At 44.6% G+C, this 72089-nt stretch overlaps 3 protein-coding genes across 3 annotated transcripts; 2 read left to right on the top strand and 1 right to left on the bottom strand.

Annotated features, from left to right (window-relative positions):
- Positions 1–19685: 19685 nt before the first annotated feature.
- On the bottom strand, positions 19686–27855 carry LOC101139066 (trem-like transcript 4 protein). Its single transcript, XM_031012250.1, is given in 5 exon segments — positions 19686–19782; positions 26156–26216; positions 26701–26751; positions 27242–27572; positions 27796–27855. Coding segments are annotated over 5 exon segments (600 nt in total).
- A 5791-nt stretch (positions 27856–33646) lies between these two features.
- LOC101138707 (trem-like transcript 4 protein) lies at positions 33647–47397 on the top strand. The gene is given in 6 exon segments (XM_063707261.1): positions 33647–33704; positions 33707–33738; positions 39044–39332; positions 39805–39855; positions 41163–41220; positions 47292–47397. Coding segments are annotated over 6 exon segments (585 nt in total). The 3' UTR covers positions 47389–47397.
- Positions 47398–55865: 8468 nt separating this feature from the next.
- Positions 55866–67234, top strand: TREML2 (triggering receptor expressed on myeloid cells like 2). The gene is made up of 5 exons (XM_004043985.5): positions 55866–56062; positions 58583–58903; positions 62179–62587; positions 64074–64174; positions 64469–67234. Exons 1-5 carry the CDS (start codon positions 56008–56010, stop codon positions 64546–64548), a joined length of 966 nt encoding a protein of 321 aa, XP_004044033.3. The 5' UTR covers positions 55866–56007; the 3' UTR covers positions 64549–67234.
- The last annotated feature ends 4855 nt before the right edge of the window (positions 67235–72089 follow it).

Here is a 72089-nt window from a genome sequence, read left to right as displayed (position 1 = left end):
GGACTGGCCTTCAGGTCAGTAGGTGGAGCTTGAAGGTAGAAGCCAGCTGAGGTGGGAGTGGTAGGGTGTTTTTGCCTGACTTCTGTCCTGCACAGGGGGAGGTGTGTGGGTGTCCCAGGTGGTGGATTGGGTTGTGAAACCCCTCAGAGCCTAGATTCTGCACTCTGTCTCGGGGTGGGAGGTAGGATGAAGCTGGGCACAACTCGGCCAGGAAAGCCGATACTCAGACCCTCCAATGGCGAGCGCACGCACCAGCTGCTACAGGGGGATGGAGCAGTACTCAGGCCCCTGGCAAAATGCTTGAGTGAGGGGCAACCATTGTTGCACTGAGGTCCTGCTACAGAGAGTGTGGGGGTGGTCCCAGTAGCCACAGATTTGGCAATTGGTTGAGGATTTGCATTCCTCTTATGCCCCCGTCGTGGTGGGGCTCCCTCCCATATCCTGGCTGTCATAGTAAACCCAGTGTTCAGTCAGACCAGGCAGTTTGCACCTGGCCTGTAACTTAGCCCTGGGCTATAGGAACCCCTGCCCAGCTCAACCAAGTCACTGAGGCAAATCTCATCCTGCTCAGGTTTTGGGGAGGAGGTGTACCCTGTTCCAGCATTGAAGCTGAAGTCCACACTATGCTTACTTCTTGGTCCTGGTTGTGGGAACCTATTCCTCACTGAAGCCCTGGTTCTGCAAGTTGCAGCCTGAGTTTCCCTAATGCCTAAGACTGCCATCACTGGTTCCTAGGACCACACACAATTTTTTAAGAGCAAGGATCAAGAATGGCAGTTTCTTAGGTCTCAGGAAGGGTGTGAAACCCAGGGCATGCTACCTCCATAGGGAAATTTCTTCTCACAGTCTCCCAGCTGCTCCGTAAGTTAGATTCAGGGATTGGAGAGTCAAGTTGCACTTCCATGTCCTGGACTGTATGATTCCCCAGTGGGAAAGTGGATCACAGAAAGACTCTCACTCACTCTCTCCCATTTGGGAGGGTCTCTTCTGGTTCCCAGCTGGTCCCAACTATACAAGCTTCCTGTTTTCTTTCTATTTCCTTGATTTTGGACTTTTCTTTTGCTTTTCTGTTGAACTCTCAAGTTCCCTCTTGGATAATGTATTCAAAGTGTGATTGTCTACACACTATTTGGTTCTTCTAAGTGGATGAGGTGTGATTAAAATGCTTCCAGGCAGCCATCTTGGAAAAAAACTAGATATTATTCTATGTTAGAAGTTGCAAATATCTTGTCTCAGTCTGTCATTTGTCACTTGTTAAGCTCATGTGAGACAAGGCTGCGCCAAAGCCAAGTCCTTACTGATTTGACTGCTAATAATGCAATTAGCTGCTTTTTTTTTTTTTTGTCAAGGAGTCTTGCTCTGTTGCCAGGCTGGAGTGCAGTGGCACAATGTCAGCAATGAGCCACTTTTACTTTCAGTCAATTTATTATTTACACAGACAACAAGGGAAAGATTAGGCAAAGGTGCCAGCTCCTCGTGGCTCTTGTCCCACACCCCAAAACAAAAGGGGCCAGACAACTGCCATATGAGTTGTGGGACATTCCACTGCTGAGGAATCCACTCTAGAGGCAGAGAAGTGGTTTCATAACCTGCAGCCCTATTCTGAGGTATGGGACAGAGCCTCTGGCCTCATCAGAACTTAGGAGGGCATGAGGAACTGTCTTTCAGGGGAGACAGAGAAGTTACTGGGCCATGGTTCTCACAAGCCTCCATCCTTTTATGTTCTAGGAGGGTTGCAGGCATTCTGCCATGCTTCAGATTAGCTGTAGTTCATGTGTCTGCCAGTGTGACCTATGTGGCATATGCAAGGTTGTCAAGGCAATATCATGGAGCTGTTCCCCTAAGTTGCTTTTGTCCACAATATATTTTGTTAGAAAAATAATTTTTTTATTGGGAATAGAAACCGTCCATACCCACATTCAGTCTTGATACTGAGAACTGAAATCACACCTTGCTGTCTACATTAACATGACTTTGCTATTCCTCTGCCTTTGTGAATACTACTTTACCGGGAGTTTTCTTGTCTGGGAAAATGGTTTGCTTGTTCATTATAGGAAATTCCTGAAAGATTCATCAACTCTTTCATGGAAAGCCTTAAGAGGTAGTTGGCAACATAAGATTCTTTGAATCCCCCACTTCAAAATCCTCATCCTATTGTTTCTACCAATCCAGGACTGTTTGATCGTGATCCTTACTTAATCATAGCCCAGCTCCTGCTTTGAAAGACCTACCTTAAATCAAACTTCTCAATAAGTCCTAATCTTGCCTTAAAACACTCCCCAAATTTTGTCAAGGTGGCTATTTACATTTAAATTAACAAAAATTAAATGATAAATAGAAATTCAGTCCTTCACTCTCATTTGTCTCAGGTCAGATGCTCAATTACCACGCATGGCTAGTGGCTACCCATGTTGGACAGGGAGAGAGAACATTCCACCATCGTAGGAAATGCTGTTTTATAGACTTTTGCCTCAACATAGTCAACTGAAAAGCATTCAGCTCCTTGTTATAAATTTAGCTTCTTATTAATACAGATTAAACATTTTATAGTACAATGTGCTTTTACACTTAAGTAGCTTGGATCATAGTTTCCATTTAATTAAAGCAGATTTTCCTCTTAAAGGGAAAAAAATCGCATTAAATTTTTTTTTTTATTTCAAAAGAAAGAGTTTTATTCTTTCTCATTCCTCAGCCTGTTTGTCCTTTCCTCTCTGAGTTTCTTTCTGAAGTGTTTATAAAAAAATACTGAGATGGGCTTCATTTCCAGAAATTCTGATTCTATTGGTCTGTGTATGAGAACACACACATCAGTATTTTTTTTTTAAACTAACCAAACAAGGCAAAAACCAATACTGCATTTAGCCCTAACATGTGGCTCCTGCTGAGAGCTGTTAGGTGAACAATGTCTTCCAGCTCTGGGTTTCTAGCATGCCTACTGAATTGACAAGGAAGCTAAAGCCAGAGAGGGTTCCTGACTCACCCAAAGTCACAGTCAGTTAGTCAGGTAGATACTAGATCCAGGGTCCCTCACTCAGAGTGCCTTCCCGCTACTCATCAGGCCCCTGGGGTTGGATGAGCTCCATTGGAATTTGGGGAGGATGCCATTTCCCTCACCTTAATACTCAGGTTGCAAGAAAACAAGGAAGGTGAACTAGGGAGAATGACAGCCTGGCTGAGAGCATCCCCTATTCTCCATCACCACCTCCTTCTTCCCCTGGACATTTCTACCCGGACTAATGTGACTCAAGTCTGCTCCTGCCCCACCCTCCGCTTTCCCTCACTCCCACATCCTCTCAGCACACGGACTGGGGAACAAAGAGCTTGGTGTCCAAACCTGGGGCTCAGAGGCTGGGAAATCATAGTTGATGACATTTGTCACATTTTTATTGTTGACTGTGGGCCAGGAGTGGAGACATCAGCAGTTGACTTGGGTGAAGGCTGGGTCACGGTTCTTGGGCTGGTATACAGTGGGCTCAGGGCCTTAGTGGTGGTAGGAAGAACTGTGGGAATCTGAGGCATGTTCTGGGTAGGATTAACATTGGAGGCAGGGGTACTTAAGGGACCTGTGAAAAGAACATTGGATGAATGGATGGATGGATAAGTGGGTGATTTAATGGATAAACTCTTTGGAAGTGAGTGGATGGGTAGGTGGACAAATAGATGGATGAGTGGAGGAATGGATAGGATGTAGGAAGAATAAGTAGATGAAAAGATGGATGAGTGGGTGAATGGGTAGGTGTTAGGGTAGATGGAGCTAAGGAAGGAAATGGACATGGCCAAGAAGCAGGGTTTTCTTTTGCTATAACCTAAGAATACTGTGTGATCAGCCTAGGTTAGAGTCAGGAAGAAGGAAAGGAGCAAAGGAGGGAGGGAGGAAAGGCAGAAAGAAGGAAGAAAAAAGAAATATTCAGGCTATTCACTTTATTGGAACTGCACTTGCCTGCTATTCTTCACCAATCCATATGCCCCCAACTTCAAGAATAAATCCTTGATTATTTTACCTTATATCATTCATTCTACCTTGCATTCACCTATGCCTGTGGCATATTGCCTTATAAGTTATCTTTTATTAATGTATTCCATATGTACCTTGTTTTCCTCAGGCTTAGAATTCCCCTGGTGCTAGGAATTTAAACCTTCTCCCTCCTTTCCATCTTTCATTATTCTTCCATCCACCGTATTTCTCTAATGCCACCTACCACCTTACGTCATAACCCTTCGTCACATGCTGTTTCTCTGGCCCAACTGTGGGCTCCTCCAGCTCCGGATGGGATCTCAAGGCTTTTGAGTCCCCATCCAGGGCCTAGCTTAGCCCTGTGCTCTCCAGGGAATGGTCAGTGAGCCAAAGCTTGGGCAGTGAAGAAAGAGAAGCTTATTGGGGTCCTCCAGATGCCCATTTGACCAAGTGGCTGGGCACACTCAGCAGCAGGGAAAAAGCACCACTGTTTCTGACCATCACAGAAAAAGGCAGGGGAGCTTGGCAACTCTAATTTCAGGGGGAATGCCCAGGGGCCTTAGGATTAGTGGTGACCCCTAGCTTCTCATTTCGAAGCTTAATGACTCTCAACTGATAAGGGCAGGTCCAGGGAGAGGACCCAGGTCCCCTGAGCCCCTGGCTACTACACCTCCCAGCCTCACCCCCTAAGTCTCATGTCAGCCTCATTGTTTAGCTATCTCCTGTGTCACATTTATCCCCCCCACCCCATTACTCAGTGATCTTTCTTGACTACAGCCCTTTGAGAAGACGCTGGCAGTTAGAGTCAAGGGTAGGGTTGTCTGGAATGGACCATTAAGCCCTTTGTGCTCAAGCATGGGGAAGCTTTAAACTCATTCCAAATAAATGGAGGAGTCCTGTTAGTAGCAGCAAAAATGTTAAGGGCGATACGTACGACGTGGAAGGAAGAACCAAAAGCCAGCAGGCCTGCATTCTGGGGCTGGCTCTGCCCTTCAGCAGCAGGTGACCTTAGGCCAGGGGCTTTTCTTCTCCATGTCCCCAGTTTTCAGTGATGAGAAGGTGGAAGGAGAAGATTTCTAGGATCCTCTCCAGCTCTAACACCTTGTGATTCAGGAAGTCTGAGACCCACAAATACGAAGGGACAGAACTCACCTTGAGATACCACCAGGCAGATGATTCTGACAATAGAGATCTCAGGGGATTTAGAGATTCCACACCCATAGAATCCCAAGGCCTCTACTCTGAGCTCAGTCATGGTGACGGTGAAGACGCCATAGAAGCGATCATCTTGGATGAAGTATCGAGGCTCCCAGGCCGCTGTCCTGGGACTGTCCCCTACTATGGCACATGTATTGGCTGATATTTTCCCGCACCAGCTTTCCACCTGTAAATGTTGGGAGGGCTAGTACTGGTGTTTTACAGAGGTTGCCTCGCCCTCCAGGCTGGGAAGCAACTCTGTCCACTGTGCTCACAATGGCCTCCCTGCCCATGCTCATACCCTCCCTAGACCATCCTCGACAAGTGGCCACTGCATACTTAAAAATAAGCTGTGACACACCTCTCTTAGCTCTCCAGTAGCTTCCTCTTGTACTTAGAATCACCCAAACTTCATCTCATAGGCTTCAGGGCTGCTTGACTCCCCAGCCTCATCAATCACTGTCCTGCACTCAATATGGAGTTACTAAATAAGCATTTTTTTCTTTGCTTTTTTTTTTTTTTTGAGACAGGGTCTCACTCTGCTGCCCAGGTTGGAGTGCAATGGCGCAATCTTGGCTCACTGCAACCTCTGCCTCCCAGGTTCAAGCAATTCTCCTGCCTCAGCCTCCCGAGTATCTGGGATTACAAGTACATGCCACCACACTCAGCTAACTTTTGTATTTTTAGTAGAGACAGGGTTTCAACCATGTTGGCCAGGCTGGTCTCAAACTTCGGACCTCAGGTGATCCACCTGCCTCAGCCTCCCAAAATGCTGGAATTACAGGCATGAGCCACTGCGCCTATCCAAATAAGTCTTTCTTATACAAGCCAAGCTCCTTCTGACCTCAGGACCTTTGCACATGCAGCCCTTGCCACAAAGTGCCCTTCAAAGCACCCAGATTTCAACAGAGCTGGAGAATGCTCACCATTCAGGGGTCTGCTTGGTGTCATCTGCTCAGTGAGGTGTTTTCTGATCCTCAGTATTTCCACAGCTCCCGCATTACTGAGTTAACTTTCCTTTTTACAAGTGTTTTTTTCTTACAAAAATTTGTTATTTGCAATTATTATAGAGCAAGATTGTGTCTGTTTTTGCTCACTATTGTCTCCTTAGAGCCTAGAATAGTGCCTGCCAAATAATAGGGGCTCAATGAATTATGTTGAAGCAATGAGTGAACAAAACACAGCACAGACAGTGCCAAGTTTGGACCTTATCTCAGCCACCTGCTAGCTCTGGGACCCCGGACAAGCTCAGAGTCACACTGGGTTTTCAGGTCTCATTATCTTCATCTCTAAAATGGTGACAATAGTGCCATGAATAGTGCCATAAAGGCACTTTGAAAACACTACAGTGCAACATGACCATTGATGGATTATTATCCTTATTATCTCTGATGTTAGTGGAGTGTGGGGCAGGAGGGACTCCCTCCACCCGTCCCAGTGCCCCTGCAGCCCGCTCACCTGGAGACACATCCAGCTGGAAGCCCATCAAGGGGTACAGGGTCCCGGAGGTGTTGCACATGCAACAGTATCGGCCAGAGTCCTGGAGCTTGAGGGCCACCATGGTGATGTTGACCACCTTGGCCTGGGCATCATCCTGCAGCAAGTAGCAGGGCCCTTTCACCCAGACTTGGGTGAAACCAGGCTCACACTTCTTCTTCCTGATTTTGCACCAAACCTTGCCCTCCACGTGGTTTTTGTAGCCCTTACAGGAGCACTGCACAGACAGAGTCCCCCCTTCAAGGAGCCTCACTTTTGTGTATGTGCTCCCAGCAGAGGGGCCTGTGGAGACAAGACTTGTTGAATAAGGTCTGGCAAGAGGAGAGGAAGAAGACATCATGAAAGTTGAAGATCATGGTGAAGGGCGGGGTGGATATTGTCCTGCTGTCATGGAACCCACAGATTGAGGGGGAAATACAGCCCCACCCTCAGGGAGCTTGCCCCAGTCTGAAGGGAGGTAAATGGGCCCTGAAAACAGCTAGCTCCCAGTATTAGGGGGGAGACAGAGGCCCCGCTCTCAGGGAGCTTTCAGTCTGATGGAGGAGGCAGGTATATCCCTCAGTGAGCCCCCAGTCTAATGGAGGAAATGCAGCACTTACACTTGGAGCTCCATCAGACACAGCCCCTTTCCTCATGGTATTTTCTAGTCTGATGGGAGAGTGACATTCTTGTGGGAAAAACCCAGTGAGAAAGATGCAGAGACACAAACACAGGTCACTAAGTTCTGAAATTTCAGTGCCCGACTAATTAGGTAGATAAGAAAATCCAGTGTTTGAAAAAATGATTAATAGTTATTTATTTCACAAATAGGTTCATTGTAGTCCTCTTTAAATAATAACCTACCTTAGTTCATTCTAGCTGGTGTTTAGTTTTAAAGTATTCTAGTTACATAAAACCCATAGATCAAGCCTGTCCAAATGTACATGTAAACAAACTCCCAATGGAGTGTGAACCACAGGATTCTACAATTATTCACTTTCCACCTGCAAAATCTTTCTCTCTATGCTGAGGAGTAAGATGTGGTCCAAGCCTTCATAATCCACAGTCTGGTAGAGAGAGAGCAGAACTGGGGTGTGCAAGGTGACTCAGGGGACAGAGAGAGGGAGAAAGCTGCCATGGGCTCCCTCTACCCCTCTGCCTGCCCTAAGCTCAGCTGACTCTTCTGATAATTTCGCCCCAGAGTCTCCCACAAAACCACACATAAAAAGACTCTCCCCCATAGTACAGAATAGAGAGCACACATTTTGGGTCAAAATAAACATGGGTCAAAACCTTGTTTCTACCACTTAACGGTGCGATCGGGGCACCTAAAATCTCTGTCTTTGCATCAGTCAAGTGAGAATAGCACCACATCCCTCACAGGTTGCTGTGAGAATTCTGCCCCAGGTCAGTGCTTTGCACACAGTGCGTGCTCAATGATTGCTGCATTTTCCCACACGCTGGGCGCTCCCAGGTACTCCAGTGGAACCCAGAGCTGTGATAGTCAAGGGCCCAGAACCCAGGACATCTGTCCAGTTGCCAGCAGCCACTAGAGCTAAGGCTCTGAGTGAGGCAGCACCCTCTCTGAGCATCACTCTGTTCTTTGCAAACTAAGCAGAATGATCCAACTCCATTGCATGGTGGATGAGCCCAGAATTTCTTAGCACAGGAGAGACCCCTTTTTGCTGTGGCAGAGTGAGGAACCTCTCTGACCCTGGGAGGTGCAGAGTTGGGTGACTTTGGGATGGGTCTCCAGGGCACTGTGTTCATGTGTGCCTACACCTCCCACCCCTTTCACAGGCAGTAGGGAGTGAGTTTTGCCAACCCCCACCATGCCCAGTGGTCTCTGGTAAAGAGCTACGAAGTCAGCCCCAACCTCTTCCTCACTGAACCCACAAAAAACTAAACAAGACAATTGGGCCAGAAAAGCAAGAAGGGTGGTTTCTGATAAAGATCTAGAGCTCCTGCTTGTGTACCCACTCCCTCCTCCACAAGGCAGCCCCTTCTCCCCTCACTGAGATGCGGCCCTGTGGCCACAGCAGTAGCAGCAGCAGCAGGAACGCAGCGGCCATGGCTCCATCCAGCTGGGCAGTCACAGGCCCAGCAAGGGGCCAGGGCACCCGGGGGATCCAGGGTGAGGGCCCACCCTGCACAGGACGTGCCACCTGGGCCTGCCAGGGAAGGACCTGGGGTTCTAAAAGTGAAGCTACCCAATTAGGGAAGTTAGGCAGTATGGGACCCACCATCCCCAACCGACTGCAGGGGTTCATTAAGCCTATCGCGAGAGCAGCACTGGCAGCTGTTTCTGCCCCTTTCCTCGGAAATTCAGGCAGGTGTGGCTGCTCTACCCAGTCTGGACCCCCAGCCCAGGGAGGGCTCACAGTCAGAGGGCTTCCCGTCATCCCCAACCTGCCCCAGAAACTGATCCCTAGGATCCAGGAAGGTGAGGCTTCTGGAACCTCAGGTATAGACTTTCCTGGAATCTTCTGGGCTCAGAGTCCCAGGGGTGCGGGCTCTCAGAATGAGGTAGGAATCGGTGGGAATCTTGAACTCTAGTTTCTTTCTTTCTTTCTTTTTATTATTATACTTTAAGTTCTAGGGTACATGTGCACAACCTGCAGGTTTGTTATATATGTATATACATGCGCCATGTTGGTGTGCTGCACCCATTAACTCGTCATTTACATTAGGTATATCTCCTAATGCCATCCCTCCCCACTTCCCCTCACCCCACAACAGACCCCAGTATGATGTTCCCCACCCTGTGTCCAAGTGTTCTCATTGTTCAATTCCCACCTGTGAGTGAGAACATGCGGTGTTTGGTTTTCTGTCCTTGTGATAGTTTGCTGAGAATGATGGTTTCCAGCTTCATCCATTTCCCTACAGAGGACATGAACTCATCCTTTTTAATGGCTGCATAGTATTCCATGGTGTATATGTGCCACATTTTCTTAATCCAGTCTATCATTGATGGACATTTGGGTTGGTTCAAAGTCTTTGCTATTGTGAATAGTGCCACAATAAACATACGTGTGCATGTGTCTTCATAGCAGCATGATTTATAGTCCTTTGGATATATGCCCAGTAATGGGATGGCTGAGTCAAATGGTATTTCTAGTTCTAGATCCTTGAGGAATCGCCACACTGTCTTCCACAATGGTTGAAGTAGTTTATAGTCCCACCAACAGTGTAAAAGCGTTCCTATTTCTCCACATCCTCTCCAGCACCTACTGTTTCCTGACTTTTTAATGATTGCCATTGTAACAGGTGTGAGATGGTATCTCATTGTGGTTTTGATTTGCATTTCTCCGATGGCCAGTGGTGATGAGCAGTTTTTCGTGTCTGTTGGCTGCATAAATGTCTTCTTTTGAGAAATGTCTGTTCATATCCTTTGCCCACTTTTTGATGGGATTGTTTGATTTTTTCTTGTAAATTTGTTTAAGTTCTTGTAGATTCTGGATATTAGCCCTTTGTCAGATGGATAGATTGCAAAAATTTTCTCACATTCTGTAGGTTGCCTCTTCACTCTGATGGTAGTTTCTTTTGCTGTGCAGAAGCTCTTTAGTTTAATTAGATCTCATTTGTCAATTCTGGCTTTTGTTGCCATTGCTTTTGGTGTTTTAGTCATGAAGTCCTTGCCCATACCTATGTCCTGAATGGTATTGCCTAGGTTTTCTTCTAGGGTTTTTATGGTTTTAGGTCTAACATTTAAGTCTTTAATCCATCTTGCATTAATTTTTGTATAAGGTGTAAGAAAGGGATCCAGTTTCAGCTTTCTACATATGGCTAGCCAGTTTTCCCAGCACCATTTATTAAATAGGGAATCCTTTCCCCATTTCTTGTTTTTGTCAGGTTTGTCAAAGATCAGATGGTTGTAGATGTGTGGTATTATTTCCGAGGGCTCTATTCTGTTCCATTGATCTGTATCTCTGTTTTGGTACCAGTACCATGCTGTTTTGGTTACCGTAGGCTTGTGGCATAGTTTGAAGTCAGGTAGCGTGATGCCTCCAACTTTGTTCTTTTGGCTTAGGATTGTCTTGGCAATGCGGGCTCTTTTTTGGTCCCATATGAACTTTAAAGTAGTTTTTTTCAATTCTGTGAAGAAAGTCATTGGTAGCTTGATGGGGATGGTATTGAGTTTATAAATTGCCTTGGGCAGTATGACCATTTTCACAATATTGGTCCTTCCTATCCATGAGCATGGAATGTTCTTCCATTTGTTTACGTCCTCTTTTATTTCGTTGAGCAGTGGTTTGTAGTTCTCCTTGAAGAGGTCCTTCACATCCCTTGTAAGTTGGATTCCTAGGTATTTTATTCTCTTTGAAGCAATTGTGAATGGGAGTTCACTCATGATTTGGCTCTCTGTTTGTCTGTTATTGGTGTATAAGAATGCTTGTGATTTTTGCAAATTGATTTTGTATCCTGAGACTTTGCTGAAGTTGCTTATCAGCTTAAGGTGATTTTGGGCTGAGACGATGGGGTTTTCTAAATATACACTCATGTCATCTGCAAACAGAGATGATTTGACTTCCTCTTTTCCTAACTGAATACCCTTTATTTCCTTCTCCTGCCTGATTGCCCTGGCCAGAACTTCCAACACTATGTTGAAAAGGAGTGGTGAGAGAGGGCATCCCTGTCTTGTGCCAGTTTTCAAAGGGAATGCTTCCAGTTTTTGCCCATTCAGTATGATATTGGCTGTGGGTTTGTCATAAATAGCTCTTATTATTTTGAGATGCGTCCCATCAATACCTAGTTTATTGAGAGTTATTAGCATGAAGGGCTGTTGAATTTTGTCGAAGGCCTTTTCTGCATCTATTGAGATAATCATGTGGTTTTTGTCGTTGGTTATGTTTATATGATGGATTATGTTTATTGATTTGTGTATGTTGAACAAGCCTTGCATCCCAGGGATGAAGCCAACTTGATCGTGGTGGATAAGCTTTTTGATGTGCTGCTGGATTTGGTTTGCCAGTATTTTATTGAGGATTTTTGCATTGATGTTCATCAGGGATATTGGTCTTAAATTTTCTTTTTTCGTTGTGTCTCTGCCAGGCTTTGGTATCAGGATGATGTTGGCCTCATAAAATGAATTAGGGAGGATTCCCTCCTTTTCCATTGATTGGAATAGTTTCAGAAGGAATGGTACCAGCTCCTCTTTGTACCTCTGGTAGAATTTGGCTGTGAATCCGTCTGGTCCTGGACTTCTTTTGGTTGGTAGGCTATTAATTATTGCCTCAATTTCAGAATCTATTATTGGTCCATTCAGAGATTCAACTTCTTCCTGGTTTAGTCTTGGGGCGGTGTATGAGTCCAGGAATTTATCCATTTCTTCTAGATTTTCTAGTTTATTTGCATAGAGGTGTTTATAGTATTCTCTGATGGTAGTTTGTATTTCTGTGGGATCGGTGGTGATATCCCTTTTATCATTTTTTATTGTGTCTATTTGATTCTTCTCTCTTTTCTTGTTTATTAGTCTTGCTGGCAGTCTATCAATTTTGTTGATCTTTTCAAAAAACCAGCTCCTGGATTCATTGATTTTTTGAAGGGTTTTTTGTGTCTCTGTCTCCTTCAGTTCTGCTCTGATCTTAGTTATTTCTTGACTTCTGCTGGCTTTTGAATGTGTTTGCTTTTGTTCTCTAGTTCTTTTAATTGTTATGCTAGGGTGTCAATTTTAGATCTTTCCTGCTTTCTCTTGTGGGCATTTAGTGCTATAAATTTCCCTCTACACACTGCTTTGAATGTGTCCCAGAGATTCTGGTATGTTGTGTCTTTGTTCTCACTGGTTTCAAAGAACATCTTTATTTCTGCCTTCATTTCATTATGTACCCAGTAGTCATTCAGGAGCAGGTTGTTCAGTTTCCATGTAGTTGAGCAGTTTTGAGTGAGTTTCTTAATCATGAGTTCTAGTTTGATTGCACTGTGGTCTGAGAGACAGTTTGTTATAATTTCTGTTCTTTTACATTTGCTGAGGAGTGCTTTACTTCCAACTATGTGGTCAATTTTGGAATAAGTGCAATGTGGTGCTGAGAAGAATGTATATTCTGTTGATTTGGGGTGGAGTTGAACTCTAGTTTCTTACATACACACATTCACACAGAAATTCTTATAAACTCTAATTCATTCATTTATTGCAGATGGATTCTTTCTGTTCCTGCCTCTCTTTCTCTCCCAGGCTTCTGTCTGCTCAGAACAGTCACTTGTGTTCCCTCTTGTAAATAACCTCTTACAGGCTTACTTGAAACCTGTTTGGTTTCCCATAAAGTTTGGGTTGTGGGAGGGGTTCCTGTACTCTCACACATGGGTGTGAGTGCACATACACTCACACTCACACACAGTCTTGCTTTCTCTCTCTCTCATACACACACACACACACACACACGCCTATGCAAACAGTCTCACACACCCTCCAGCCGCCTCTCCTTTTCCCTATCCATGTGTCTCGTCTGTCCCTCTCCTTGCCTCTCCTCCTGTTGTCTCTACTCATCACCAGCTCCCTCTAGACTCCTAGTTCCTCGTGCAGGCTTCCTAAAGCCACCACAGTGCTTTCCCTCACCCACCTCATCTCAAGAGCCCCTTCCTCCCCTGCCTCCAGCCTCTGTCAGCACGCAGGCAAGCCCCCTCAACTTCCCCCTGCACCCTGTCTCGCCTGTGCTGCTTCCATCTCCAGTGGAAATGACCCAGGACTTGGCCCAAGACCACATCCTTCACTTACCCCAAGGCCTAGAATCAGAAGCATTGATTTCTGATGTCCAGTACCTGTGTCATCTGCTCCTTCAGTGTGTGGGGACCCAGCTGGACCCCCGTGGTTATGTATGCTCCCCCTACTCACCAGTGCCATGTTTCTACTCCTTAGATGGGACTGTCAAAAAGTAGACTAAGGTACAATAAAATTTTAAACAGATTATTTGAGCAAACAACAATTCATGAATCAGGCAGCTCCAAACAGAAGAGGTTGAGGAGCTCCACTGGGGGAATGCAAGGGGAAGACTCCTACAGGACAAGTAAACTGAAGAAAATATTTAATTGATTACAGTTATATAGTTCCCTTATTTGGCCTATCCTGTTGGAAAGACCCTAGTTACCTACATAAGTTTGTTGGCTTCTTCTGACTGGTTGAGCTTAAGTTCTGTTCTTCCTTAATACACACATTTACAAGAAATAGCTCAAGTGAAGTTTCACTGATGTTTGCAAATCAAGCAAAGTTGAGATCACTTATGAGGCCTAACTGGTTTCGTCTGCTCAGGGACTCTTCAGGCCTGGTCTCCATTTTCATTAATTTTAACAGGTCTCAGAACAAAAAGTCCTCAAGCTTGCATGGCCACAATCTTAAACTGACCTTGAACCCCCAAGCTCCAAGCAAAGAAGTCTATCTCGGCTGACCCTAAGCTTTTATAGTCTCTCAACTCATTCACTCACTCATTCATTCATTCATTTGTTCATTCCCACAACCTCATTGCTATGCATGGGGCTAGGTAGGCACTGGGGGCATAGGAATGAGACACGATTGTCACTTGAGACCTCTCAGCTCACAGATATGTTTTGTTTTCCTTATTCACCCTTCCTTTTTCAATGTTTCCCACCCAGTCCTTAGAACGTCCTGAGCTCCCTGAGTTCAGGGGCCATCTCCCCTCCCCAGCACACACAGTATGTTCCTCCATCCCTTCCCCCATTAGAACAGTAAGTTGCTTCGGGGGCTTTGTGTGCTTGCAATCCATGATTCTATGAAACCGATACAGTGTGCCCAGCACTGTGCCAGGGATCATTAAAACTGTGACCCTTGGGATCACTGTGCTGGTGAGGGCAGAAGGAATCAAACACTCATTCACTGATCGAGGAAGTATGTACTGGATTCAAACTTTTTTAAGAGAAATTTGGAAGCATTGGTCAAAGTCATTAAAAATATGTATGCATTAGACTTTTACATCCATCATTTGATTTAATACAGCAGTGTATTTTGTCTTTACATTTATTTTTCCCATTAGAAAATTAAGGTCTAATTTACATACAGTACTATTCACCCTTTTTAATAAACAGTTCTGAGAGTTCCGGAGACTTGTATCCACTGCCATAATCAAGAGAGAAGGGTGCCATCATCCCCAAAATCTTTCTTGGATCAGTAACTTTATATCTTTGACCAAACTTGAGGAGCTTAGACATTTCTTTGAATAATTTTTTAGTCCCACACTTTTTCTCCTTTGCTTCTGGGACACTGGTGATGCAAAAGTTAGCTCTTCTAGTAATGTCCCACAGATAGCTGAGGTTTTGTTCATTTATTTTCAGTCTGTTTTCTCTCTGCTCAGTCTGAGTAAATTTATTGTTCTGTCTTCTAATTCACTAATTATATCCTCTCATTTCTACTACCCTATGGTGTCCATCTAGTGAGGTTTTAATTTTGGTTATTGTAGTTTTTTGTTCCCAAATATCCTTTTGTTATTCTGCTACTGATTTCTAGTTTAATTCCAAAAAACTCTTTTGAGTTTGTTCTTTTCTTGTTCGTTTTCTTTATGACCTACTTTGGACACAGATTAGTTTTAAAATTTTAATTTTGGAAAATCTCTCAGCCTTTTTCCTCTATGATTTCTGTCTCGCTTATATTGGTTACTTATGCCTGTCCTTACTAGAACTGAATCCTCATAGAGTTATTTCTTTTAGTTCTTTAAAATTTTCTCATTTAACACTTAATTCTTTGATCCATTTAAAATTTATTTTAGATTATAGTATGAAAAGAGGGTAACATTTAATTTTTTCCAGATAGTTAAACATATGCTGTTTTCTTTTTTTGTTTGTTTGGTTTTTTTTTTTTTGAGACGGAGTCTCGCTCTGTCACCTAGGCTGGAGTGCAGTGGCGCGATCTTGGCTCACTGCAACCTCCACCTCCCGAGTTCACGCCATTCTCCTGCCTCAGCCTCCCAAGTAGCTGGGACTACAGGCACCCACCACCATGCCTGGCTAATTTTTTTTGCATTTTTAGTAGAGACGGGGTTTCACTGTGTTAGCCAGGATGGTCTCGATCTCCTGACCTTATGATCTGCCTGCCTCAGCCTCCCAAAGTGCTGGGATTACAGGCATGAGCCACCACACCCGGCCATATATGCTGTTTTCATTGTTAAATAAACTCACTGATGTGAATGGCTATCTTTGTGATATAGTAAGTGTATCTCTATATTTGGATGGTTTATGGCAAACTCATCAACTCTATTTACCTCTGTGGCTTCCTTAGGCAGTGAAATATGTAGTAATTAACTGATCCTCAAAAAAAAAGGGTTGGGAAGGGAATAAAAGATGAGAACACAAGAAAAATTACCAAATGCTATAAAAAGATAACAAATAGAACAAATTTCTTATAAAGAAATAAATTGAATAATCTATTACAGAGAAAGCAGAACCAGTGGGAAAACAATGATTTAAATAAGCATAGCAGATATTCTCAGAGCAATAAGGGACAATATTAGAAGCATAAAACAGAAGCAAGCAATAATGAAGAAGAAAAAATTAGAAATATTGATTAAGAAAATGATCATTGTTGAAAGAAAACTCTGAATGCAATGACTAGCAGAAGAATGAGTAGGTAAGGGAAAGAGTCAAGGAGCACTCCCTAAAGGCATTAGGAAGGAATAAAGTGATAGAAAGTGTAAGAGAAACATTAAGAGGTATGGAGGATAGAAACAAATGTCAATATCTCATCAAAGAAGTCCTCAAAGGAGAAAAAGGAGTAAATAGAGTAGAAGAACTTCTTGAAAAAATAATACCAAGGATTTTTCCGAATTAAACAAATATGTAAGACATGAGACTGAATGTGTTCAGAGAGTTCCAAATAGAATGTATAATCAAGCTTTGGCTTCCTGCTCCCTCCCTCTTTACTCATTTTGTCGCCGGGCTTCCCAACCACCTCTTGACTCTTCTCCCACTTTTCCGCTAACCTGCGCCCCCGCGGGAGCCCGGGACCTCTTCGTGGAGATCTGCCGCTGCAGCACCGCGGGCTGTTGGGGCAGCCAGGCGCCACTGCTGGCCTCTAGGGTCATACCACCCTGAACGTGACCGAGGCACGACCCAGGCAGGGTCGGCCTGGTTAGTACTTGGATGGGATTCCGCCTGGGAATACCGGGTGATATAGGCTTTTGGCTTCCTACTCCCTCCCTCTTTCCCCCTTTTGTTGCCGGGCTTCCCAACCACCCCCTGAGTCTTCTCCCCCTTTTTCGCCCAAAAAGAAAAAAAAAAAAAAGAAAGAAAAAGAAAAAAATGGATAATTACCCCACATTACACACATTATAATAAAAATTTCAAAAAGAAAATTATAAAATGTTCCAGAGATAAAATTGGTCAGTAGAGATGAATAACTATCAGATTATTATCAGACATTTCCATAGCAACACTATGAAGGTAAGAAAACAATAAAAAATGTTCAAAATTTTAAACAAAGCTACATTTTTTAGATGTTAACTTATGACACAGAATTTACCACCTGCTTGAAAATTGTGGTTAAGGGAATTATGACAATTTTGAGGCCAAGGATGTTAAGATAAAATATTTAAAAGTTGTAGCTAAATGCCAGCTCTTAGCATCTGATTAAGGAAGACCTATTTTTATTTAGTCAATTTTTATCCCACTATCAATGTTCTTTAAGTGAAGCTCAATATTTCCATACAACAAGCCAACTTTTCCCAACCTACTGCAGTTGTAAAAGTTCAATAAGAAAGAATTGGGTTCAGCCACATATGACTGAAAACCAAATAGCAGTGGCTTCAAGACACAAGTGTTTAATTTTAGGTACCATTTTAATTATGAAAATTTCCAAGCATACACAAAAGTAGAGATAATCATATATCTAGCCCCATGCAGCATCACTCAGCTACGTTTATTCTTGCCTTCCATTTTTTTTTAATTGGCAATATCATTCCATAGGTGGTGCTGTGTACTTCACATAGACTCAAAGAAAACACATAATCGCTAGTGTCTAGATTCTTGGTTCAGGCAACACAAGCTGGCAGTATTAATGAGATGTCTGAGATCCCACAACCCAGCTGATGCCACCTGTGTATAAGTCCTAAAGCAAGTCTCACATGATTCCACAAGAGAACGTGAAGGAGGGTATTCATCACAGCATCATTTATGATATAGAAAAGTGAAGGCAAAAAAGCACATGCACCCTGGGTTCGGAATGATGCGTTGTGGGATATGTACGCAATGGAATAAGCACTGAAAAGAAGTGGGCTGTGTATATGTGCCCAGCAAGGAGTAAGACAAGCATATGAAAAAGGTCTATCACAATTTCTTTTATGTAAGTGAAAACATAGTCACAGAAAAAAAAATACTGGATGTTTTACAAGAATACATTCAAATTTAAAGTTACATACCAAATGCATTAGAGTAGTTGCCTCGGAGAGGAAGGCAAGTGGAAATAGGGAATAGGATTAAAAAAATAAATAAACAAAGCAAAAGCGATGCCTCTCACAGACAGGTGATGATCATGTGGCAGGAGCTGAGATATACACGAAGAGACTTTTGTTTGATGTCCCATCCCCAAAAGAGCAAAAGAACATGGAGCTCTCTTTATGGTGGTCTTTTTCAGGGCTGGCATTCAGCTGCTATGCACTGGTACCTCAAATCGGTTGCTCATGGTGGACCCGCATTCTGAGTGGTCAATCCCAGTCTCACTAGATGTTAGTTGGAAAATGACTGTACCTATTCTTGCTTCATAAATATGTGCTCCTCTTCTGTTCCCTAAAACATTTATCTTTCACCCACCTTCAATTATTGTTAGTTCAACTTGATTTTCTCTTTTAGGCTGTGAATCTTCTCACATGTTAAGTAAACAGAATTTGGGCCCCAGATTATCAGATTCCATTTATGGATGAATGTTCTGGGTCCTGTTTTGGGCCACTGAGTCGCCTGCTCATGTCATTTTAACGCATCTAATTTTTTCTTTTACTTCCAGATCTTCCTCAGCTTCCAGTCTGCTGATTACAGCCTTTCTTAGTCTCAATTTTATCATTTATTTTTAAGTCATTTCTCTCTCATTTAGGATATCTGGGGTGGGACGGGAGGAAGGTGAGGGGATACAACTGCTGTCTTGCTCAGCTGCCCCTGACACATTTCAGTTCAGAGGTTGAATTTAATTAAGCACAAGAGGAAATTCACAGGACTCTAGGGCAGACCACAGGCAACAAACAGGGGAAATGTGAGGGATCCTGGAGACCTGCTGACGTGGGGCTGAGAGAACCACAGAGTGCTGGAGAGGAGCCTGGGCACAGCTGAAGATGCTGAGCTGGGCATTGACCCGGATGCAGAAACCCCCACCCCAGGTCTTCCCAATGGCGAAAGTCAGGGCACGGGCAGTAGATCTAAGGGGGCTCAGTGCAGGGCTGAGGGGTCACCACCGGGAAGTTCAGGGGCTGAAAGTTCTCTCCAATAGGCTTAGCGCTAGCCTTTCCTCACAAGGAGGTGGGGAGCAATACTTAGGCCAGCTCCCAATAGCTGGGCAGGGGAAGAACTGGGATTCATCCTGGATCCATGCTGTGGCTCATGCACCCAAGGGTCCTGGGACAAGGCTGTGCTGGGACAATCAGAAACCTCGTCACTGCTGTCCTGAGACGGGGCAAGAGGGGGAAAGTCATGAATGGAAGTGATGCTTTTCTGATCCTTTGTCTCACCCTGTCCCTGTTACCTGTTACTCCTCTTCCCGCCCCTCCCCGGCCTTCTCCCTGTCACCTGCTTCCTTCCCTGCCCCTTCCTGTCTCCTAAACCTTCTACCCAGGCACTCTTAGCTTTGTCCTCCTGGTCTTTTTCCTCTCAGGACAGAGACAGAGGCAGAGCCCTGGGATGGGACTCCCAGAAAGCCTCTGTCTCTTTCTAAGGTCTGTGTCTGCAGGAAGGCAGAGATTGCAAGGAAACACATGTTTAAATTGTTCCCAGCTGTCATTTTTCCTGCCTCTGTGACCTGGCTGCTTCTTCCTAGCCATCTTTCTAGGAACAGAATCTGGCCTCAGCTCCGTTGCCCCCAGGCTAAATCCAGGCCCCCTCACCTGTGGCACCTGCAGATCAGGAGCACAAACAGGACTCACAACATCAGGCCCTTGGCCAGGAGGAGTCCACATAGCACCAAGACCAGGAATCTGGGGCCACCTGAGCCGAGGCAGGCAGGGGCTCTTGATTTCCTGCAGGGAAGAAGGAGAAAGGAGGATGGACTTGGGCCAGGATGTCACCACCTCCTGCGGTGTCCCTAAGCCAGGCAGGCCCCTTGTAGCTGGAGGTGTTTGTGTAAGGGCCCACCCTGAACGATGACACAGGGGTGTGGGGCAGGAGCCACAGAGGTCTCTGGGACTGAGAGGGGACCTAGTCAGAAGGAACCTCAAAGTCTTGAACGGAGGAAAAAGCTGGCCAGGGGAAGAACAAGGGATTGGAGTTCAGGGAAGGGGAGGGATAGAGCTGGGGGAGCAGGAATTCTCCCTAACCAGGTCCGGTCGGATGGGACCATCAGGAGCCTCTTAGGAATCAGAGCCCAGTGCATCTTCAAGACCAGCCAAGATATCACATCTGAGGAAATGAGGCCTAGAGACTGCACAGGACCTGACCAGACCCTTAGGAGCAGTGACAGCACAGACCTAGTCCTCCTGTCTGTTGGTCCCAGGGGTCCTCCCTCATCCCCTCTGTGTAGCCCCCACTCCTGGCCTGCCTAGCTCTGATCTAGGACTACCCTGTCCCACAAATCTCTTGTGGCCTTGGTAACTTTCTGCCTCAGTATTACGTAATATATGATAAAGTCAGTGAGCTCTTTTTATTTTCACTTTTTCATGGTTGACTTAGCTACTCATGTATCTTCCTTTTTCATATAATTTTAGAGTAAATTTTTCAAGTTCTTTACAAAAGTAAACAAGTTGTGTTTGGGATTACATTTAAAGACTTTTTAATTTGGGAGAAATTGACATATTTACAATGTTATTGCCTCTTCCAAAGTCACGGATTGTTTCTATTTATTCAGATCACCTGTCATTTTTTAGCATTTTATACTTTTCTCCAAACAGGTCTTGGTTAAATTAATTCTTTCTAGAAACTTTATAGACTTTGTGACTGTAATGAAAATGATCTTATTTTTCTAAATGATTATTCCTCATAGAAATCTATTTGTAATATACGTCAGTTGATTTTGTATCTGGCAGCCTTGCTAAACTCTCTTGTGAGATCTAATAGTTTGTTGTTTCTCATTCTTTTTTCTGGGTAGATGATCCCATCAATTGCAAGTCATGACAGTTTTTCCTCTTCTTGTCTAATCTTCTTTCATGTAACCTGTTTTCCTTTCCTTCAAGCATTGATCAGAATCTCTAATATTTTGGAAGACATTTATGGTAGCTATGAAAATCCTTAATTTGAGTTTATACCTCCAATAAGTAATCTTTATGGTAATCATTGGTGTACAATCTTTACCAAGTTATCTGTTCTTACTTCCATTTTATTAAGAGCTTTTTCAGATAACATAAATGTGCTCAAGGTTCCCAAATGCTTTTTGTGCAGCAGTTGACTTTTTTCCTGTAGTTTATGAATTTGGTTTACTTATATTAATAGATTTTCTAAAGTTGAACAATCCTTTTTGTTTTGTGATAAAACTCTCCTCGAATATAATCAGTCTTCTTTTCAATGCACTCTTGAATTCAGTTAGCTAATGGTAATTAGGGAATGGACCCCATGTGCATCAGAGAAATGAACCTATAATTTAATTTTTTTGTATCTCCTTTAATTAGTTCTGAGATTTTGATGACACTAACCTGTTCAAATGACCTGGGCTGTTTTTGCTTCTTTTCTATTTTCTGCAACATCTAGTATGAAATATAAATCATGAAATGTAAATGTTTCTTTAAAAATTGGGTTACCTGAAAACCATGTGAGTCTTGAATTTTCTGTGAGGATGGGTCTTATCAACTGTTTCAGTTTTCCTATTTATTAATCTATTGAAATCTGTTTCTTCTTGTGTTAATCTTAGCAGTTCATATTGTTAGGAAATTGTGTGCTTCTAGGATTTAAAACAACAAGATTTTATTCAGGATTTATTTATTTTAAAATCTCTGTAGAATCAGTGTGTGGTTATTTTCTTCTTTTTCTTTGATTTGTTGTTTATTTATTATCTTCTTTTATCTTCTTTTGTCTTGACAAGAACATGTCTATCTTAGCAAACTTTTAAAGAATGAATTATGAATTTCTTTGATCTCCTTTTTCAATCATTCAATTATATGATTCTTTGGGTTTGCTCTGATGCTCGCGTTCCAACTTCTTGAGATGCTTCCTTAGCTCATTAATTTGAAATCTTTCATGTTTTCCAACAAATATATTCAAAGGTACTAATTACTCCTTAATATTTTATGCCTCATACTTTTTGATATATAGTGGTCATATTATCAAAATATATTTTATTGCATACTTAAACATTCATATATGAATGTATTAGTAAATAGTTTGAAAAGTGCTATTTTATTTCTCTTATGCATTCCTAATGTCATTGCATTAGGTTTGGAGAATATATTCTGTGTTGTACTGATTCTTTAGAATTTCTTCACGCTTCTTATGTGTCCTCATACAAGATGTCCTTTTGTAAATACATTCCACGTATTTGAAAGAATGTATACTATCTGTTTTTATTACATAGAGGATTATAAACATATATATGTGTACTTATACACTATTTATATTTATGAATACTGTATTTTATAAAACATACATAATATACATGTTTTATATTTATATAGTTTAGAACTATATTTATATAGTTTAGAACATTTTTCAATCTGTAACTACATATTTTATATATTTGAAAATATTATATATTTAAAAGCATAGTTTATATGTATCCTATATTATTATAAATATCTAATAAAATATGTAACATTGATAAATATGTGATGGCATTATACTGGAATTTATTAGTTATTTGGCTTAAAACTTAAACCCCTCTATTTAGTTTTGTCTCATTGGTCTTTGATCCTCTGAGAGGTATGTGAACCTCCAACTACAATGGCTAATAATTTACTTCTCCTTGCATTTCTGATAGTGTTGCTTGATATATTTCATGGCCAAAATTTAAGCAGATATACGTTTATGATGGGTCTATTTTCATATTCAAGTGCATCTTTCATCAGTATATATTACATATCTTTGTCTTTTTTATAAATAAATGTTATAGACATAGTATTTTACCTTAAATTCTATTTTGTTCAATATTAAGAGTGCCAGAAGAGTTTATTTTGTTTCCTAATAGTCAAATATATTTTTCTAACTTTTAACCTTTTAAAATCTTTTTGTATGTTTATCTCTTATAGATAGTATAACATTGCACTTTTTAAAACTCAGAGTGTCCCTGTGCTTATTTTGTGAGTTTAATCCACTTAAATTTATTGGAATTGCATTTATTTTAGGACTTGATTCTACCTTTTTATTTCATTTTTTCCATTTATTGTGCTTTATTTTTTAAAAATTCGATTCCGACTTTCCTTTGGCTAGAGTTTTATTTTGCTGGATGAAAGGGTATACATTCTCTTGACTTAACCTGAAGACTCTTATCTACATTGATTTAGTACAATTGCTACATTGAGCTTATCAATATCTACATATTGCCTCTCATGAGACAAGTACCCAACCATTCTTTCACGGGCTTCTGGTCTCTCCTTCTCACTCCATGTTGATGTTGTCTAGAACAGGGGTCCCCAACCCCTGAGTCACAGACCAGTACCAGTTCCTGGCCTGTTAGGAATCTGACTGCACAGCAGGAGGGGAGTGGCTGGTGAGCAAGGGAAGCTTCATAGTATTTACAGCCACTCCCCATCGCACCCATCACTGCCTGAGCTTCGCCTCCTGTTAGATCAGTGGTGGCTTTAGATTCTCGTAGTAGCATAAACCCTATTATGAACAGGGCATGCAAGGGTTCTAGGTTGCACGTTCCTTAGGAAAATCAAATGCCTGATCATCTGCCACTGTCTCCCATCACCCCCAGATAAGACTGTCTAGTTGCAGGAAAACAAGCTCAGAGCTCCCACAGACTCTACGTTATGGTGAGTTGTATAATTATTTCATTATATATTAAAATGTAATAATAATATAAATAAATAAATAAAGTGCACAATAAATGTTATGCGCTTGAGTCATCCTGAAACCATCCCCCACCTCCAAGTCCATGGAAAAATTGTTTTCTGCAAAGCCAGTCTCTGGTGCCATAAAGGTTGGGGACTGCTAGTCTAGAATGTTATTTTTCAATGACCATGAATGCATTTTCTCTTGTTCTTCATTTTGCTCTTAGCTGCCATTTCTATAAATCAAAAAAGATAAAAACAAACTTTCCCAAGATGCTGGGCACACTTACTCCCTCACTTCTAGCAGCGTCTCCAGGGTTTACTTTTCATCCTAGCTGAGTCCTTCCTCCAGGAGTGTTTTCAGTGGGGATGTTTGCATGTGGCAAGCCTTCTGAGGCCTTGAGAATCCAGAGGTTTTATGATTTCACACTGGAGTGACAATTTGGCTGAATACAAAACACTGGATACAAAGTTTTTCTTTAGTACTTTAGAAATATTACTTAATTGTCTTCTTTTCTCTAGTGTTCCTCTTAAGAAGTCTAATTCTTATCACTTTGTAGGTGATCTGAAAGCGTTCAGACATTTCCCTCTGCTTTTTAAGTTCTTCCCTTTTACATAATGGGTCTAGAGGTATTTGTGTGTGTGTGTTGGCTGTTTTCCCCTATTTGGCAATGTATGAATCTTTTCAATTTGAGGTCTTTTCTCCTATAATTTTGAAAAAATTTCCTGGATTCTTTCTCCAAATATTTCTTTCTTTCATCCTTTATCTCCCACAGGAGTTCTTGATACTCATACATTAGTACATCTACTCTTCTCCTTCGTGTCTCCTAACTTCTCTTTGATTTTTAAATCTCCAGTTCTTTCCAGGACCTTCCATGAGAATTCCTCACTCTTCTTACAGCTCACTGGCCAGCCACAGCCATCCTTCATCACATATATTGTGGTCTATAATATTTTTCACAACTGTGATTAGCATTTGGCTCTTTTTTCCAATGGATCGTCCTCATGATCCACATAGTTGACGTCTCCCCTCACCCCTTTAGCCAGACTGATCATAGGTACCTAGAGTTCCTGGGGAATGGGCAGTTCCCATAGTGCTGCTTCACAGGTTTCTATTGTTGGGTGTGTTTCCATTCTTTTAAGGTAGTGCTTCTACTAACAGCCTAGGTATTTTGGCTTGTGAATTCAGATTCCACTGGGCATATTAGATACGGATCTGGTAATGGGGAAGAACGGAAGACTAAATCCTCTAGCCATTGAGGGTTAAAAATGAGAGGAAAAAGCCCTAAAGCAACAGTCCCCAACCTTTTTGGCACCTGAGAACTGTTTTGTGGAAGACAAATTTTCCACGGACCTGAGAGTCGGGGATGGTTTCAGGATGATTAAAGCACATTCTATTTATTGTGCACTTTATTTCTATTATTATCATGTTGCAATATATATCGAAATAATTATACAACTCAACGTAATGTAGAATCTGTGAGAGCCCTGAACTTGATTTCCTACAACTGGGTGGTCCCATCTGGGAGTGATGGGAGACAGTGACAGATCATTAGCCATTCAATTATCATAAGGAGCGTGCAACCTAGAACCCTTGCATGCACAGTTCACAACAGGGGTCATGCTACTATGAGAATCTAATGCTGCCACTGATTTGACAGGAGGCGGAGCTCAGGCAGTAATGCAAGCTATGGAAAGAGGCTGTAATTCAGATGAACTTCACTGGCTCGCCACTCACTCCCTACTTTATGGCCCAATTTCTAACAGGCTTGGGGACCACTGCCCTAGAGCACAAGACCCCAGGGACCCCCATTAGCTGCCATGCTTGTTCTCTGGTTAGGGTTTCACCTTCAAACTCCCTGAGAGATAGTCTGTTTGTAATCCACTCGTGCTGGAGTTTGCAGGAGAAGAGGGCTACGGAGCAAATGCTCTGGCAGTTGGTTGTCTATTTTCATCAATCGCTCATGGCTTTTGCTGTGCTCCATGGTCCCCTAGAGCACCAGTGACCTAGTCTATTGCAGCTTATTCCTCCAGTGAAGGGGAGGCCGTCATGGCCTCAAAACCCATGACTGCAAGAATAGAAGCAGAATTTAACAGTATGCCTCTCATCTTTCTCTGTCTGACATCTCCAGCCACCATCTGCCCCAGGCTGCAGTGACTCTATTCGTACTCAACCCTCAACACACCAACACGGCCTCCAGTTTCCACATTTTCTGGGTTCCATTTTGTTTCATTGCAGAAATCCATGCTGAACTGTCTTTTCCATGGTTCCTCCACAATTAACAACCTGCATCCTCTTCCCCTTTCCTCTCTACCAAACTTTGAGTCATGGCCTGGGGGCTCCACGGCTGTAACCTATGCCCCAACCCACCAGAGAAGGATCCCTGGGTGCCCTGGACTTGATTCCAAGGTTCAGGAGCTAATCAGGCCCTCCCTTCCCAAGACCTCCCTCCCAGTGTTAAAACTTCTGACCTACCTGGTCTCAGAGCCATTGATGGAGGGATGGCCAGAGGTCCCCTCTGGAGAAGTGATCAGAACTAAGGAGGACACAAAGAAGACAGTGGCTGCCCAGGGCACCAGAATAGAGAATGGGATTGGGTCCCAAAAGTGTGAGAGGAAGGGGAGAGGGGCCACAGGCAGCCCCTAAGGGTCCCTCAGGCTAAGGGTAACTGAGGCCTGAGATCTCCATAACCAGCTGAAGTCAAGTCTGGCACTGTCCTCTCCATGCTGTTGGGAGGGCAGGAGGGCTGGGACACACGTGTGCAAGGTGTTCCATACGGACTTCCCTCTGGGGACACCCTCCCATCATCGTGAGAACACGGCGATCTTCTGATCACATCAGGTAGTGCATGTTTCTCTCCCTAGGAGACAGTGGGCCCTGAAGGTAGCTTCCCAACAGCCCAGGCCCCAAGAGATCAGTCCTCAGAGGCAGGCCTCCCTGGTTTCCCCTTCCCTGAATCTGAGGCTCCCAAGCTGCCTGGTGACCCTTCTAATCTTCCCCCACCGAGGCCTCCAACCTACCTGTGCTTGTTGGGAGCCAGGGGAGGGTCCACATAGGAGACGTGGTTGGGGCTAAAGAGAAAAGACAGCAGACAATGACTCTCCAGGGGCCCAGAAGAGAGTGGGGTCTACCCCATACATGACAGGAGGTAGGGGCCCAGAGCCAGACCCTCAGGATGTCTTAGGCCAGGAGTGGCCTGTGCCTAAGATCTGCATGACAGAGCTGTTGGTGTGTGTGTGTTGGTGTGTGTGTGTTTGTGTGTGTGTGAAAAGAAGAGTTGTGAGTGTGCCTGTGTAAGACAAAGAGAGACGCAGAGTGACAGACAGACTGTGTCTCTGTCCAGGGACCTCTGAGGGTACCTTCCCAACAATTGAGGCCAGGATGTACTGGGTGGAGGAGAGGTGAGAGTCCATGTTTGGGGACAGGATCTTTGCTCCCTTTGGACCAGAGCAGAAGACCTGGCAGGATGGGGGATGATAGAGGCATGAGAAGGGGTGCATGACATTTCCTTCAGGTCCCTGGGGGGTGGCACAGAGGTATTTCCTCAAGAAAAGAGCTCACCTGGAGACACCACCAGGCTGATATTTCTAAGAACAGTGATGATGTTTTCGGAAGCGCTGTAGATTCCACACCAGTAGAATCCCGAGTCGTTCTGTGTCAGCTGAATCATGGTGATGTTGAAGAAGCCAGCATTTGGCTTGTCCCAGATTATGTAATGAGACTTCTGAACTGCTGTCTGGGGCTTGGAGCTGGTGACAAGTAAGGTACACCGACTTGGAGATGTCTGCTGACACCAAGATTTGGGCTGATAGGGTCCTCTCTTGAGTGAGTACTGGCATTGCAGGAGGAGGGTCTGTCCTGGATGTTAGTGAAGTTCTTCAGGCACAGCACCCTTTACCCAGGAACCTGCAGAAAGAAACCCAGGTCAGAGCTCTGAAGGGACCCAACCTCCCCCATCACAGGATGGGGAAGGGGAGAGGGAACTACTTCTGATGCCCACACATGGAAGAGGGCCCCTAAATTCTGTCCTATGGTCACAGAGCCATGCTGCTCCCTGCCCCAGTCATTCTTCATCCCACTCCTTACACCCCATGCACTCTTTCCCTCCATGTCACCTGAGGCCAGGAGCAGCAGCAGCACAGGTGGAAGCAGCAGGTGTGGACCCCCCAGGCCATTCCAGCCCAAATCTGTTTCTGACAGCAGAGGAGAGGAGAAAAAAGGGAGCCCTCTCAGGAGAAGGAGTCAGACGCTGGGTCTGATTCTGTCCCAGGTTCCCAGTGTCTCTCAGATGGTAAAATTGAGGAAGTCAATGTCTTGCTGGGGAAATGGTCGGCCTGGGAGGGCGGGCTCTGCAGACCAGGGGAGGAGGGGCAGCCAGGCCTTGAAAGGGGCCACCAGCTACAGGGTCTGTCTCTGGGCCTGGGCACCTCAGCCCTGCTGTGTTGCTCTGCCGCCTTTCACTGAACTTGTCCCCATGTCTGCTGCTTTATGCCTTCCAGCTGGTCATACTACTCCTCTATTGCTAGGGGCAGCTCTCAGCATGGCCAAGAATAAAGCTGGTGAATAAAGCTGGGGTCATCCCTCCTTCCTTCTCTCTGTGCACTTCCTATAGGTGGTCAGGGCCCTTGGAGGCACGACCAGACCCCTGAGTCCTTCTGGTCTCAGCCATGGTGGGTTGATGATGAGTTTTGACCCTGGGACATTTTGTAGAGGGCAGATTTTAACCCCAGGAATTACAAGATGTTCCCTGGAAATGGTGGGGCCAGGAAAGCAGGGAGGAAAGAGAGTGCTGGTCAGGGAAAGTTGGAGGGGAAGGCAGGTAGGAGTGGATCAGTTATGGTAGCTTGGGATCATCTCAATCAGTGCTTGTTGGATGAATACATGAGTGGATGAAAGAACAATGTGTGTGTAAAATGTACAGAAAAAGAAAATGGCCAAAGTGAGAACTATCTAGCAACAAAATCAAGTGGTACTGGATTACTACCCAATGTATATATTAAATCTCTAGGAGTCCATGCTGATGTAAGTAAATGACTGAATAAAGAACTGGGGGGGAATAGACAAATATCCCATGCATAAGGATTCTGCTGTGTTCAGAATGTTGTTCCCCCATCTCATATATTCAAACTTAATTTCCATGTGATAGCGTTAAGAGGTGGGATCTTGTGGGAAAATCTTAAGTCATGAGGGCGTCACCCTCAAGAATGCAATTAATGCCCTTATACCAGAGATTGCAGGAAGCAGATTTGCGCTGTCTGCCATGTGAGGACAGTGTTCATGCCTTCAGTCAACTGAGGTTACTGCAAGAAAGCGCCACCTTGGAAGCAGAGAGCAGCCCTCAGCAGATACCACATCCACTGACACCTTGATCTTTGACTTCCCAGACTCCAGAACTTTGAGAAAGAGATTTCTATTATTTAGAAAGTCTCCAGTCTAAGGCATCTTCTCATAGCAGCCTGAAGGGACTGAGAGAGATTGCAAACAATTCTTATAGGTATTCTGCCCTCAAGGCAGAAGCATAAATTCCCACTGCTTAAGCGTGGGCTGTGCAGGTGACTTTCCTCCAGAGGATAGCATGGGAAGGAAGAGAAGAGTAACTGTACAGTGGAGAAACCTGACACTTAATGTGGCAGCCAGGCAACCAAAGTGCAGACCCACAGGGATAACTCAGGTTGTTAGAATGTGTCATTGACTTGATATGATGACAGGGCAATTAGCTGTGCAGTCTCCTTCCCCAAAGCCGCTGGCCCCAGGAGAAAAACGTCAAACAAATTCCACATGAGGGACATTCTACAAAATACCTGAGCAGCGTTCCTCAAAACTGTCAAGGCCATCAAAACTAAGAAATAATTCTCAGAAACTGCATGAATAAGAGGAGCCTAAGCAGACATGAAGACTAAAAGCAATGTGGCTTCCTAGGTGGGATCCTGGAGCACAGAAAGTACACGAGGTAAAAGCCAGGGTAATCTGAATGAAGTAAGGACTTCAATTAATAAAATCTACCACAGAAACAGAGTAGAATGGCATTACCAGAGGCTCGGAATCGGACAAACTGGGTAGGTATTGTTGAAGAAACACAATTTAAGTTAGATAGAAAAAATAAGTTCAAGAGATCTATTGCACAGTATGGTGAGTGCAGTTCATAACTATGAATTGTACAATTGAAAATGACACAGAATAGATTTTAAATGTTCTCACCACCAAAAAATTAAGTATATGTGGTATTACTTGATTTAGTAATTTCAAAGATAATACACACATCAAACTATCCTACCACGCATTATAAATATATGAGTTCTACTCATCAATTTTGTAAAATTATAGTAATGTATCAATATCAACTCATTAATTGTGAGAAATGTAGCATACTATTGGACTATATTAATAATAGAAGACATTGAACATAGCACATCAGGGAAGTATGCAATACCTACACAACTCTCCTGTGAATCTGAAAGCATTCTAAGTGTAAAAGATTAGTTTTAATATGTATAGAAACGATTTACACAAAGCATATGAATAATCACTTGATACATAACAAACAGCGTGTACATAACAAACAGCAAAGTTTTAAGAAATCTTAGTATGGCTAGGTGTAAAGCACCTAGTAACACTTGATGGTAATAAGAGTCATTTTCTTAAACACACTGAAGTTTCTAAGAAAAGTATGATAAATTCTGGAAGAGGAAAATAGGAATTTATTCTCTGCATCTGTATCATTTGATGCCTTCAGTGTGATATGTCACACATAGTGTCCGATGTACTGATTGCTGTAAATGAAAATTTGTTACTATAACATTTATACTACAGAATAGGGTTTATTTGGTGTAACAAGGCAAATACTATATTTTTACAAATAGCATTTATTTGACATAACAAAGCAAATACTATATGTTTATTTTTCACTTAGTCATATTTGACTTTCATTGACAGCAAAAGAAACAACAAAACTTATAAATTTTAACTATTGTGATCTCAGTTTTGGCTGAGAGTATTCAGGTAGACACTGTGAACTCACTATATATTCATTGCCACCTCTTTCTTTCTTCCCTTCCTTTCCTTCTGTTCCTTCCCTTCCTTCCTTCCTTCCTTCCTTCTCTCTCTCTCTTTTTCTTTCTCCTTCCTTCCTTCTTTTTTCTTTTCTTTTCTTTCTTTCTTTCTTTTTTTTTCTTCTCTCTCTCTCTTTCTTTTCTTGAGATGGAGTTTTACACTTTCACCCAGGTTGGAGTGCAGTGGTGTGATCATGGCTCATTGCAGCCTTGACCTCCCAGGGCTCAAGTGATCCTCCCACCTCAGCCTCCTGAGTAGCTGGGAGTGTGGGCACACACCAATGCACCTGGTTATTATTATTATTATTGCTTTTCATAGAGACAATGTTTCACCATGTTGGCCAGGCTTGTCTTGAACTCCTGGACTCAAGAGATCCACCCAGCTTAGCCTCCCAGAGTGCTAGAATTACAGATGTGAGCCACTATGAGTGGCTGCCACCTCTTTCTCATGGGTCTTTCTATAGTAAAAGGTCTACAAGATCATTTCTGATTCCTTTGCAGCTAGGGTTCCAGATATATTTTAGGTCCCACCCATTCAATGTATTTGTATGAGACTTAAATGAGGAAGTGAGCTAGAATGGGAAGAGAGGCATCCATTGTGCTGGTAGACTATGGGTGAGATGGAGGGGTTCTGCAGCCAGGGCTGTGATGGCAGCTTCCAGATTTGGAAAGTTGCCTGATTTGGAAAGGGTGTTGACTGTGGCAAAGGCAGTGGTCCCTTAGTAGCCCATCCTGTGGCTTTAAGAGTCATGCCCAGAAATTACATAGGATCTGATTCTGTAAAGCATTTAATGTTTGATTTTAAAAATCTCTTTCTCCTTAAAATCCGTAGCTTGGATTTTGTAGTTTGCAGCTAAATCTTGACTAATACAAGTCCCAAGAAAATATATGCTATCTGTCAGAGTGAGGTGGGAGGCCAGTGTGAAGCACATGCCAAAAGGTATTGAAACCTTCTTTGAGGAATGAATCCCTCACACGCAACAAGGGTAGAAAGTTGTGAGGAGTGTGAAGATTGGGAGAGGACTTTTGGAGACAGCTGGTAGTTGTGCTGTGACTCTGGGGAAGAGAGGGTTGGATTCCTGCATCTTATCTCAAACCTAGGGAGAGGCTTGAGATAGGGTCACAACTTGGAAAGATGGTTGTGGCCCCTGCAGTCTGGGAGATGTAGCAGCTGAGTTGGACTCAGTCTGAGAGCTGTATTGGGTACAGACAGCAGGCGGCAAGCTGTCCTGATGGTGGAATGGAGGAGAGGTGACCCTGTGGGGGCCCCCAGGCTCCATGACTTTGTTGGGGTGAAGGAAGTGGATGGCTTCCGTGGGCCAGATGTTGGGCTGCACAGATGTGAGGCACCCAGCATGGGTGGTCGTAGATCCCATCCAAAAGGCCTGCTGGAGGTGGAGGGATGCATGGCAGGAAGCTGGAAGTGGACTGCGAACGGCTTGGAGGCTGAAGGAGATGTCAGGAGCACCCGCCAGGAAGGAGATCCAAGGCTGCGTGAGGAAACTGCAGGTGACAGGCAGGGTGTCATCAGAAGAGCCCACAACGGTGCCCTCTGAGAAACTTCAGCTTGAACTCTTTGAGTCATCACCAGACTTTCCTGACCCTTCCTCTTCTCCTCTCCATGCTCCAGGCCTGGAGGCTTCCCAAACTGCAGCTGGAGGGCAGAGAAGACCAAGTAAAGAAAGGAAAGCCAACGTGGGCCCTCTGCCTTCTGAGGGTTAAAATTCAGAGGCTTTGGGGAAGAAGCTTTATTTTACATGGAGCCCTTTTTCCTCCACACTAATCACTGAACTGAAGCCAGTTTTGGAATAACCTTTTCCCTATTTATAAACAGAGGGGATGAACGAGGGAGCACAGAGGATTTGGAGGGCAGTGGAGCAACTGTGTGATCCCACAGTGATGAGTTGATGTCATCACACGTCTGTCAAAGCACAGACAGCGCGTGCTCAGCAGCAAGAGTGAGCCCTCAGGATGGTTGTGTGCTTGATGACAGGATGCCTCAATGTAGGGTAGCCGGCTGTAACAGCCGGACCCCTGGGCAGGATGTGGGTAGTGGGGGGCTGTGCATGTGAGGAGCAGGAGGTATACGGGAACTCTATGTACTTTCCCTCATTGTTTTGAGAACCTAAACTGCTCTAAAAACAAGTTGATTACTTAAACTCCCCAGAAGAGGTATGTGTCTCGGTGCAGGGTCTGCCCAAGGGCCAGAGACATCCCAGCAGAGGGATTGAGGAAGGCAGCGGGAAATGGATGTCAGGCCCTCTCGAGTTACACCTTGTGAGTCCCAATTGCTCTATTTAATGCCCAGACCGATGGCCCTCACTGTGATTTCTGAGGACCGCCCTCATGTCTCCCTCTTGGGGTTGGGGGACTAAGCAGTGAGCTCAGGGAGGTAGTCGAGGAGGCCTTTCTTGACCACTGAACAGAACCAGGGAATGTGATGTTGCTGGGCAGGAAGGGTGCACCTGTGGGATCCTGGAAGGGAGAGTCTGCTGGTCTCCAGGGTTGGCCTTGTGGAGATTCTTCAGGAGGCCGCCTCACCTGAGGAGTGAGAGAAAGGACGGTGCTTGAAAAGGGTCCATCTGAGCTCGCCAGGCCTAAGCCTGCCCTGCCTGCCCTGAAGGAAAGCCTGGGGTCCAATCAGCACAGCCTCTCCTGCCCTCCTGCTCTGGTCGTCCATCTGGGAACCAAGTCCAGCCGGTTCACATCCTTCCCCTGTCCCAGGGCCTGGCGCTGCCCCTGTCCAAAGACCTCCTGAGAACAGAAGTGAGGAGGAGTCAGGGGACAAGAGCCCTGGGGAGCCCCTGGGAGGCAGTCCCCCCACAGCAGCATCTGCAGTAGCTGTCTCATTGCCTCATTCACTTCCACCTCAAGCCTGGCCCAGCCCCCACTCACCCAAGGCCCAGACTTTCAAAGAATGACAAACAGGATCGAGAACACCAGGCCTCTGTTCAGGATGAATCGGCACATCAGAACATGGCCGGCACTGCCAGGTCTGCCAAGTCAAAGGCAAGTGTGGGCTCCCCAGGTCTGACCCTCCTGAACCCACAAGTGCGTGTGTCTGCTGAAGGTTGTGCTTGGAAGCCCAGCCTGCTCCGTCCTCCTGGCCAGCAGAACAGACAAGTGGGGCTTGGGCCTGTGGAACATGGGCCTCAACCTTTCCTGGGAGCCCCAAACCCTTCTCACTCCAAAGGAATCCACCAGGTCTCCCTCCTGCTTCTAGTATCTACCCACCTCATTCCTCCTGCTCGTGGCTGCTGGGGGAATCTGCACTGAGCTCCTCATGCTTCCACAAAGGGGCCTCCAGGAAGCCCTTAACACTTCCCTTTGACTGCAGTGCACAGTGACAGGGCTGCACAGCATTCAAGGCTCTCTGCTAAAGAAATTTATTGTCCTGCTCTAACCAATCCTTCTCCTTTCTCCACTCAGCTAAGCCATCTATGTTTGTAGATGACGCTTTGTACGTGTGTCTCCACCACCTGCTCCCAGTACTCCCCAGCATGGAATGCTAACCCCTTCTATGCTTTATAAATCTTCTGCTACCTTCAAAATTTCTCCTCCTCCAGCAAGTGTTCACTGACACCCACCTCCAGCTCCCACCCTGTGACAGCCAGAGTGTCTCTTTGCTCATCAGGTTCTTAGAGCTGTTGGTCCCATTCTTTAACTGCAAGAAAGAGGCTCCTGATTGCTCAGATTTCATTCACCACCAGACCACATTTGCTAGGTTGATGCCTTGTCCAAGGGGTATAAGAAGCTTATATAGTCATAGTGCCCCAAGCCCCAGCTCCTTTTCTCTGGGGTTGAGAATGGGACTTTTGCTGGCTTGAAGTGGGTACATCTAAGGCTTGTGTTAGGGCATGGGGATAGAAATTGGAGGGAAGGTCATTCTACCTGCTCAGGTTCAGGACCCCCTGGGCCTGCTTGGAGCAGGAGATAGTGCCTGATGTGGTCCAGCCTGGTTCTCTGGAATCCACAAGAGAGGCATGAGCCTAGGGCCTCAGCTAATCCCAAAGTAATACTCTGCTTTCTTCTGTCCTCTGTGCAGTGATCCTCATTCAGACACAAGTTATGTTGAATCCAGAGTGTCTTTTAGGGTTGACTCTGTTCAGAAAGTGCCATGTTCTGGAATAGATAAAAGCTCTTCAGGGCCTTACCTAAGCCTCCATCCCTACTAGACACCCAGGTATTGCTTGAGAATGATGGGACAGCACACTCTGAGCTTTCCATGCCATCTGTTCCACCTGGTGACTTAATCTGAGCTGGAGACAGACCTCCAAGGTGTGTGGAACAACTATTCTTCTTCTGTGACATATATAACAGAAAGACAAAGGCTCATTAGAGACTATTATTGGCAACTATGCACTAATAAATTAAAAAACCCAGAAGAAACATAAATTTCTGGACACACACATCCTATCAGAATTGAACCAAGAAGTAGGAAACATGAATAGACAAATAATGAGTAAGAAAATTGAATCAGTAATAAAAAATCTCTGAACAAAGGAAAGCCCAGATGACTCCATTGCTAAATTCTGTTGAAGTTTAAAGAAAACCTAATACCAATTCTCCTCAAACTAACTCAAAATATTGAGGGAGAAATAATTCTTCCAAACTTGTTCTATGAGGCCAGCATAACCCTGATACCAAAACCAGATAAGGATACACCTATAAAGGAAAACTACAGGCCAATATTCCTGATGAGCTCATATGCAAAAATCCTCAGCAAAATACTAGCAATCCAAATACAACAGGAAATCAAAAAGATTATACACCATGATCAAGCGGGATTCATTCCAGGGATGCAAGGATGGTTCAATATATGCAAACCAATAAATGTGATACATCAGATCAACAAAATGAAGGACAGAAACCATATGAACATCTCAACAGATGCAGGGAAAGCATTTGATTAATACAACATGCCATCATAATGAAAAGTCTCAATAAATCAGGTATAGAAGGAAAGTGCCTCAACACAATAAGACCCTATAAGATAACCTACAGTTAACATCATATTGAACAGGAAAAAGCTAAAAGCCTTTCCTCTAGGATTTGGAACAAGACAAGGATGCCCATTCTCACCATTCTAATTCAACTTAGTACTAGAAGTCTTAGGCAGAGCAATCAGGCAACAGAAAGCAAGGGCATCCAAATTGGAAAGAAGGAAATCAAATTGTCCCTGTTTGCACGTGACATGATTTTATATTCAGAAAAACCTTAAGACTCTTCCAAAAAACTCTTAGAGCTGATAAGTAAATTCACTAAAGTTGCGGGATATAAAATCAACATACAAAAGTCAGTAGTGTTCCTACACATGAACAATAAAATAGCTAAAATAAAATTTAAAAAGCAATACCATTTAAAATAGTGACAAAAAATACCAAGAATAATTTAACCAAGTAGGAGAAAAAACTCTACAAGGAAAACTATAAAATACTGAGGAAAAGAATTGAAAAAGATACAAAATAATGGAAAACATCCCATGTTTGGGAACTGGATGAATTAATATTGTTAAAATGATCATGCTACATGGAAATAGAAAAATAACCTAAAAATTCATGTGGAACCATAAAAGAACCCAAATTAGCAAAAGCTATTTCGAGCAAAAACAACAAAGCTGAATTTTCAGATTTCAAAATATGCTACAAAACTATAGTGACCAAAAGAGCATGGCACTGACATAAACACAGACATATAGACTAATGGAACAGAATAGAGAACAAATAAATTAATTCATGTATATACAGCCAACTGATTTCTAAGAACAGCATCATGAACTTGTTTTAGGGGAAGGGCAATCTCTTCAATTAATAGTCCTGGCAAAACTGGATATTAATATGCAGAAGAATAAATCTAGATTTCCATCTCTCACCCTATCCAAAAATCAATTCAAATGGATTAAAGACCAAAGTGTAAGTCCTGAAACTATACAACTGCTAGAAAAAAAGAAGAAACTCTTCAAGATAATGATTTGTAAAAAAAGATTGTATGATAAGACTTCAAAAGCACAGCATGAAAAGCAAAAATAAACAAAGGGGATCATAACAAAATACAAAACTTCTGCACAGCAAAGGAAACAAGCAACGAAGTGGAAAGACAACCTACAGAATGAAAGAAAATATTTGCAAACTACTCATCTGACAGGAGAATAATATCCAGAATATACATGGAGCTCAAAAATCTCAACAGCAAAACCCCAAAAAATCCAGTTTAAAAATGTGGAAATGATCTGCACAGACATTTCATGTATATATACACATATATACATACATGTATACATACATACATACATACATGTATACATACATACATACAGGTATACATACATACATACAGGTATACACACACATACATGTATATATACGTATATACATACATGTATATATACGTATATACATACATGTATATACATATATACGTATATACATACATGTATATACATATATACGTATATACATACATGTATATACATACATATATACGTATATACATACATGTATATACATACATATATACGTATATACATACATGTATATACATACATAGATACATACATGTGTATATACATAGATACATACATGTGTATATACATAGATACATACATGTGTATTTCATAGATACATGCATGTGTATTTCATAGATACATATATACATACATGTATATTTCATAGATACGTATATACATATATGTATATTTCATATATACACACATATGTATATTTCATATATACACACATATATGTATATTTCATATATACACACACATATGTATATTTCATATATACACACATATACATATACGTATATTTCATATATACACATATACATATACGTATATTTCATATATACACATATATACACATACGTATATTTCATATATACACATATATACACATATGTATATTTCATATATACACATATGTATATTTCATATATACACATATATGTATATTTCATATATACACGTATATATGTATATTTCATATATACACGTATATATGTATATTTCATATATACACGTATATGTATATTTCATATATACGCGTATATGTATATTTCATATATACGCATATATATGTACATTTCATATATACGCATATATATGTGTATATATATACCAAAATGTCAGATTTTTATTATTGTTGGTGTCCTGTCTGAAAGGCAGATTTAGCTGCATAAACTACCCAAGTCTCCACCCTCCTGACATAGGTATATCATAGCTTTTGGTTAAGTCCATATGCATCATTTACAATCTTTTACTAGTATTTTTGGGGGGTTATCCCTTAATATTCTTCTTCTTATTATTATTGTACTTTAAGTTCTGGGATACATGTGCAGAACTTGTAGGTTTGTTACATAGGTATACAGGTGCCATGGTGGTTTGCTGCATTCATCAACCCGTCATCTACGTTAGGTATTTCTCCTAAAGCTATACCTCCCCTAGCCCCACAACCCCTGACAGGCCCCAGTGTGTGATGTTCCCCTCCCCGTGTCCATGTGTTCTCATTGTACAACTCCCACTTATGAATGAGAACATGTGGTGTTTGGTTTTCTGTTCCTGTGTTAGTTTGCTGAGAATGATGGCTTCCAGCTTCATCCAAGTCCCTGCAAAGAACATGAACTCATCCTTTTTTTGGTGCATAGTATTCCATGGTGTGTATGTGCCACATTTTCTTTATCCAGTCTATCATTGATAGACATTTGGGTTGGTTCCAAGTCTTTGCTATTGCGAACAGTGCTGCAATAAACATACGTGTGCATCTGTCTTTATAGTAGAATGATTTATAATCCTACATTTATGCAGCCAACAAACATAAGAAAAAAAGCTCATCATCATTGATCATTAGAGAAATGCAAATCAAAACCACAATGAGATATCATCTCATGCCAGTTAGAATGGCGATCATTAAAAAGTCAGGAAACAACAGATGCTGGAGAGGATGTGGAGAAATAGGAACACTTTTACACTGTTGGTGGGAGTGTAAATTAGTCCAACCATTGTGGAAGACAGTGTGGCAATTCCTCAAGGATCTAGAACCAGAAACACCATTTGACCCAGCAATCCCTTTTACTAGTGTTTTTACAAGTCTTTTTCACAGCTGAACTATGAAGATTGGTGGATTACATTTTATTTTTTGTCATTATTTGGTTTCCTTAAAAAAAAACCTTTTAGTTTCAGGTGTTCATGTGCAGGGTTTTTAGTTAGGTAAATTGTGTGTCATGCATCTCTCCAGAGCTCTGACCTGGGTTTCTTTCTGCAGGTTCCTGGGTAAAGGGCGCTGTGCCTGAAGAACTTTACAAACACTAAGGACAGACCCTCTTCCTGCAATGCCAGTACTCACCCAAGAGAGGGCTCTATCAGCCCAAATCCTGGTGTCAGCAGACATCTCCAAGTCGGTGTACCTTACTTGTCACCAGCTCCAAGCCCCAGACAGCAGTTTAGAAGTCTCATTACACAATCTGGGACAAGCCAAATGCTAGCATCTTCAAAATCACCATGATTCAGCTGAAGGAGGACTCGGGATCCTACTGGTGTGAAATCTACAACACTTCCAAAAACTTCGTCACTGTTCTCAGAGATGTCAGCCTGGTGGTGTTTGCAGGTGAGCTCTTTTCTTGAGGAAATACCACTGTGCCACCCCCCCAGGGACCTGAAGGAAAGTCACTTACCCACTCCCATGCCTCTATCATCCCCCATCCTGCCAGGTCTTCTGCTCTGGTCCGAAGGGAGCAAAGATCCTGTACCCAGACATGGACTCTCACCTCTCCTTCACCCGGCACATCCTGGCCTCAACTGTTGGGAAGATACCCCCAGAGGTCCCTGGACAGAGACACAGTCTCTCTGTCACTCTGTGTCTCTGTCTTACACAGGCACACCCACAACTCTTCTTTTCACACACACACTAACACACACACACCAACAACTCTGTCATGCAGATCTTAGGCTCAGGCCACTCCTGGCTTAAGGCATCCTGAGGGTCTGGCCCTGGGCCCCTACCTCCTCTCATATATAGGGTAGACCCTGCTCACTTCTGGGCCCCTGGAGAGTCAGTGTTTGCTGTCTTTTTCCTTTAGCCCCAACCACGTCTCCTACGTGGACCCTCACCTGGCTCCCAACAAACACAGGTAGGTTGGAGGCCTCGGTGGGGGGAGATTAGAGGAGTCACCAGGCAGCTTGGGAGCCTCAGATTCAGGGAAGGGGAAACCAGGGAGGCCTGCCTCTGAGCACTGATCTCTTGGGGCCTGGGCTTGTGGGAAGCTACCTTCAGGGTCCACTGTCTCCTAGGGAGAGAAACATGCACTATCTGATGTGATCAGAAGATTGCCATGTTCTCACGACAATGGGCAGCTGTCCCCAGAGGGGAGTCCATATGGAACACCTTGCACATGTGTGTCCCAGCCCTCCTGTCCCTGGCCTCCCGCCAGCATGGAGAGGACAGTGCCAGACTTAACTTTAGCTGGGTATGGAGATCTCAGGCCTCAGTTCAGGGATTTTAACACTGGGAGGGAGGTCTTGGGAAAGGAGGGCCTGATTAGCTCCTGAACCCTGAAATCAGGTCCAGGGCACCCAGGGATCCTTCTCTGGTGGGTTGGGGCATAGGTTACAGCCGTGGAGCCCGCAGGCCATGAATCAAAGTTTGGTAGTGAGGAAAGGGGAAGAGGATGCAGGTTGTTAATTGTGGAGGAACCATGGAAAAGACAGTTCAACATGGATTTCTGCAATGAAACAAAATGGAACCCAGAAAATGCGAAAACCTTAGACCATGTTGGTGTGTTGAAGGGTGAGTGTGAATAGAGTGACTGCACCCTGGGGCAGATGGTGGCTGGAGATGTCAGCCAGAGAAAGGTGAGAGGAATACTCTTAAATTCTGCTCCTATCCTTGTAGTCATGAGTTTTGAGGCCATGATGACCTCCCCTTCACTGGAGGAATAGGCTGCAATAGACTAGGTCACAGGTGCCCTGGGGGACCATGGAGCACAGCAAAAGCCATGAGCTATTGATGGAAATAGACAACTAACTGCCAGAGCATTTGCTCCGTAGCCCTCTCCCCCTGCAAACTCCAGCGCGGGTGGATTACAAACAGACTATCTCTCAGGGAGTTTGAAGATGAAACCCTAACCAGAGAACAAGCACGCAGTTAATGGGGGTCCCTGGGGTCTTGTGCTCTAGGGCAGTGGTCCCTAAGCCTGTTAGAGACTGAGCCGCAGAGCAGGAGGTGAGTGGCGAGCCAGTGAAGTTCATCTGAATTACAGCCTCTTTTCATAGCTTGCATTACTGCCTGAGCTCCACCTCCTGTCAAATCAGTGGCAGCATTAGATTCTCATAGTAGCATGACCCCTGTTGTGAACTGTGCATGCAAGGGTTCTAGGTTGCACGCTCCTTATGATAATTGAATGGCTAATGATCTGTCACTATCTCCCATCACTCCCAGATGGGGCCATCCAGTTGCAGGAAAACAAGCTCAGGGATTCCACAGATTCTGCATTATGGTGAGTTGTATAATTATTTCATTATAACATTACAATGCAATAATAATAGAAAGAAAGTGCACTATAAATATAATGTGCTTCATTCATCCTGAATCCACCCCTCACATTCTGGTCAGTGGAAAAATTGTCTTCCACAAAACAGGTCCCAGGTGCCAAAAAGGTTGGGGACTGCTGCTTAGGGCTTTTCCCCTCTCACTTTTAACCCTCAACAGGCAGAGGATTTAGCCTCTGTTCTTCCCCATTACCAGATTCATATCTAATATGCCTAGGCGAATCTGAATTCACAAGCCAAAATACCTAGGCTTCTTGGTAGAAGCACTGCCTTAGAAGAATGACAACACACCCAACAATAGAAGCTTGTGAAGCAGAACTATGGGAACTTCCCATTCCCCAGGAACTGTAAGTACCTGTGATCAGTCTGGCTAAAGGGTTGAGGGGAGACATGAACTATGTGGATTGTTAAATATAGTGAACCCCAAGTTTCTCTTCTAGGAATCAGTATGTCAGCATATTCAGCTCTCTTATTCTTTGATTCTCCATTTTAAAGTTTAACTTCCTGGTTCTCTTTGGCCCCTCGCTTCTAGTTTCAGTAAACAACTTTCCTACCAGTCCTAATCAATAGTTCACATCTGTTCCGCTGATCACCTGCTCCGTCCTGACTCATCCTGGTCACTTGCTTTGACTTGAGTCACCTCTGGTCACCTGCTCCATCCTGACTCATCCTGTTCACCTGCTCTGACCTAAGTCACCTTTAGTTACCTGTTCCTAACCGTCCTTCCTGCCAAACTACTCACCCCACCACTCTGGCTCATACCCCTGCCCTCTCCATAGCCAATCGGAATTAGCTTAGGCTGTGCGGTCCAACCCTAGCCACTAGGAGAATGACACAGCAGTAGGGGCTACCACCATCAGGAATAAGAACTGCTGCCCCTCCCCTGTCCAGATGTGCTCTCGCTGTTGTTTCATCTGCGAGGAGCACCCTTTCTGCAGCCGTTGTTTCATCTGTGAGGAGTACCCTTTCTGCAGCCGTTGTTTCATCTGTGAGAAGCACCCTTTCTGCAGAAAGTAAAAATTGCCTGGCTGAGAAAATTAAATTTATGTTCGAAGCTTTTCTTGCAGCACTGGGGAACAAGCATTTTGCATTTCTAACATGGATCGTAAGGAAGATCCATCGAAAAAAAGAGCCAAATCGCAATCATAGTTGTGAAAAATATTATAGACCATAATGTATGTGATGAAGGATGGCTGTGGCTGGACAGTGAGCAGGAAGAGGAGTGAGGAATTCTCATGGAAGGTCCTGGAAAGAACCGGAGATTTAAAAATCAAAGACAAGTTAGGAGACGTGAAGGAGAAAAGTAGACGTACTAATATATGGGTATCAAGAACCCCTGTGGGAGATAAAGGATGAAAGAAAGAAATATTTGAAGAAAGAATCTAAGGAAGCTTTTCAAAACTATAGAAGAAGAAAAGACCTCACATTGAAAAGATTCATAAATTGCCAAAGAGGGGAAAACAGCACACACACAAAACACACCAGTAGATCCATTAAGTAAAAGAGAAGCACATCAAAAACAGAGGGGAAAGTCTGAAGGCTTTCAGATCACCTACAAGGCAACAAGATTAGAATTCCCTCTGAGTTCTTAAGAGGAACACTAGAGGTAAGAAGACAATTGAGTAATATTTCTAAAGTACTAAAGAAAAGCTTTGTATATAGTGTTTTGTATTCAGCCAAATTGTCACTCCAATGTGAAATCATAAAACCTCTGGATTCTCAAGGCCTCAGAAGGTTTGCCACATGCAAACATCCCCACTGAAAACACTCCCGGAGGAAGGAAGCCAGGATGAAAAATAAACCCTGGGGATGCTGCAAGAGGTGAGAGAGTAAGTGTGCCCAGCATCTTGGGAATGTTTATTTTTATATTTTTTGATTCATATAAAATGCAGGTAGGAGCTAAATGAAGAATAGGAGAAAATACGCTCATGATCTTTGAAAAATAACATTCTAGACCAGTGATCCCCAACTTTTATGGCACCAGGGACTAGTTTCGTGGAAATCAAGTTCTCCGTGACTAAGACAGGGGGATGATTTCAGGATGATTCAAGTGCATTATTGTTATTGTGCACTTTACTTCTATTATTATTACATTGTAATATATAATAAAGTAATTATACAACTCATCATAATGTAGAATCTGTGGGAGACCTGAGCTTGTTTTCCTCCAACTAGACAGTCCCATCTGGGGGTGATGGGAGACAGTGACAGATCATCAGGTATTTGATTTTCGTAAGGAGCATGCAAACTAGATCCCTGGTATGCACAGTTCACAATAGGGTTTGTGCTACTATGAGAATCTAATATCGCCACCGCTCTGACAGAAGGTGGAGATGAGGAGGTGATGCAAGTGATGGGAAGAAGCTGTAAATACAGATGAAGTTTCTTTCACTTGCCCACCACTCACCTCCTGCTGTGTGGCCCTATTCCTAACAGGCTAGGAGCTGGTACGGTCTGTAGCTCAGGGGTTGGGGACCCTTGTTCTAGACAATATCAACACGGGGTGAAAAGGAGACACTAGAGGCTCATGAAAGGATGGTTGGGTACTTGTTTCATGAGACAAGCTCAATGTAGCAATTGTACTAAATCAATGTAGATATGAGTCTTCAGGTTACATCAAGAGAAAGTATATCCTTTCATGTAGCAAAATGAAACTCTAGCCAAAGGAAAGTTAGATATGAATTAAAAAAAATAAAGCACAGTAAATAGAAATATAAAATAAAATGGTAGAGCTAAGTCCTAACATAAATGCAATTCCAATAAATTTAAGTGGATTAAATTCACAAAATAAGGACAGACACACTCTGAGTTTTAAAAATTCCAATGTTATATTACCTATAAGAGATAGATACACTTACAAAAACATCTTAAAAAGTTCAAAAAGTTAGAAAACTATATTTGACTATTAGGAAACAAAATAAACTGTTCTGGCACTCTTAATATTGAACAAAATAGAATTTAAGGTAAAATATCATGTCCATAAATTTGTCTATAAAATAAACAAAGATACATTATATATACTGATGAAAGATGCGCTTGAGTGTGAAAATAGAGCCATCATAAGCATGTCTGCCTAAATTTTGGCCATGAAATATGTGAAACAACACTATCAGAAATGCAAGGAGAAGTAAATATTAGCTATTGTAGTTGGAGGCTCACATACCTCTCAGAGGAACAAAGACCAATCAGACCAAAACTAAATAAAGGGATCTAAGTTCTAAGCCAAATAACTAACAAATTCCAGGTACTATGCCATCATATAATATTTATAAATGTATTATATATATTATGAGATCTGTATAAGAATATAGAATGAATATGTAATAAATTATACTTTTAAATAAATAATATTTTCAAATATATAAATATGTAGTTTCAGACTGAAACTGTTCTAAACTATATAAATGTATTATGTATGTTTTATAAAATACAGTATTCATAATATGTATTATATGAACTGTGTATAAGTAGACATACCTATGTTTATAACCCTCTACATAATTAAAAACAGATAGTATACATTCTTTCAAATAAAAGGAATGTATTTAAAAAAGGACACCTTGTATGAGGACATATAAGAAGCATGAAGAAATTCCAAAGAATCAGTATGACGCAGAATATATTCTCCAAACCCAATGCAATGACATTAAGAATGCATAAGAGAAGTAAAGATAAAATAGCACTTTTCAAACTAATTATTAATACATTCATATATGAATTATTAAGTATGTAATAAAATATATTTTGATAATATGACCACTACATATCAAAAAGTATGGGGCATAGTTAATATTGGAGAGTAATTAGTAGCTTTGAATATATTTGTTGGAAAACATGAAAACTTTCAAGTTAATGAGCTAAGGAAGCATCTTAAGAAGATAGAACATGAGCATCAGGGCAAGCCCAAAGAATCATAAAGGAGGGAAAGAATCATGGTAAGCGCTGAAATAAATTGAATGATTGAAAATGAAGATCAAGGTGAGTCATAATTCATTCTTTGAAAGTTTAAAAAGATAGCCATATTCTTGTCAAGACAAATGAAGATAAAAGAAGATGATAACCACAAATGGAAGAAAAAGAAGAAAATAACCATGCACTCTTTCTATAGAGATTTTAAAATAAATAAATCCTGAATAAAATCTTGTTGTTTTAAACCTTAGAAGTGCACAAATTCCTTAAAAAAATATGAACTGAGAAGATTAACACAAGAAGAAACAGATTTCAATAGATAAATAAATAGGAAAACTGAAATGGTAGATAAGCCCCACCCTCACAGAACATTCAAGACTTACGTGGTTTTGCCAGTAACTCAATCTTTTAAGAAACATTTGATTTATATTTCATGCAAGATGTTGCAGAAAATAGAAAAGAAGCAAGAACAGCCCAGGTTATTTGAAGGGGCTAGTGTCATCAAAATCACAAAACCAGTTACGGGGGTTATAAGAAAACTAAATTATAGGTTTATTTCTCTGATGCCCGCGGAGTCAATTCCCAAATTACCATTAGCTAACTGAATTCAAGAGTTCATCAAAAAGAAGACTGTATTATGATTGAGTAGAATTTTATCACAAAACAGAAAGGATTGTTCAACTTCAGAAAAATCTATTAACATAAGTGAACCGAATTCATAAACTAGGGAAAAAAGTCAACTGCTGCACAAAAAGCATTTGGGAACCTTGAGCACATTTATATTATATGAAAAAGCTCTTAAAAATGGAAATAAGAACAGATAACTTGGTAAAGATTGTACACCAATGATTACAGTAAACATTATTTAGTGGAGAAAGCATAAACTCAAATTCAGGATTTTTGCAGCTACCATTAATGTCTTCTATAATATTAGAGGTTCTGATCAATGCTTGAAGGAAAGGAAAACAAGTTACAAGAAAGAAGATTAGACAAGAAGAGAAAAAACTGTCATGACTTGCAGATGATGGGATCATCTATCCAGAAAAAGAATGAGAAACAACAAACTATTAAATCTCACAAGAGAATTTAGCAAGGCTGCCAGATACAAAATCAACCTACATACACCACAAGTAGATCTCTATGAAAAATAAACATTTAGAAAAATAAGATAGTTTTCATTATAGTGACAAAATCATTAAGTTTCTAGAAAGAATTAATTTAAGCAAGACCTATTTGGAGAAAACTACAAAATGCTAAAAAATGACAGGTGATCTGAATAAAGAGAAATAATCCATGATTTTGGAAGAGGCAATAACATTGTAAAGATGTCAATTTCCCCCAAATTAAAAAGTCTTTAAATGTAATCCCAAACACAACTTCAGTTTACTTTTGTAAAGAACTTGAAAAGTTTACTCTAAAATTATATGAAAAAAAGACGATGCATGACTAGCTAAATCAACCATGAAAAAGTGAAAATAAAAAGAAGTCACTGGCTTTACCAAATATTAAGTAATACTGAAGCAGGAAGCTACTGAGGCCACAAGGGAAAAGCAGATTTGCTGGGAAAGGGTAGTCCCAGAATCAGAGATAGGCAGGCCAGGAGTAGGCGCCACACAGAGGGGACCTGGGAGGACCCCTGGCACCGCAGACAGGAGGTCTAGGTCTGTGCTCTGTCACTGCTTCTAAGCGTCTAGTCAGGTCCTGTGCAGTGTCTGGGCCTCATTCCTTCAGGTGTGATATCTTGGCCGGTCTTAAAGATGCCCTTTGCTCTGATTCCTAAGAGGCTCCTGATAGTCCTGTCCTACCTGACCTAGTTAGGGAGAGTTCCTACTGCCCCGGCTCTACCCCTCCCCTTCCCTGAACTCCAATCCCTTGTTCTTCCCCTGGCCAGCTTTTTCCTCCATTCAAGACTTTGAGGTTCCTTCTGACTAGGTCTCCTCTCAGTCCCAGAGACCTCTGTGGCTTCTGCCCCATACCCCTGTGTCATTGTCAGTTCAGGGCGGGCCTCTATACAAACATCTCCAGCCACAAGGGGCCTGGCTAAGGGACACAGCAGCAGCAGGTGACATCCTGGCCCAAGTCCATCCTCCTTTCTCCTTCCTCACTGCAGGAAATCAAGTGCCCCCATCTGCCTTGGCTCAGCTGGCCCCAAACTCCTGGTCTCTGTGTTGTGTGGACTCCGCCTGACCAAGGGCCTGATGCTGTGAGTCCTGTTTGTGTTCCTGACCTGCAGGTGCCACAGGTGAGTGGGGCCTGAGTTTGGCCTGGGGGGCAATGGAGCTGGGGCCAGACTCTGTTCCTAGAAAGATGGCTAGGAAAAAGAAGCCAGATCACAGAGGCAGGAAAAATGACAGCTGAGTCCAATTTAAACGTGTTTCCTTGCAATCTCTGCCTTCCTGCAGACACAAACCTTAGAAAAAGACAGAGGCTTTCTAGGAGTCCCATTCCAGGACTCTGCCTCTGTCTTTGTCCTGAGAGGAACAAGGCCAGGAGGACAAAGCTGAGAGTGCCTGGGTAGAAGATTTAGGAGACAGGAAGGGGCAGGGAAGGAAGCAGGTGACAGGGAGAAGGGAGGGAAAGAGGAGGAACAGGTAACAGGCACAGGGTGAGACAAAGAGGCAGAAAAGAGGGTCAGAGAAAGCATCACTTCCATTCATGACGTTCCTTCTCTTGCCACATTTCAGGACAGCAGTGATGGAGGTTTCTGATTGTATCAGCCCAGCCTTGCCCCAGAACCCTTGGGTGCATGAGTCACAGCATGGATCCAGGATGAATCCCAGTTCTTCCCCTGCCCAGCTATTGGGAGCTGCCCTAAGCGTTGCGCCCCACTTGCCCGTGAGGAAAGGCCAGCACTAAGCCTATTGGAGAGAATTTTTAGCCCCTGATCTCCCTGGTGGTGACCCCTCACCCCTGCACTGACCCCTCTTAGATCTACTTCCCCTGCCCTGACTTTCGCCATTGGAAAGACCTGGGGCGGGGGTTTCTGCATCCGGGTCAACGCTCAGCTCAGCATCTTCAGCTGTGCCCGGGCTCCTCTCCAGCACTCTGTGGTTCTCTCAGCCCCACCTCAGCAGGTCTCCAGGATGCCTCACATTTTCCCTGTTTGTTAGTGGTCTACCCGAGAGTCCTATCAATTTCCTCTTGTGCTTAATTAAATTCAACCTCTGAACTGAGATGTGTCAGAGGCAACTAAGCAAGAAAGCAGATGTATCCCCTCACCCTCCTCCCCTCCCACCCTAAATGAGAAAGAAATGACTTAAAAATAAATGATAAAATTGAAACTAAGAAAGGCTGTAATCAGCAGACTGGAAACTGAGGAAGTCCTAGAAGTAAAAGAAAAAATCAGATGCCTTAAAATGACAAGAGCAGTGGATTCAGCAGCCTAAAACAGGACCCAGAACATTCAATGGAATCTCATCATCAGGGGTCAAAATTCTGTTTGTTTAACGTGTGAGGAGATTCATAGCCTAAAAGAGAAAATCAAGTTGAACTAACAATATTTGATGGTGGGTGAAAGATAAATGTTTTGGGGAACAGAAGAGGAGCACACATCTGTGAAGCAAGAAAAGGCAGAGTCATTTTCCAACCAGGTAACATCTAGCGAGACTGGGATTGACTACTCAAAATGGGGGTCCACCATGAACAACCAATTTGGGGTACCACTGCATAGCAGCTGAATGCCAGCCCTGAAAAAGGCCACCATAAAGAGAGTACCATTTTCTTGCCGGCCGCAGTGGTTCATGCCTGTAATCCCAGCACTTTGGGAGGCCACGGTGGGTGGATCACCTGAGGTCGGGATTTCGAGACCAGCCTGACCAACATGGAGAAACCCCGTCTCTACTAAAAATACAAAATTAGCTGGGCGTGCTGGCACATGCCTGTAATCCCAGCTACTCGGGAGGCTGAGGCAGGAGAATCGCTTGAACCTGGGAGGCAGAGGTTGTGGTGAGCTGAGATCACGCCATTGCACTCCAGCATGGGCAAAAAGAGCAAAACTCCGTCTCCAAAAAAAAAAAAAAAAAAGAGAGAGAGAGTACCATTTTCTTTTGCTCTTTCTGGGGAGGGGCATTGATATGGTTTGGTTGTGTCCCCACCCAAGTCTCATCTTGAATTGTAGCTCTCATAATCCCCATGTGTTGGGAGGGACCTGGTGGGAAGTAATTGAATCATGGAGGCAAGTTTTCCCTTCCTGTTCTCCTGATAATGATTAAGTCTCATAAGATCTGATGGTTTTATAAAGGCCAGTTCCCCTGCACATGCTCTCTGCCACCATGTAAGATGTGCCTTTGCTCCTTCTTCACCTTCTGCCATGATTGTGAGGCCTACCTAGCTATGTGGAACTGTGAGTCCATCAAACCTCTTTTTCTTTATAAATTACCCAGCATCAGGTATTTCTTCATAGCAGTATGAAAAGGGACTAATATAGGCATCGAACAGAAGTCTCTTCATGTATATCTCAGCTCCTTCCACATGACCATCACCTATCTGTGAGAGGCACAACTTTTGCTTTCTTTATTTTTTTAATCCTCATTCCCTATTTCCACTTGCCTTCCCCTCCAAGGCAACCACTCTAATGCATGTGATATGTAACCTTAAATTTGAATATATTCTTGTAAAGCCTGAAGCTTTTTTTTTCTGTGACTGTATTTTAACTTACATATAAGAAATTGTGATAGACATTTTTCATATATTCGTTTTGCTCCTTCCCGGGTACATATACAGAGCCCACTTCTTTTCAGTGCTTATTCCATTGTGTACATATCTCACAGTGTATCATTCCGAACCCAGGGTGCATGTGCTGTTTTGCCTTCACTTCTCCATATTGCAAACAATGCTGTGAGGAATATTGTCCATCATGTTCTCTGGTAGAATCAGGTGAGATTTCCTTTAGGACTTATACCCAGGTGGCATCAGCTGAGTTTTACGATCTCAGATGTCTAAGTAATGCTGTCAGCTTGTGTTGCCCGAAACACGAATCTAGACACTAGAGATTATTTTCTGTGAGTCTATGTGAAGTACACAGCACAACCTATGGAATAGTATTGCCAATAAAAAAAAATGGAAGGCAAGAGTAAATGTAGCTGAGTGATGCTACATGGTGGCTAGATGTATGATTATCTTTTTAAAAAAATTTTTTTTGAGTCTGAGTTTTGCTCTTGTTACCCAGGCTGGAGTGCAGTGGTGCGATCGTGGCTCATTGCAACCTCCGCCTCCCAGGTTCCAGTGATTCTCCTGCTTCAGCCTCTGGAGTACCTGGGATTACAGGCGCCCACCACCACGCCCGGCTAACCTTTTGTATTTTTAGTAGAGATGGGGTTTCATCATTTTGGTCAGGCTGGTCTCAAACTCCTGACCTCAGGTGATCCACCTGCCTCAGCCTCCCAAAGTGCAGGGATTACAGGCATGAGCCACCATGCGCAGCCGATTATCTCTTTTTTGTGAGATACTTTTGTGCGTGCTTGGGAATTTTCATAATTAAAATGATACCTAAAAAAAAACAGTTGTGTGTCGAAGCCACTGCTATTTGGTTTTCAGTCATGTGTGGCTGAACCCAATCTTTTCTCGATTTACTGAACTTATGCAACTGCAGCAGATTGGGACATGTTCACTTACAGTACGGAAATATTGAGCTTCACTTAAAGAACATGGGTAGTGGGATACAAGTGGACTAAACAAAAATAGGTCTTCCTCAATCAGATGCTAAGAGCTAGCATTTAGTTATAACTTTTAAATATTTTATCTTAACATCCTTGGCCTCAAAATTGTCGTAATTCCCTTAACCACAATTTTCAAGTGGGTGGCAAATTTTATGTCATAAGTTAACATGTAAAAGACATATACTTCTTCAAACTTTTGAACATATTTCATTGTTTTCTTACCTTCCCAGTGTTGCTATGGAAATGTCTGATAACAGTCTGATGGTTATTCATCTTTACTGACCTATTTTATCTCTGGAACATTTTTATAACTTTCTCTTTGAATTTTTATTATAATATGTTTAATATGGGCTATTTAAGTATCCATTCTATTTGGAAGTCTCTGAATACATTCAATTTGATGTTTTAGATATTTGTCTATTTCTGAAAAATCCTCGGTACCATTTTTTCAAGTATTAATAGTTCTTCTGCTCCATTTACTCTTTTTTCTTCTTCTGGGAACAGAATGACGATAGAATATGTGGGAACTAAAAATGACAATAACCAAAATTAAAAGCTGACTATGTGGACTCCATAGGAGAGTGGAGATGACAGAGGATGTAATTAGTTAACTGGAAGGCAGACTGAGAAAATTTACTCAGTCTGATCAGAGAGAAAACAGACTGAAAATAAATGACCAGAACGTCAGCTATCTGCGGGACATTAACATAAGAGCTAACCTTTGCATCATCAGAGTCCCAGAAGGAAAGGAGAAAAAATGTGAGACTGAAAATGTATTCAAAGAAACGTCTAAAGTAATCAAATCTGCCCAAAGACCTAAAGTTACAAATACAAGAATCTGATTTTATCCCAAATATAATAAGCCCAAAGAAATACACACCAAGACACAGCATAGATAGCCTTCTGAGAAGTAAAGACAAAGAAAATATCGTAAAAATGGCCAGAGAGAAATAATTATCTATAAAGGAATACCAATTCTAATTGTAGTGAATTTCTTATCTGAAACAATTGAAGCCAGAAAAATGTGGCACAACATTGTTCAAATGCTATAAAAGACAAACAACACAATTGAATAAATATTTTTCCAAGGGTATACAAATGAGCAAATTGTGCATGCTCAGGATGAAGATGCTCAATATCATTAGTCATTAGGTAACTACAATTCAAAACTTAAGTACATTCACTGGATGGCTATAAACAGAAAGCCAATACAAGTATTGGAGAGATTGTAGAGAAATGAGAACTCATACATTGCTGGAGAGGGTATAAAATTTGCAGCCACTTTGGAAAACTATTGGTAGTTCCTGAAAATGTTAAACATAGAGTTGCCATATGACCCAGTAGTTCTACTATTGGTTATGTACTCAAGAGAAATGAAAACGTATGTCCACACAAAAACTTGTACATGAATAGTCATAGTAACACTGCTTATAATAGTTGAACAGTGGAAACAAATAAAATATTTGTCAACTGATAAATGGTAAACATATATATCCATTCAGTGGAATATTATTCAGCCTTTAAAAGGAATGATGTATTAATACAACATATAGCACAAGTACAGCTACAACATGGACAAACCTGGAAAACATGCTAAATGAAAGAATCCAGTCACAAGGAACACATATTGTTCAATTATGTTTTTAGGACATATCCAGAATTGATAAAGACATTTTTGATTGAAGATATTTTTGTCTAGAAAGACAAAAATATTAGTGGTTGCCTGGGACTGTAGGAATGGGGACTGTGGTAAGCTGATAAATGGCCTGTTAAAAGATATCTGTGTCCTAATCCCTGGAACCTGTGATTGTTACCCTTATATGGCAAAAAATAAAAAAAAAAAGATCTTTGCTGATATGAGTGAGTTAAACATCTTGAGATGGTGAGATTATCCTGGATTACGTAGATGGGAACTAAATGCAATCACATGTATCCTTATGTAAGAGAGTCAGAGTGGGATTTGAACACAAAGAGGAGAAAGTGATGGGAAGATGGAGCAGAGGGAGACTGAAGATGCTGGCCTTGAAGATTGGAGTAAAACAGCCCCAAACCAAAGAATGCTGGCAGCTACCTGAAGCTGGAAAGGCAAGGAACAAATTTTCCCTAGTGTCTCTGGAGAGACTGCAGCCCTGTCGACATCTTCATCTCAATACAGTGTGAACTGACTTCAGACTTCTGCCTTCAGAGTGGCGAGACAATAACTTAATACTGTTTTAAGCCACCAAGTCTGCAGTAAACGGATCCAGGGAGTGCCTGCTAACGGGCATGGGGTTTCTTTGGGTGGGGAAATGCTGTAAAATTGGTGTTAGTTGTACAACTCAGTGAATATATTGAAAACCACTGAATTGTATGCTTTAGATGGGTCAATTTTATATTATGTGAATTATAGCTCACAGAATTGTTGAAAAAAGTCATTGTGACCTTGGGTTAGGCAAAGATTTATTAGATATGACATAAAAATTGATTCATAAAAATTATATATTGGACTTCACCAAAATAAATCAACATAAAGTGCTTCATACTGTACTATTTCCATTCTGGAAAGAGACAAATGACAGGAAAAAACCCCACCAGATCAGTGTTTGTCTGGGACTGAAGGGATGACTAACAAGGAGCAGAGGAAAGCTTTTGGGGATGATGGCACTCTTCTCTGTCTCCATTACGGCATTGGATACAAGTCTCTAGAACTCCCAGAACTCTTCACTGAAAAGGGTGAATAGTACTGTATGTAAATTAGGCCTTAATTTTTAAATGGGAAAAATAAATATAGAGACAAAATACGCTGCTGTATTAAATCAAATGATGGATGTAAAAGTCTAATGTATACATATTTTTAATGATTTTGACCAATGCTTCCAAATTTCTCTTAAGAAAGATTGAATCCAGTGCATACTTCCTCGATCAGTGAATGAATGTTTGATTCTTTCTACCCTCATCAGCACAGTGATCCCAAGGGTCACACTTTAGACGATGATTGGCTCAGTGCTGGGCACACTGTATCAGTTTCATAGAATCATGGATTCCAAGCGCATAAAGTCCCCACAAGAGATAAATCCCCCACTCCTGAAGCAACTTACTGTTCTGATGGGGGAAGGGATGGAGGAACATACTGTGTGTGCTGGGGAGGGGAGATGGCCCCTGAACTCAGGGAGCTCAGGAAGTTCTGAGGACTGGGTGAGAAACATTGAAAAAGGAAGGGTGAATAAGGAAAACAAAACACGTCTGTGAGCTGAGAGGTCTCAAGTGACAACTGTGTCTCATTCCTATGCCCCCAGTGCCTACCTAGCCCCATGCATAGCAATGAGGTTGTGGGAATGAACAAATGAATGAATGAATGAGTGAGTGAATGAGTTGAGAGACTATAAAAGCTTAGGGTCAGCCGAGATAGACTTCTTTGCTTGGAGCTTGGGGCTTCAAGGTCAATTTAAGATTGTGGCCATGCAAGCTTGAGGACTTTTTGCTTTGAGTCCTGTTAAAATTAATGAAAATGGAGACCAGGCCTGAAGAGTCCCTGAGCAAAAAATAAAAAAACAGTTAGGCCTCATAAGTGACCTCAACTTTGCTTGATTTGCAAATATCAGTGAAACTTAACACGAGCTATTTCTTGTAAATGTGTATATTAAGGAAAAATAGAACTTAAGCTCAACCAATCAGAAGAAACTTATATAAATAACTAGGGTCTTTCCAACAGGATAGGCCAAATAAGGGAACTATATAACTATAACTAAATATTTTCTTCAGTTTACTTGTCCTGTAGGAGTCTTCCCCTTGCATTCCCCCAGTGGAGCTCCTCAAACTCTTCTGTTTGGAGCTGCCTGATTCATGAATTGTTGTTTGCTCAAATAATCTGTTTAAAATTTTATTGTGCCTCAGTTTACCTTTTGACAGTCCCATCTAAGGAGTAGAAACATGGCACTAGTGAGTAGGGGGAGCATACATAATCACGGGAGTCCAGCTGGGTCCCCACACACTGAAGGAGCAGATGACACAGGTACCGGACATCAAAAATTGATGCTTCTGATTCTAGGCCTTGGGGTAAGTGAAGGGTGTTGTCTTGGGCCTAGTGCTGGGTCATTTCCACTGGAGCTGGTGGCTGTACAGGCGAGATAGCATTGAGCAGGAGGAAGTGGAGGGCACTTGCCTGTGTGCTGACGGAGGCTGGAGGCAGGGGAGGAAGGGGGTCTTGAGATGAGGTGGGTGAGGGGAAGTACTGCGGTGGCTATAGGAAGCCTGCACGAGGGACTAGGAGTCTAGAGGGAGCTGATGGTGAGTAGAGTCGACAGGAGGAGAGGCAGAGAGAGGGATAGAGAGAGGAGACGTATGGATAGGGAAAAGGAGGGGCTGCTGGGGTGTGTGTGAGACTGTGTGCATGTGCGTGTGTGTGTGTGAAAGTGAATAAAAGACAAAGTAAGACTGTGAGCGTGAGTGCATGTGCACGCACACCTGTGTGTGAGAGTACAGGAACCCCTCCCTCAACCCAAACTTTATGCCCTGAGTCTTAACAATTTGCATTTTTCCCGCTTGACAAAAGTAAGATTTCAAGTGAGCCTGTAAGAGGTTATTTGCAACAGTGAACACAAGTGACTGTTCTGAGCAGCCAGGAGCCTGGGAGAGAGAGAGAGAGAGGAAGGAACAGAAAGAATCTGCAATGAATGAATGAATGAGAGTTTATAAGAACTTCCCTGTGAATGTATATATGTAAGAAACTAGGGTCTGAGATGCTCCATCTCAGCCTAAGAGCCTGCACCCCTGGGTCTCTGAGCCCAGAAGATTCCAGGAAGGTCTATACCTGACGTTCCAGAAGCCTCACCCCAGCCCCCTTGCTGGATCCTAGGGTCCAGTTTCTGGGGGAGGTTGGGGAGGGCGGGGAGCCCTCTGACTGTGAGTCCTCCCTGGCTTGGGGCCCCAGACTGGGTGGAGCAGCCACACCTGCCTGAAGTTCCGAGGAAAAGGGCGGAAACAGCTGCCAGCACCGCCCTCATAATAGGCTCAATGAATCCCTGCGGTTGGCTGGGGGCAGTGGGTCCCACACTGCCTCACTTCCCTAAATGGGCAGCTTCACTTTTAGAACCCCAGGTCCTTCCCTGGCAGGCCCAGGTGGCACATCCTGTGTCAGGTGGGCCCTCACCTTGGATCTCCAGGCCTGACACTGCCCAGCTGGATGGAACCATGGCCCCAGCCTTCCTGCTGCTGCTGCTGCTGTGGCCACAGGGTTGCGTCTCAGGTGAGGGGAGAAGGGGCTGACTTGTGGAGGAGGGAGTGGGTACAGAGGCAGGAGCTCAGGGCCTTTTTCTTACCCTCCTTACCAGTAGTTTTCTTGTTTAGTGTTTTGTGGGTTGGGGAAGGAGGAGATTAGGGCTGACTTAGCTCTTTACCCTAATATCAGGCCCCAGGCGAAGCTAACCCAGGCCTCCCAAGCCAAGATAAAGCTCTAGACCCTCTCTGCATTGGCTCCTTTATCTGCTAGGCTTCCTCAGGCTTTAAAGCAGAGCCCTCAATTTCCTCACACAAATAGCTTTCTCTGCTTGGCCTCTGTCAGGAAGCCCTGTTTAGTTATGACAGCAATCATTGCATCATGTGTGTTTTGAACTGAATTTGAACATTTTTCTTGAAATGCTGATGCCACATCCTGTCCCTGCCTCTGTCCTGAAGGGACCAGTGTGTGAATGCCTTTCCCACCTCACAGATACCAATGCTCCTTGAGGGACCTCACCCATTCCTGCCCCTCTCGCTGTCATGGCAACCAAGTTACCACTTCCCGTTCAGTTCTGGGCATGGTGGGGGTTGGCAAAACTCACCACTGCCTGTGACAGCGGTGGGAGGTGTAGGCACACATGAAGACAGTGCCCTGGAGACCCATCCCAAGGTCACCCAACTCTGCACCTCCCAGAGGGTAGAGAAACAGCTTCCCACTGCCAGGGCAGAAAGGGGTCTCTCTTGTGCTAAGAAATCCTGGGCTCATCCACCAAATAATGAAGTTGGATCATTCTGTTTAGTTTGCAAGGGACAGAGGGATGCTTAGAGAGGGTGCTGCTTCACACAGAGCCTCAGCTCTAGTGGCTGCTGGCTGGGACTTGGGACGGATATCCTGGGTTCTGGTGGGACAGATGTCCTGGATTCTGGGCCCTTGACTGTCACAGCTCTGGGTTCCATTGGGGGAACTGGGAGGCCCCAGCATGTGGGAAAAGGAAGCATGAGTTGAGCATGCACTGTGTGCAAAGCACTGACCTGGGGCAGAATTCTCACAGCAACCTGTGAGGGGTGTGGTGCTATTCTCACTTGACTGATAAAGAAACAGAGATATTTCTGTATCAGTCAAGTGTCTGTTTTGATATTTCTGTATCAAACAGGTGACCTGATCACACCACTAAGTGGTAGAAACAGGGTTTCAACCCTTGTTTATTTTGACTCCAAAATGTATGCTCTCTGTTCTCTACTATGGGGGAGAGTCTTTTTATATGTGGTTTTTTTGGAAGACTCTGGGGTGAAATTATCAGAAGAGTCAGCTGAGCTTAGGGCAGGCAGAGGGGTGGAGGGAGCCCACGGCAGCTTTCTCCCTCTCTCTGTCCCCTGAGTCACCCTGCACACCCCAGTTCTGCTCTCTCTCTACCAGACTGTGGATTATGAAGGCTTGGACCACATCTTACTCCTCAGCATAGAGAGAAAGACATTGCAGGTGGAAAGTGAATAATTGTAGAATCCTGTGGTTCACACTCCACTGGGAGTTTGTTTACATGTATATTTAGACAGGCTTGATCTATGGGTTTTATGTAACTAGAATATTTTAAAACTAAACACCAGCTGGAATGAACTAAGGAGACTTATTATTTAAAGAGGACTACAGTGAACCTATTTGTGAAATAAATAACTATTAATCATTTTTTCAAATACTAGATTTTCTTATCTACCTAATTAGTTGGGCACTGAAATTTCACAACTTAATGACCTGTGTTTGTGTCTCTGCATGTGTCTCACTGAGGGCATGACCTGGGTTTTTCGCACAAGAATTCCCTGGGATGCCGGGCACAGTGGCTCACGCCTGCAATCCCAGAACTTTGGGAGGCCGAGGCAGGTGGATCACGAAGTCAAGAGATTGAGACCATCCTGGCTAACATGGTGAAATCCCGTCTCTACTAAAAATACAAAAAATTAGCCGGACGTGGTGGCAGGCACCTGTAGTCCCAGCTACTCAGGAGGCTGAGGCAGGAGAATCGTTTGAACCCAGGAGGCGGAGGTTACAGTGAGCTGAGATCGTGCCACTGCACTCCAGCCTGGGCAACAGAGCGAGACTCCGTCTCAAAAACAAAACAAAACAAAACAAAACAAAAATGAATTCCCTGGGAATCCCTGAAGACAGAGCTTGTCACTTTCCCATCAGACTAGAAAATACCATGAGGAAAGGGGCTGTGTCTGATGGAGCTCCAAGTGTAAATGCTGCGTTTCCTCCATTAGACTGGGGGCTCACTGAGGGATATACCTGCCTCCTCCATCAGACTGAAAGCTCCCTGAGAGCGGGGGTTGTGCCTCCCCTGTAATACTGGAAGCTAGCTGTTTTCAGGGCCCATTTACCTCCCTTCAGATTGGGGCAAGCTCCCTGAAGGCAGGGCTGTATTTCCCCCTCAATCTGTGGGTTCTGTGACAGCAGGACAATATCCACCCTACCCTTCACCATGATCTTCAACTTTCATGATGTCTTCTTCCTCTCCTCTTTCCAGACCTTATTCAATAAGTCTTGTCTCCACAGGCCCCTCTGCTGACAGTGTATACACAAAAGTGAGGCTCCTTGAAGGGGGGACTCTGTCTGTGCAGTGCTCCTATAAGGGCTACAAAAACCGCATGGAGGGCAAGGTTTGGTGCAAAATCAGGAAGAAGAAGTGTGAGCCTGGCTTTGCCCGAGTCTGGGTGAAAGGGCCCCGCTACTTGCTGCAGGACGATGCCCAGGCCAAGGTGGTCAACATCACCATGGTGGCCCTCAAGCTCCAGGACTCGGGCCGATACTGGTGCATGCGCAACACCTCTGGGATCCTGTACCCCTTGATGGGCTTCCAGCTGGATGTGTCTCCAGGTGAGCGGGCTGCAGGGGCTCTGGGACGGGTGGAAGGAGTCCCTCCTGCCCCACACTCCACTAACATCAGAGATAATAAGGATAATAATCCATCAATGGTCATGTTGCACTGTAGTGTTTTCAAAGTGCCTTTTTGGCACTATTCATGGCACTATTGTCACCATTTTACAGATGAAGATAATGAGACCTGAAAACCCAGTGTGACTTTGAGCTTGTCCGGGGTCCCAGAGCTAGCAGGTGGCTGAGATAAGGTTCAAACTTGGCACTTTCTGTGCTGTGTTTTATTCACTCATTGCTTCAACATAACTCATTGAGCCCCTATTATTTGGCAGGCACTATTCTAGGCTCTAAGGAGACAGTAGTGAGCAAAAACACTCACAATCCTGCACTATGGGAGATGACAGGCACACTTATTATCCAGACAAATAATTGCAGAAAACAAGAGGTGTTCATAAGAAACTAGGAACTGTTTCAAATAATTGCAGATAACTAGAGGTGTTCATGAACTAGTAAGCGACTCGGTGGTGGGGGAGCTACTGAAGTGCTGGGGGTCAGAGAACACCTCCCTTAGCAGACAACACCAAGCAGAGCCCTGAATGGTGAGCATTCTCCAGCCCTGTTGAAATCTGGGTGCTTTGAAGGGCACTTTGTCGCAAGAGCTGAATATGCAAAGGTCCTGAGGTCAGAAGGAGCTTGGCTTGTATAAGGCTTATTTAGTCACTCTATATGGAGTGTGAGGCAATGAACGAGGAGGTTGGAGAGTCAAGCAGCCCTGAAGACCATAAGATGGAATTTGGGTATAAGAGGAAGCTACTAGAGAGCTCAGAGAGCTGTCATGACTTGTTTTTAAGAATGTAGTGGCCACTTGTTGAGGATGGATTGTGAATGTTATGAACATGGGTAGAGAGGCCATTGTGGGCATCTGGCTGGAAACAACAGTGGCCTGGAGTACAATGTAGGCACTAGTGGCAGAGAGACATGAATGGGCTCAAATCTATGTTTTTCAGACTTTCTGTTCAGCTCGTATGTTTTGAAGGTAGGACAGGATTTGCTCAGTTGAGAGGTGAGCCAAAAGGAGGAATCTGGATGATCCAAGGTTTTCTATTTGATCAGCAGGTGGATGATGGTACCATTGATAGCGTAGGGTAAATCTGAAAGAGGAGCTGATTTGGAGGAGAAAAATCAAGAGCTCTCTTTTGTCATGTTAAGTTTAAGATACCTCCTAGAACCCCAAGTGGGGAAATGCAGCCAGCAGTGATATACCTGCCTGGAGCTAGGGTGAGAGGTCAGAGCTGGGGTACGTATTTGAAAGTATCTCTATAAAGATAGGGTTTAAAGTCCAGGGAATTAGAGAAATCTACAGACACAGAAAGTAGATTAGTGGTTGCTTAGGGCTGGGGGAAGGAAAAGGGGATACAGAATCATAGATAAACAGTAAGGGGTTTCTTTTGGAGATGATGAAGATGTTCTGAAACTCACTGTGATGATAGTTGCCTAACTTTGTAAGCATAATAAAGAACCACTGAGCTTTATACTATAAATGGGATGTGAGTTATATCTCAATAAAGTTCTTAAAAATATCAAGATCTAAAAGCTCTCCCTTGAGTGTAGGCAAAAAAGAGTGGAGCACCAAGCCGTGGGGTCCTTCCACATTTATTAGATAGAAAAGGGAAAGGACTCAGCTAAAGAGCCCGAAAAAGGCAGCCAGTTATTATGCAATTTACTATCCATCCTTCCCCGTTCACCTAACCCAATTGCATCTCCATCTTCCACGGGGTCTGAACTAGGGAAAATGCTGTCGCTAAAATGTGGAGCCAAATCTCATTCCTTCCCTCTCAAGTTCCGAGTGAGACCCAGGGAAGTTGAAACTGGTTCATTGAAGTCTTAATATGTAGGGATAGAAACATTAAACATTATATGCTTTTATTTTTTCTCATCATTTCCTCTATTCATGTTATGTCACATCTCACTTTCCACCTCTTAAGGACAATTTGTGAAGATTTCAACTTTGCAGACCTTTTCTGTTATTAGGAAATAAAAAAAATCCTTATTCCAACTACAAACTCTGGTCATCCAGCAGTATAGGATATTCCACTGCCCCCTGAAGACCAGGTTGTATGGTCCAAGTCATCTAAAGTGGAGAAGGAAGGTTGCTGGCTGCCCAGCTCCCCATCCTGCATCTTGGGCTGTGAAGAAGGCGGGGTTCCTCTTGGTTACCTCTTCTTGGCCCTCTTAGTGTGTTGATGCAGGAATGAGGGAGGGGGAGATGGTTATGTGGCTTAACTGAGTGTTGTAGGAATGCTTTCCCTGTTGGATGTCATTGCTTGTCTGCCAGCCCTTTGAGATCCTCTCTGAGTGTCCACATACTCTCCCAAGGCACTAATGTGTGAGTTCTCTGAAGAGTTCTTTGGGGGTGTCCCCACTGCTGAGTATGATGTTGTGGGAGCTCTGACTCCAGGTGAGCGTCTTGCTCTATCCCCATCCTCACCAATGTTGCTTGTTCTGGGTCCCCTTCTCCAGAAAAATGGCTCAAGCTCAGCCACCTTCCATGATGACAATTTGGCCGTTAGGAAATTGCCCTTTCCATGCACAGTAGTGGGATGTAGCAGCCTCTGTCTCCAATTTTCACATTCCATGCTGAGATAAAACCATCACTCACTGCTAGGTTGATGCCTCACAGCTCCTCCACCTCCCTCCTCATCCACTGTCCAAAACCCAGGCTTCTTCTAGAAAATGGGATGGAAAAGGGCTGGGTTGATGGGTGAGTGTAGCAGGACCAGTTTGATATCTCTTAGTGAGCCCCCAAGGAAAGTGTCTGACCCCAACTGACTGCAGCTTTCTTTGGAATTTGAGGACCTTGATGCCTCCTTGTCCTCATCTCTGGACCCTACTTGTCAATTATGGAATAGCTGGAAAAGTTCTTGTTTGACATTATTTTATGGAAGTCTTTTTGGCCCGTAGGAACGAAGAGGGCCTGGAAAGTGAAAAGAGAGATGGGGATGGAGAGGGAACAGGTGGCCTGACATGGGAGGGAAAAAGAAATTGTGGTAGTCTCTCCCTTCTTCAGTATGCCTACTTCCTTCCTCCTGATATCACTTTCTGAACAAATACACATCTGATCACTCAGCAGCCAAAATCCTAGGCCCAAGGTCAAGGAGAAGAGAAGAGGATAGGCCCCCATCCAGGCTTCCAGGCAACTGTGTGGGTTGCCAGGATCTGCTCCCAGCACTGAGGCACCCAAGTCAATCTAACGTTCCTCCCTTTCTGTCTTTCAGCTCCCCAAACTGAGAGGAACATTCCTTTCACACATCTGGCCAACATCCTCAAGAGTGGAACTGTCACAACTGGCCAAGCCCCTACCTCAGGCCCTGATGCCCCTTTTACCACTGGTGTGATGGTGTTCACCCCAGGACTCATCACCTTGCCTAGGCTCTTAGCCTCCACCAGACCTGCCTCCAAGACAGGCTACAGCTTCACTGCTACCAGCACCACCAGCCAGGGACCCAGGAGGACCACGGGGTCCCAGACAGTGACCGCGTCTCCCAGCAATGCCAGGGACTCCTCTGCTGGCCCAGAATCCATCTCCACTAAGTCTGGGGACCTCAGCACCAGATCGCCCACCACAGGGCTCTGCCTCACCAGCAGATCTCTCCTCAACAGACTACCCTCCATGCCCTCCATCAGGTACCTGTGGGGCCTGGGGTTGAGTGGCACCAGCACTTAGTGCCCAAACAGACCTGGAGGTGCAAGTCTTATATCTGACCTTCCTCTTTTGCTCCCCAGGAACCCAACGTGGCCTGCTTCTGAATGGGAGGTGGGGGACTGGAAGTGACATAAAGGATGGCAATGGAGAGGAGGGGCAGGAGAGAGGAGAGGCTGGGGAAAGGAGGGTCAGTGGAGAGGAGGGGCAGGGGAAAGAAGGGTGGGGACAGGAGGGACAGGGGAAAGGAGGGTGGGGGGAGGAGGATCAGGGAGGAGGAAGGTCAGGGGAAAGGAGGATCAGGAAGGATGAGGGTCAGTGGGGAGCAGAGTTGGTGGAAGGAAGGTGGGGGAAGTGTCAGCAGAGAGGAGGGTCGGGATAAAGGTGGGGGGAGATGAGGGTTGCAGGGATGAGGGCAGGGGACTATGAGATTCAGGGGCATTAGGGTCAGGGGGATGAGGATGGGGGTAAATGAAGGTTGTGGGGGAGGAGAGTCAGAGAAGGTCAGTGGGAGGAGTATCAGGGGAGAGGGGGGCTGCAGAGATGAGGGTAGGGGGCGATGAGAGTTGGTAGAATTAGGGCCAGGGGGGATGAGAGTCAGAGATGAGCATGTCAGGGGATGGGTGGCCTGAAGGGTCTGTGGATGGAGAGGAGAGGGTGAGGATAGGGCAAGGATGCGCCTCATGGAGTAGGAAGTGGAAAATGGGGGATGCTTTAATTTGGGTTCCTCTAGAGAAACTGACTCTGAGTCAGGGATTTGTGTCTTATATGGAACACTGGAAAAAAAGTGGGGGAGTGGGACAGGGCAGGGAAGGCCTCTAATAAAGAGAACTTAACCAAGCAGCTGCTGTGCACAACAAGAGCCTAATCCCAACGGGGAGAGTCAGATCTAGCGTCAAACACGCATCTGAAGGGCAAAGGAGCCCGCATAGTTACACACCAACTCCAATTGGTTATCAGTAGAGGGCTGCCTGCTGTGTGTGGCATAGAGGGCTCTAGCGACAAGAGAAAGGCCTCAGCCTCCCACCCACAGAAAAGGAGGTGCTGATGATGTGTGCAGGTGGAAATGACACAGGCAAGAGGACACAGGCAGGGGCCCGACAGCATCTGCTACAGAGGATAGAGTGGGGGAACAGGCATCCTCAGACCCCTTGAGGAGAGCAAGCATCTTGATCTCTTTAGCCACAAATGGGAGTCTCCTAGAATCCTCATCGTCACTGATGAACAGATTTGGGGGCATAATGGAGGAGAGGTACCAAAGTAGAGAGATGTTCCCCTCTACCTGGGGACATCCTCCTCTTAACTCCGGATGTCACACTTGCTTCTGTGGCCGGGTCTGTAAGGAAGAGGGTGGCCGTCTACCCCAGGAAGGGCACGCTCTCAGGGTTTCTGCTGCTGGTCCGATCCCAACGTGGGTTAGGATGGGGGACCTTGGTGCTCACCCGCTTCCACCCTGTCCCTTCTTCTCAGGCACCAGGATGTTTACTCCACTGTGCTTGGGGTGGTGCTGACCCTCCTGGTGCTGATGCCGATCGTGGTCTATGGGTTTTGGAAGAAGAGACACATGGCAAGTGAGTAGAGCCCACCTCCCAGCCTCCTGAGGGCAGAGCTCTGGGTAACTGCACTAAGGGTTATGACCTCGAGTCCCCACGTGGTATGGCCCTTGGCCTGTGTCCAGTCAAAAGGACTGTGAGGCTTCCACCTGGGGAGGAGGGCGGCCAGGCGGAGACCACCCAGCACAACCCTAAGGGGATGACCTGGAAGGAACCAGAGGCAGAGCCAGAAAGGGGCTGGGGCTGGTGGAGGAGCACTGGGGCACCGTGGGCAGGGCAGGACACTTCCTCAGCTCTCCCTGTTTCTTGCAGGCTACAGCATGTGCAGCAATCCTTCTAGACGTGACCCACCTGGAAGACCAGAGCCCTATGTGGAAGTCTACTTGATCTGAGGCCACTTAAGCATGGGGTGGGGAGCTTCTCCCAGAGTGGCCCCAGGGGGTTAGAGGAGGGGTGAAGATTGGGGCCAGTATCGATCTTATGAAGCTGGAGGACTTGTGCAGTGCTGGACTCACCCAGGACTTCCCAAACCCAGAGGCTGCCATCCTGAGCAGCCCCACAGCCCAGTGTTCTCCTGGGGGGCAGGAACCTGGGGAGGGGCCCAGAGCAAAGGGCATCAGGGAGAAAGTCCCGAGGAAATGTGACCAGTGGTTTCTGCTCGGAGCTGCAGACCCCAGGGCTCTTGGTGGAGGCAGGGGAACCCTGAGAGTGCTGTTTACAGAGAACCTCAGCTCCCGTCTGCCTCAGAAACCCTGTTGGGCTGAGCTGCCCTCCCCACCAGGGCCACTGTGTCCTCTGCTTCCCTCCGTTCTGCTTCAGCTTCCCCTAAGGTTAGGGAAGAAAAGAGTCGGGCTCATGAATGCCAGAGGCAGTGATGTCCCATCCTGGAGGAGAGGAAACAGTGACTAAAAGCTGGGGACCCACAGAGGGGTTGGCAGCTTCCCTTGTCGGGCCAGGTGTCCTTTGCTGGGCCTCTGGATGGCCCTGCCCTGACTGCGGCTGCTCCTCCCTCCTGTCCTGGGACCCTGCGGAGCCCACGCTCTCACTGCTGCCTTCTGCTGGCCGCTGCCTCCTTAGAAAGCTGTGACCAGGCAGCTAAGAGCCTCCGGGCTGCAGGGTCAGCCTCTCCCAAGACTGAAATGCAGAGGCTGGACTTGGGGCTCTCTCCCTCAGCTTCTACACCTGGGCTCCAAGTCTGAGTTCCCACAGGGGACCCAGCGGTCTCCAGCAAGTCCATACCCTGGGGTGGCTGAGACCTTGGCTCTGTATGGAGGCTGCTCACCCCACAGACACTGGTGGGGAGACCATGGCTCAGAGGAAGGGTGGAGCAACCCTACTCCTACCCCTCAGGATAGAGAGAGAAGACACACTTGGGACACAGTGAAGACAGCAACTTGGAACTGACCACGGCCTGGAGGACTGGCCCAGGCAGGGGGACAGGGAAAATGGAGCCCAAGTAGCCTCTGGCCAGGGACCCAATGGCCCGAGGAATCTGCCTCCCACCCACTGACTCAGGGCTCAGACTCAGCCTCTATTGTCCAGAGCACTGGCTTGGCGTCCAGCAATGAAGGCTGGAGAATGCAGCCTGGATTCCCCTACACACACACACACACACACACACACACACACACACACACACACACACACGTGTCTACTGACCTGGAGTGACTGGAATAGCACCTGGGGATAAATGTGACAACTGTGCATTGAACCCTGGGTCAGGGATGTTCCAATGGCCAGGAGAGTGACACAGCCAGGACCCTGGTGGACAGCCAGAGGGGCCACTTCAGGATGGTTGTGGGGAGAGTGGAAGAGGCAGGGAGTAATCCTGGGGGACAGCAAGGAGGAGGCACTTCTTCCCTATGTCCAGGAGAGGGCAATAGAGGGAAGACTGAGGCTGAAGAATCGACAGCTCTGGTCCCAGGACAGACAGACAGACAGACAGACAGACAGACAGACAGACAGACAGACACACGCACACACACCCATCTCTGTCTAGCAAGCAGCCTCCTAAGATAGCTGTTCTCCCTATCATGATGGTGTAGCCAACATCCTGTTGTATACTAGGAGAGAACTTAACCCAGCTGGGGGAAAATAGCTCCCTAAGAGCTGGCACCAGTACCACTGATGGCCCTGCTTCCTCTGAGAGTGAGATGCCCAGGAGGAGGAGCCCTAGGGAAGAAGTCAGGGACAGGGACCAGGATACCACTCTGTCACTGTGTGACCCTCAGCAAGTCACTAACCTTTGGCCTCATTTTCCCTGTCTTGTGAAAGAGGACAATAATTCCTACTTCTCAAGATTGTTTTCAAGATAAAATAACATTAGCATTGTACAATGATGCAAATGCCTCATTACCATTGTTCCTTAAGTTGTTTTCCAGCTCTAATGTTGTTTCCAACATTACATTTAAGACCTTAGGATTCTGTTTCTTGGTTTTGTCATATCTCTTCCCAAGTGTCATCACTATATGGATGTTGAGGGCCCCAGATGACAGTCCCTTTGGTAAGGTCCTCTTTTGAGGAGGGGAGGGTACAGGGTGTACTCATCTCAGTGTGAACTTGGCAAGTCACTGTCCCTCTCTGATCTTGTTTCCTCATCTGGAAAAGGAGTGAGAGAGGAGAAAGGAAGAAACCAGTCAGGCAGGCAGTTAGGGTGGGTTCTCGGTAGAATTCTTTTAAACAAAAGAACAGCCTGAAAAATCAAGCTGCAGGCACAGATATGGGAACTTGCACAGGGGTCTTGCCTAAGACATGCCCACAGCCTCATAGATAAGACAGACTACACAGGTGACTTGCCCAAACATGCCTGCAATGGAAAATTTCATCCCCTGACATGTGCAGTAAGGGGAACAAAGCAATATGGAGTAAGTAACTCAAGCCAAGGGCCCACATGCACATTAGAAGGACAGCAGGGAGCTACCAGAAATTCATGCCTTATGCAGATGAGTTGCCCCGTCCTCATAGGTTTCTTATAAAAGCCTTTACATTCAACTGTAAAAATGGCAACCCTCTTTCAGGCCTCCTCTCCACAGCAGAGAGCTTTCTTCTCTCACTCATTAAACTTTCACTCCAACCTCATCCTTGGTGTCCATGCTCCTTAATTTTCATTGTTGTGAGACAAAGAACTCCAGTGATACCTCAAACAACGAGAGACTGCTACATTGTGGTGCATTGGTGAGACTGTAACAGGAGGGTGGAGAGGAGCTCTGAAGCCTCTTCTCACTTCCTTGGGTATGTGTGTCAGAGGTGTTTACACCAGAGGGACTCCATCTTGTATAGAGGCTGAGTAAAATAAGGCTGAGACCTACTGGGTTGCCTTCGCAGATGTTAGGCATTCTAAGTCACAGGGTGAGATAGGTTGACACAAGACACAGGTCATAAAGACCTTGCTGATAAAACAGGTTTGCAGTAAAGAAATCAGCTAAAACCCACCAAAACCAAGAAGGCAATGAGAGTGACCTCTGGTTGTCCTCACTGCACATTATATGCAAATTATAATGCATTAGCATGCTAAGAGACACTCCCACCAGCGCCATGTCAACTTACAAATGCCATGGCAACATCAGGAAGTTACCTTATATGGTCTGAAAAGAGGAGGAACCCTCAGCTCCAGGAATTGCCCACCCCTTTCCTGGAAAACTCATGAATAATCCACCCCTTGTTTAGCATATAATCAAGAAGTAACAATAAATATAAGCAGCTAAGCAGCCCATGTTGCTGCTCTGCCTATAGAGTAGCCATTCTTTATTCCTTTACTTTTTAAATAAACTTGCTTTCATTTTACCATATGCATTTACCCTGAATTCTTTCTTGCATGAGATCCAAGAACCCTCTCTTGGGGTCTGGATCGGGATCCCTTTCCAGTAACATGTGCAGAACAGTTGCATGGACACAGCTCAGCATTAATGAGGCGGGGCACACCGGAAAAGAACAAGAACCAGCCCTGGCCTCAATCTGCTCACAGCCTCTGAGGGAAGGGAGACATGGCACTGCTGGGTACACCCCAGACCTTAGCACAGGGTCAGACACCACAGTGCAAGAGATAGGAGGTCCTCAAGTCCTTCCAAGATGGGGAACTGGGAATCCTGCAGGCTCTGGCTAGCCGGGCAGGCTTCAGGGAGGAGGTGGGGCTCTATCTGAGGCCCAAACCACAGGGTGGAGTCAGGAGGTGAGATCTAGGTGCAGAGACTGCACAGGCCATGGCAGCTGGGAGCCATGGGGAGGCTTGACGAGAAGGGCTGTGGAGGGTGGAAGGGGACATGGCCACTCACCAGGTGGTTGCTGAACCCAAGCAGAGTCCTTTAGCTGTGTCCTGAAGTAGAGCACGGTAGCTGTGAGGGTGACCAACTGTCCCTGTATGCCCCTGAGGGGTTCCTGGAACCAAGTGAACCAGCACAATTTGCTCACCCTAGGAGCCTGCACCGATATGAACTCCCATGGTAAGGACACGGGGGCTGAGGAGCTATAGACCAAGCCCCATATCCCCAGCCCCAACTGGACACTTTCCTAAACACACCAGCCTTTCACTTCCTCCCTCCTCTCTCAACCTTCTTCTCGAAGCTCCGGGGACCCAGATCCACAGCAGATCCACGGCAGGAAGGTGCAGGGCAGGTGGGGCATCGGACAGGCTGCTCACTTTAGCAGGTGAGACAATAAAGCTTCCTGAGCAACAGGCTGTGGACATAGAACACACACCTGGGAAGGGCTGGCCATCATGGCCAATGGAAGAACAAATAAAGTAAATCCAGCACCTCCTGGATATACACACGCCTGCATGGAGCCCAGCAAGCAGGCATTAGGTTTACAGTTCTCTTCGATGGCTGCAACATGCTTTCACTCTGGATCACATTGAGAGAGTGGATGCCGTGCTGCCAGCTCCTCATGTGGGACTGATGGATATTAGGAGTGGTGAGGGCAGGTCTCCTCTGCCAGCTTCTTTGGGGTCTTCCTCAGCTGCAGAGAGCCGCCTTGCCAAGGCCAGACTCCCCTCCCAGGACACCCCACCTCCCCTGACTGACAAGTCCTGAAGGGCCATCCTGTCTTAGGAACTCCTCCCAGGATAGCCTGAGTCTCCTTATGGCCTCTATTGCAGCCTGACTTCTCCTTCTGCCTGTGAAAGGAAAATAAATCTCAGAACCCCAAAATCACTAAGCCAGGGGAAAAAATCAAGCTGGGAACTACAGCAGGCAAACTGGCCTCCCATTTTATTCCTAAATAAGATAGCTACAAAGATTAAAAAACTATGTACCTCCCTCACAATTTGCCCACAAGACAATTCTTTGTGGGCCTCGAGATCTTTACCCTAAAACAGTTCTGTTGATTTTCACCCTGGCAATGTAAACTGCTAGCTGGTCTTCACAGGTGCAGGAAAGAAAGTTATCCCTCTGCTTGCCTGGGACAAATGAGTATCTGATTGCTTCTCTGCCCTGTTGTTTATGTAAAAATGCAGATTCACTGAGCCAGACTAAATTGTGTGTTCAGTGAAAGACTGATAGAGGACTTAAAAGAATGCAACATTTTGTCTCTTATCTATCTACGACTTGGAAGCCGCCTTTCCCACTGCCCCGTCCACGCAAACCCTGCACCAAATGCACATTGGTCCAGACCGAGTCAGTGTACCTCTTACATATATTTATTGATGCCTCATGTCTCCCTAACATGTATAAAAACAAGCTGTGCCCCCACCACCTTGGGCACATGTCTTCAGGGCTCCTGAGACTATTATAGGCATGTCCTTAACCTTGGCAAAGTAGACTTTCTGAATTGATTGAGGCCTCTCTCTGATATTTTGGATTCACATGCCCCATCCTGCTTCCTGCTCTTCTCTTCCTCAGATGTTGGTCCCAGAGCGCTTTAAACCTCCAGTGCTAATCTGCAGCTGACTCTGTGCCCAGGAACCCAACCTGCAGCACCACGGTTTATAGTTTTTCTTTTCTTTGTTGTTTATTAACTGTCAATCGCCTGTGACAATTGATTATCTGTAGTTCATCTAAGGACAATTATTTTTTTAAATGTGTTTGATTAGTGTCATCTTTCATCAAAGGCTCTGGAGTGATTATGGCAGCTCAGAGATGGGGAAGGAGATGATCTGGGGACTGAGATACCCTTTCCCCTCCTCCTCCCTTCCCCATCTTCCCCTCCCCAGGCTTTACTCTCTCCCACCTTTGCCATAGACACCCCCTGCACCTCCATTCCTGGAAGTGAATCTCCATCTCTTTTCTCCTCTTCCCCTCCTGTTGATATGGAACTCCCCGATTCCAGGCAGGCCTGGTCATGAAGTCTCTGACCCCTGGGAGCCAATGGGTCTTCAGGTTCTAGTCAGACCTCCAAAAGGCCCCCTAACACTGTCACTCACCTTCAGCCTGTGTGTTAGCTGGGTGAGGAAGAGAAACTTCAGGCTGGGGAGGAAGTGGTAGAATAGAGGGGAGAGAGGAGAAAGAGGTTTTTATTTCGCCATAGTTTCCTCCTGGACTTTCTCAGCTTTTCCCACCCCCAGCGCCAGTGGGAGGGAGGTGGCCTGACAAGTGGGAAGAGGCTGGGGCCAGAGGAAACCAGCAGGAGCTACACAGTATAGGCTGAGGCCTTTCCAGGCCCGGATGTAGAGCCTGCAGCTGGAGGGGCTCGTGTAGGCCAAGGCGTCCCCGTTCCTTCCAGGCCTCCTGCTTGCTCAAGGGAGACTTTGACTTCCTCAGCAATTCATCCCCAGGGCCGGATCCTGCCAGCGCTGGTTCATGCTCCCCAGGGTTTCCCCGCTGCCTCACTTTCCTCCCACCATCCCGGCTCAAGAAGAGGACCCATGACCTTGGAGGCCACACACCTGCTGTTGAGAGTTCTGCTGGTGCTCCTGGTCTCAGGTGAGGGGAAGGGGAGCAGGGCCAAGGGAGGGGGACAGGAACCTTTTTCTTACAGGGTTGTGAAGATTCAAGGAGAATATGGACTTGAAGGGCCCAGTTCAATTCATAGCACATGACCAGGGCTGTTTCTTTCACCTCTGTCCTCCTTCCAGCCCTTGTCCGTGAGCAGGAGAGCTATTCCAGAGCACTGCGGGTCTAGGGAAAGGGCACACTGTGTAGTTACCACAACCTGTGGCCTGCTTTGTTTTCTACCTCTGCCTGATGGTTTCCAGGCCCCAGCCACGGGCACTGACAGTGTCTTCCTGCCTCTGTCCTCCCCTCCCTTCTCTCCATCCACCATCACTCCAGATGATGAACGCTGGGCTCTTGCAAACCATACTTTCTTGCATCAAGAGATTAAACCAGAAACCAAGGGGTGCTGATCACCTGAGCTGAGAGATGTTCCTGAACTGCTTGTCCTCCCCCTTTGACATTTGACAACCCAGACACCTTCCCTAAAAGCCTGCTATGGTATAAAACAGTCTACCTCTGTGTTCTTCCTTTGACTTAAAATGGGACCTATTAAAATGTATTTTTTATCTGGGAGAGCTATTTGTCAATGACATCAGTATACTCTGAGAGCTCACTGCATTTCCTAGAGAAGGGTTGAGCTTAAGGACCTGAGACAGAAATGTTAAGCAAAGGGTGCCAGGAGAGCTGGGTGGAGACACTGCAATAGGGGCCCAGATAGAAAGCCAAGGGATAACAATTGCAAAAGGGAAAGGGCAAGGACTTGAGATAGCACCAACATTCCAGTTTTGCACAGAAAGAAACCGGCCCTGAGGTGGAATGGCTTACCCTAGACAACACGGCTTGTGGGGAAGAGCCCCTGATCACATGGCTGCCTACTGGTCAGCTGAGCCGAAGGAGACCTCAGAGGACAGGCTAGAAGCTGGGGAGGGCCTGTGGTGACAACACGCATGGCAGGAGGGATGATTTTCAGGGCAGGAGGTTGGTCTGGGCTCTGACTTTCCTCATCAGGCGGGTCCTTATTCCAAAGCCCACCAGTCAAGTCCATCATCCTGGGTGTGGCAGTGACC

Source organism: Gorilla gorilla, chromosome 5 (genome assembly GCF_029281585.2).
Source record: "Gorilla gorilla gorilla isolate KB3781 chromosome 5, NHGRI_mGorGor1-v2.1_pri, whole genome shotgun sequence".
NCBI classification, from domain to species: Eukaryota; Metazoa; Chordata; class Mammalia; order Primates; family Hominidae; genus Gorilla; species Gorilla gorilla.
This window is presented reverse-complemented; position numbering and strand designations above follow the sequence as displayed.

Bases quoted from the DNA above. Each gene is read 5' to 3' on its own strand.
- TREML2 (XM_004043985.5), top strand. From the start codon at position 56,008: ATGGCCCCAGCCTTCCTGCTGCTGCTGCTGCTGTGGCCACAGGGTTGC. The intron at 56,063-58,582 runs GTGAGGGGAGAA...TTGTCTCCACAG, and splicing joins GCCACAGGGTTGCGTCTCAG to GCCCCTCTGCTGACAGTGTA. The intron at 58,904-62,178 runs GTGAGCGGGCTG...TCTGTCTTTCAG, and splicing joins CCAGCTGGATGTGTCTCCAG to CTCCCCAAACTGAGAGGAAC.